This window comes from Dendrobium catenatum, unplaced genomic scaffold (genome assembly GCF_001605985.2).
Source record: "Dendrobium catenatum unplaced genomic scaffold, ASM160598v2 fragScaff_scaffold_281, whole genome shotgun sequence".
Classification (NCBI taxonomy): Eukaryota; Viridiplantae; Streptophyta; class Magnoliopsida; order Asparagales; family Orchidaceae; genus Dendrobium; species Dendrobium catenatum.
Window position 1 is genome coordinate 43081 of NW_021318743.1, and position 60428 is coordinate 103508.

Sequence of the window (60428 nt, forward strand, 5' to 3'; positions counted from 1 at the left end):
TAGACCGAACCACTATAAATCTGGTGTCATTTACTTTACTGTTTTTAGTTTTCCGCATTTTATTTTTTGTTTAAAAAACTCTGCGTTTGAAAAAACGTTTTCTATAAAAACTTAATAAAAATTTTCATTTCGGTTCAACACATTTTCAAAGAGGGTTTAAATTTTTAAAATACCAATTCACCCCCCTCTTGGTAGCCTTGGGACATTAACTTAGGTCTAACAACCTATTTACTAGACTCAACAGAAACTACTCGCACTCTCCTCCGTATTGCTTCCATCCCCTTCATTCATTGGCTAGATGCCATGTTAATTGTAGTTTATCTTATAAATAGGATGCCATCTCGTATTACAAATAATCTCCCTCCATTTCAATTTTTACGCAACACCCAACCTGACTACAGTCACTTGAAGACTTTTGGCTGCGAATGCTTCCCGCTCACTCCTTCACACACTCGTCACAAATCCCAACCCAAAGCTCTCTCATGCGTCTTCATTGGATACACTAACGCATACAAAGGGTACAATTGTTTGGATCTTGTTACTAATCGAACCATCATGTCTCGCCATATCATGTTCAATGAAAACTCTGTTCTTTTTTCTACTCATTTACCCAATCATACTTCTCAGACTACCAATATTACCCCCTATCTTCTTATCCCTTACTGTTCTACCACTACCAATCCTTCTAATCATGTTGTTACTCAAACAAAAAACTCAGAGTCTACCACACCATATTCTCCTCACCTTACTCCCACCACCACGAATGAGAGCTTGGCCTCCACCACAAATGTTCAGCATGACTCTATCCCTCAGTATCATCATCCCATGGTAATAAGAAGACAAACTGGCTCTCTCAAACTGATTGTCTGCCTAAATCTTGTTCATAAATAAATGTTAATTGAATTACTATCTGATCCTACGATGTATATAGAGGCTGTCAAACTGGTCGAATGGAGAAAATCTATGGGCGCTGAGTTCTTTGCGTTACAAAATAAGGCACATGGAGCCTCGTTACACCTCCTCCAGAAGCATCCATTCTGGGATGCAAATGGACCTTTCGCACCAAGATTCATTCGGACGGCTCAATTGCGTGCTACAAAGCTCGACTCGTCGCTCAAGGAAATCACCAAGAATATGGATTAGACTATACAAAAATGTTTAGTTCTGTTTCCAAGCTACATACAATTTATATCTTACTAACTATAGCTCTTCATAATGAATGGCAGGTCCAACAACTCGATGTCACAAATGCATTCCTTCACGGTTCTTTATCGGAGACGGTCTACATGCAATAACCCAAAGGGTTCGAAGATAAAACTCATCCGGATCATGTTTGTCTTCTTCACAGGCTATATATGTCCTCAAATAAGCCCCACGATAATGGTACAACACGTTTACATCCTAAGTGCTGACTCTCGGGTTTGAGCAAAGCAAATCTGATCCTTCCTTGTTTATCGTTTGACAACGACATATACACATATTTCTCCTAATTTATGTCGATGATATTCTTATAACCGTTAACGACAAGGAGGCCATTAACAATATATTACAAAAGCTCAACACTCAATTTTCCATGAAAAATTTAGGTGTTACTAGCTCATTCCTGGGCATTCAAATCGATCAGACCAATCAGAAGTACTTCCTATCTAAAAAATGGTATGCCTGGTCCATCTTGGATCAAGCACAACTAACCAGGTGTAATTCGCTCTCCAACCCCACATGCACCAAGCTTCCATCTGTCATACTGCAAGATCAGCAGCTAACCGATCCTTCAATGTACCGGAAGATAACTGGCTTCCCGCAATACTTAAATATAACCCGTCCTGATATTTCATACAGTGTTAATATGCTCTCTCAACACATGCACGATCCAGAGTAGCATCATGTCTACCTTGTTAAATGACTTCTGTGATACATAAAAGGTACACTTGATAATGGGTTGCCTATTACATAATCTAACTTAATCCTTACTTCCTTTTTAGATGCGGACTGGGCAGGCGATCCCATATCTCACAAATCTGCTTCGGGACACTGTTCATTTATAGGCAAAAACCTCATTTCTTGGACTGTCAAAAAGCAACACACGGTCGCCAGATCATCCACCAATTCAGAGTATCGTGTACTAGCATCTCTTACATCTGACATCATATGGCTCCGCAAATTGGTTGTTGACTTCAAATTTCCTCAAGACTATCCAATCGATCTATTTTGCGTTAACACTTCCGCAATAGCATTGGCAAACAATCCTGTCTTTCATGCTCGCACCAAACATATTGAAATTGACCAACGCTTCATCCGTGATCACATTTAGCACAATAACATTTGACTTCTCCCTATCAGCACCATCGATCAAGTTGCGGACATATTCACAAAATCCCTATCCAGTCCAAGATTTCATCAACTATGTCTCAAACTAACGGTCACTCAAGACCCTTCAGTTTGCAGGAGCGTATTAGCAACTTGATATATGATTATCTGCTATTATAAATAGCTGACGTGTCTAAATCTGATTAGTTGTGAAGTTGTAAAGCTGTCACATTTCCTTTTATATATACTGCACTCTGTCCTGTAAGAAACACATAGAATTATTTTCCTTTCTTCAACATCTCTATTTTCCTCTTCTTTCTCATCTCTTGTGCTCAGTTTTTCACAGATATGTTTGTGAATGAGCTTATTTGATAGTTTAAAAAATATTGCTTGATATGTTCACGAACAAGTTCTATGTAATTGTTTTTTAGAATGATGTGGTACCGTTTTACCATAGCATAAGGGAAGAATAGCAAAATGCCTACTTAACTGAATGTCAGCTTGGCCACTCATTCTGAACGACCTTCACGTTCTCCACTTCCTTCTTATTTTCATAATTAGTAGTATCTTAATTATTTCTTTTAGTCATTACCCATAGTACCCTCACTAGTTTCTTCTACATAAGTATATACCAATAGTGTTGGCTAAAAAACGCAGTTATCTGAAATCAATATTACTTTCTACTATTCCATTGCTTGTGTTGTTTTTGCTGTGAGGTCTTCAGTTGCAGGTATTCGAGGAGGATCGCCTCCAGGTTCTACATCATAGAAGGCTCGATAAGACTTTTTTGTTAAGTTAAAGAACATTTTGAAGTAGAGCTTGTTTATAGCTCGACAAGACTCATTTGTTTAAAGCTAGCTAAGCATGAAACGAATCGAACATGAATCAAATATGAACCGAACAAGAGCACCCATGAATTTAAATGAAGCAAGTTTTAACACAAACAAAAAACCTCGAATCAAACATGAACCGAACTTGAACAACCTGATCATAAACGAACTCAAATATCAACACGCATACTCGGCTCAGCTTAGCTCGTTTCCATTCGTACTTCTCTTGTTAAGTTTGAATATTCTTACCAAGATTTTGGTATTTTGTGGATCAACATGATTCTGGATTAAAAATTTTTTTAGGAACTCATTTTTATTTGGATCATATTTTAATTTTCCCCAACAGTCAACATCAAGCTATTTGTCGAATTTTCCCTTTGGGGTTTGGATGGAAAAGAGATGTTGTGGTGTTGGGTTGGGTGGGCAAGAGGGGGCTCAACGAATCCACGTCGATGATCTGGTGGCCGTGACCGGATAACTCCAAGAACTCCTTGGAAGATGGATCACCACCTGAAATCCTTCAGGATATAGAAACCCAAAAAGAGTAAAATTACTCAAATATTATTCATATCTCAAAATCTAATCTCTATTACAAGTAAATGCTCCTATTTATAGACAAATGTAACCCATAATATGCTACACTCAAACCAAGAGAGCACTAATTCTATGTAACCATATACGCTACCAAAAGAAATAAAACTAGACTGAAGTTTAATCGGATAAATCAGCTCAGCTCCGGCGTCATACTACCGGGGTAGGAGGAACTTCAGGCTCATAGAAAAATGTCCAGTTGGACACCATAAAGAGGTGGATTTGGTTGGCTAAACCAATCAGGATAGGTCCACCCGCTGTCAATTTGCCTACCAATCTTTAATTTCTCAATAATAGTATAAGCAGGTGGAATTGGCTTATCATAATCCTTGGGATTCATAAATTCATTTATACCAAACTTTCTTTCTCTCTCAAATCGGTTTGGATTGAAGTCAACACCAATAATGTGTGATTTTTCGGCAATTCTTACACCTGCTGCTGTGCCAAGACCAACTGCTCTGAGATAAAAAATGATTACCTTGGATATTTTTTTTGGCTCTGCAACATATAGCATTGCCCTGAACTCTGTGGAAATACCATAACTGACCATATAGGCTTTGTCTAGAGGAGCATATGGATCAAGCTTGGCAAGATAGTTATCATTAACTACTGTGTATTCACAAAAGGGAGAAGTTATGAGAAAGCGGTGCATCAGGGTTCCCTTTGTTGTTTTAGGCAGCTCCACCTCCACTTTATCAATCACTTTTGGAACATAGTGAGCGAATAGTTTCGATTGTACATTTTCATATATGCTCTTATCATAGTTATCATATGCGGGTTGCTGCCAATCAAGAACTCCATCGAACACGTCATCCTCATACACGGGTTCATCAAAGACAGGCAAAGATGGCGATTTCGACATCGAATCTTCAATTTCTTCGAAGATGAGCTCGACCGAGGGTGGGGTGGAAGATATCTGATCATCCGAAATGCCCTTATCGTCATCATCGGTTCGTAAGGTTCTTCATTCAATCCTTGACAATCTTAATTTGAGTCGGGCAATTTCTTGTAGAAGATCTTCGATTTCTTCTTCTTGACATGATCCCTGCAATGTCCATCGAGAAGGCATCTTGTTTTGTTCTTCAAGAACATAAACTAATCTAGAGCTAAGGAAATGCAAGAATGCCCACAGGCTGTTCAGATGTTCTTAGGCAAAGGCTCCACACTGGAGATGACTCTCGGTCGCTATAAGACCTCTTCCTCCATCGTCCACGCCCCACGTGCAGTATACACCTGCCACCGAAGCCTCCTCCAGCTTCCGTTTTGTGGATGAATCAGCCTGAAATTTGCTGCCTATAGCTTTCTCTGGTCCGCACACTCAACCAGCGATCCTCCTACTGTTCCCACGCGGGTTTGGCTCCCATGTTTCTTGCTTTGGCGCACGTTCTGAGATGACTCTCGGTCTGCGATGCCTAGCAGCACATGCACTTCCTGCAGATCAACCGCCTCCGGACCGCACCTGCTCCGCAGCTTCTTATTTATGGACTAGGAATTAGAGGCCTCTTAGAAGGAATTCTGAATGCTAAATGAAGATTCAGACAGATCTTTATTGCATAATTCATGAACCGAAAGAAGGGGACTGCGGCTGCAATTATAGCCACAACAGTTGTTTGGAGAACAAGAAAGTTGACAGCAGCCTTAAGGAAGGAAGGAAGACCTTGTTGTTCAGATCGTTTGAAGAAGGTATAGTAGCCGAAGAAGACAACAACCTTCTTGGTTGCTGGACTGCACTTCTTGCCTATAGGAGGAAGTTTTTTTTTTCCAGTCAAGAGAAATAATTGACACTAGAGCTTATGCACTTTGCTAAAACAAGAGCCGACAACTGGGAAGGAGATGGAGTTGGCCACCACTTGGAACTTTGTCCAAGATACAGGAAATAAAATAAGAAGAGCCTCCCGGTTTTGCCAATGAGTCTGACTCGCCACCGAAGCCGTTCCGCCACCGAAGACGGGTCGCCACCGAAGCCGTTCCGCCACTGAAGAAGGGTCACCGCCGTAGATCAACGAAGCCGAAAATTGGCCACCAAGAATCAAGACAGCACTCTGATGGCCACCGCAAAGCTAGCACGACCAAGTTCATGGAGGTAGCAGCTAACGCCTCCAAGGGGTCTAAGAAGACCTTCTAAATTGCTATGGCTCTCTTTTCACCACCGTCCAGAAGAAATTAAACAAACAAAACTATCTCCGGCATCTTCCCGGCTCTGATACCAAATGACACTGGACCGGAGGGGGCTCGACGAATCCACGTCGATGATCCGGTGGCCGTCGCCGGATAACTCCAAGAACTTCTCGGAGGAGATAGATCACCACCTGAAATCCTTCAGGATACAGAAACCAAAAGAGTAAAACTACTCAATTCTTATTCATCTCCACAATCTAATCTCTATTACAAGTAAATGCTCCTATTTATAGACAAATGTAACCCATAATAGGCAACACTCAAAACAAGAGAGCGCTAATTCTATGTAACCATATACGCTACCAAAAGAAATAAAAATAGACTGAAGTTTAATCGGATAAATCAGCTCAGCTCCGGCATCATGTAGTTGATGCATGGAGCTGATGCTGATACAGGTGGTAATTCTTCCAGTGCAAAGGGGATGTCTTGCTTACATAAAGGGAAGGAGGTTCAATATAGGGGTGGTTTTCATGTTGGAGCGGATGCTGCAGGACTGCTTTCGGCGGGAATTTCTAAAGAGGCCTGATACGTCATGTAAAAATTATCTTGATCGGGCATGAATCTCGAGGCAAAAGCCAGTTGGAAACTTCAAAAATTAATTTTGGGAGCGCCCGAACTCCGATTTCAGCAAACTTACAGTCAAGCTGAGCGTCTAGAAAATACGAACCCAATGACACCAAGATAAACGCAATCCGAGCCCAAATGAGTCTGAATCGAGGGCTCAAAGTGCTATCGAAAGGTTCAAACAGCAATTTGAGTTACCAAAATGTCTCCGATTTTGACGAGCTTATACTCGAATCGAACGGTTCGACGAGACAAATCCAACGAGCCCAAGATCGATGAATTCCGACATCATTAAGACCTCCAAATGTCCAACGAACGGTGCACGATCTAAGGGTTCACCATCGGCCGTCGATTCGAACCACTCCCTATTCGCCCTTGATCTCACACCTATTTACAGGCCATGCCACTCCAGAAAATCTATAAATAGAGCCCTCATTCTTCACAAGAGAGGAGCTAAGCAAGAGAGAGAACAAGAGAAGAGAAGGAAGGAGCTCCTCCTCGACAGCCGCCGGACCACCGCAGAACCTCGCCGGACCACCGCCGGAACCTCGTCGGACCACCGCAGGAACCTCGTCAGACCACCGCAGGAAACTCGCCGGATCACCGCAGAACCTCGCCGAATCACCACCTTAAGGCCCGACGTTCAGCCCCTACGTCCTACTGAAGACCCGACGTCCTGCCAAAGACCCGACGTCTTGTTCAAGGCCCGACACTCAGTCCCTACGTTCTGCCGAAGACCCGACGTCCTACTCAGGGCCCGACGTTCAGTCCCGACGTCCTGCCAAAGACCCGACGTCTTGTTCAAGGCCCGACACTCAGTCCCTACGTTCTGCCGAAGACCCGACGTCCTACTCAGGGCCCGACGTTCAGTCCCTACGTTTTGCCGAAGATCCGACGTCTTACTTAAGTAATTGATTGTAATCTGATCACCCTTGGAGGCGATTCAGTCCTTTATAATCAACTCAAAATCTAGTGGAATCATTTTCAACTGGGCTAGGCCTCGTGGTTTTTCCCTTTTAAGGGTTTTCCACGTAAAAAATCTTGTGTTCTCTGTGTGTGAGCTAGTTATACGTACAACGCTAAGACACAGAATTAAATCTCTATCGCCGCGTATTTTCTAGCCCGCAACAAGGCCTATGTTGTGTTTCCTATAGAATTCCAGGCTTGTTCTAATCGGGATCAAAGCTCAGCGAGGGAAGGGGGTAGAAACTGTTGACGCCGAAAAGATGATTTGTAATCAAATAAAGGCTGAATTGGACAATATTGGTGTTTACACCGAGTCTAAAGTTAGAGCCAGCACTACTTTGAGAAATGCAAATTTGGCCAGCAAGATGAAGTGGACATTAGATTCTAAGACACATTATTCTACGTTGATTCATTACTGTATCGAAGAAGGTAGCCTCATATGATAATGCCTCTCATGTTTAAGGTTTTGGGATGAGATCATCAAATGGATTACGTTGTAGGAGATCATGAGGTTGGAGTTAGAGAAGTTGTTGTGCAGCTGTTTTCTGGGTTATCTCTGGATGACATTGTGTGTCTTTCTAGAGATTTAGTTGCTGCTTTGAAGAAGGATAAAGCTTCAGCAAAATTTTCAGCTAAGAGAAGTGTTGGATTGCTATTGTGTGCCTTGGTGCTTCATATTGGTCCATGTCACTTATTTTGCTTTTCAATCTAAAAGGGCACAAATCTAGAAGTTCGTTGTCTCTTGTCGATCTATTGTTTTCTTTACTTATAATATGCCGATTCAAGTATTTATTTTAAGGAGGCTAATTTTTATTTTCCGTGTGTCTTTTTGGGATCACTGGATGTTAACCAATCTATTTGGTTGTTTTATAATATTTGGAGTCCTCATCATCCCGATTTGATCAAGAAGATAATGGTTGAATCCCAAATTCAATATGTTAATTGCATATTGGTGGTAATAAAACGTAAGATGTTAGAAAGAGATGAAGGGTTTTTCTTAGTTATGTTGGTGGCCATTATTGGTCCACGCTCTTTCGTATTTGCATTTTATTTTTTTAAAAAGTTATTTTTTCTCTCTCATCTTTTGTAAAGAGAGGATTAATTTATTGCTTTGCTTATCTTTTTACTCTTCTTGTTTCGGTTCCTTTATTCAGTTTATAAAATGCTTCAAGCGAATCTTTAAAAAAATCTAAACAACTACAATGCATTTTTCACTCATCCAAACAACTAAAAAGCATTTCAAATGCAATACATTAATTTTACAGCGGATTTCTTTTGCACCACATTCCTATTTTTAGCCAATCCATCGGACGCTTAGTAAAATCATAAAGATCACCCGTTCATATATTTATTATTTTCAAAAGAAGATCAAATATAATTGAAGAAACAAAAGAAGATCAAATTATAGTAGCATAAATGATTTACTTACAAATACTTAAAGCTTGAAAAGCATTTTTCTTATTATCCCATTCAGTCAAGATATGACCTTCAACACATATTCTCATATAATTTTTAATTGAAGCTGGCGTGTTGGAAAAGGAGCTGCATGCACCCATAGAATTCCTGCAAAAAGATGCGAAAATGAAAGAAATTTATAGAATCTGCCCCACCTCACGGCTTTATAAAGAGATAAGGGTTTGAACCAAACACTTTCAAAGCTAGACGTAGAAAATCAAATACTACAACGACTACTACAGTAACAACAAAAACAAATATCAAGCTCTTATCCTACAATGTGAAGTCAGCTACATAAATTTTTCTTTTTCATTGAGTCATGTTAAGAGTCAAAATCTCATTTAAATCTAATAAAAAGGGTCATTTCTGATCTTTTCTAACCAAGTCTTCTTAGGGCTATCTCTTCTTTTCTTAACATAAGCCAAATCTAATATGTCTATTCTTCTAACTGGGTTTATAGGAAGACCGTTGTTTTATGTGTCCAACCATCTAAGATGACTCTCCCTATTCTTATCATTATTTGTAGAAAATCAAATACTGAAAGGAAAAAAAAAAAAAAAACAGGAAAAAAATATATTATAAATTAGGCTTGCAAGATACTCAACGGATTTTATTCAGATATAAAATTTGCATGTAGAGCATGGATCCGTAACTGGATTTTACATTTATGTAAGCTTTTGAATATTTTTTTTTGTATGAATTTGAATCATACTTATCTGTCATGTAGACTGTATTAATATTATTATTATCCGAATCTTCGTTATTATAAGTCATTTATATCAATAGTAATGCAACAATACTTCATTATAATTAAAAACAATAATCTAATATGTTGTAATGACGAGTGAACATTAAAAATATTAGATATGGTTGCAAGCTAAAAAATTTGTGATAATTGAGAAAGAGTTTTATTTTTAGTTTTTCATGAAGATCTCATATGAGAATAGATAAAAGAAATGCAACAAAAATTAGAGCTTTTACGTGGAAAGTCTGAAAATTAAAAAAATAATAATAAGGCGGTTAAAATAATTAACTAACTGTGTTAACAAAATTATAAAAGTCTGAATTGAAAAAGATGGAATTACAAAGTATAGCATATAAACTTGACTTCATATGAATGTGATGAATCATGGAGATGTAATGAAGAATGGAGTTATTTTTTTTTTTTTTTTAAATTGCAAAATGCATTAAACAAAGAAAAAAAACCCCTAATACAATCTACTAAGTGATAGGAATTCTATCACTATCCTCCTTTAATAATAACAAGAAATTAGGAGGAATCTTATTTGAACAAAGATCATCCCAAATAAAATCACCCAACAAAGCCAAGTTAGCACAACAATCGACTAACTTATTACAATCACTATCTACCCAATTAAATAAAAAATAATCAAACTCTTTGAGGAACAAGAAGTCTTCATACCTAGCATCATGGATCGGAAATGGTTCCTTAACTGCAGACTTTAGATAGTTAATAACATTGTAACTATCACTTTCAAGAATAATACCTTTTGAATCCATCATCCACTCCTTGATAATCTTATTTAAAGTTTGGAATGCCAATAGCTCCAGAACTCCATTTTCCCAATGTGTTCATTTGATTCCAAAAGCAAGGAGAAATCTATCTTTATGATCTCTAAAAATCCACCAATTCCGGCTTCATTAGATCTAAACAAAGTTGCATCGATGTTGACTTTAATCCATTTGGGGGGAGAAGGATGCCAAGTATTTGATAATGGTTTTAACAACCGATTAGCACCCTAGTGATTCCAAATTGAATTCAAATTTAGAGAAATAGAAGTAGTACTAATGGCATTTGAAACTACATAAGATAGCCCAATCTCTTTCCCCTCATGGATCAACTTGTTTCTACTTTTCCAAGAGAAAAAAGCTAATGAAGAATATAAATTTGCAGAGAACATGTTTACCTTCGACATATATTTCACTTCCAGCATGCATTCCGTCCATGAATTAAATGTAGGAATTGAGAAACCCCATATATTCACCAAATTAATTGCTTGTTTCAGCTTTCCACATTTAACTGCCAAATGCTCTTAATTCTCCACTAAATCACATCCTCTAGGACAAAGATTATCATTTTCTAATCTTCTGTACATAAGAAAATCTTTTGATGGAATTGCATTCCTCCACAGGCGCCACCAGAACCATTCTACCCGTGGAATCAATTTAAGTTTCTTAAACCAGCTCCAGGTGTCAAAATTATCTTCTGCATAAGACATGGCTAATGAAGCTATAGTCTTACCAGAAAAAGACTTAACAAGTTCCATTTCATCATCAGGTTGCTTCGGGTATTATTTAATTTGTAAAATTACATCAACCAATTCTTTCCCAAAGAATTTCAGAAGTTCAACTTGATTCCAATTACCATTATAGATAAAATTCTCCAAGCTTGGAAACTCACCTTCAACTCCGATAATGAAAGTAGGCCATAGCTCCAGTCTTTTATCCCATATCCACCAGTCTTTTAAAATGTTGTTAGATTTTCCTGCAGCAATTTTGATCTTATTACCGGTTGTAAAGCTTTAGCTCCGCATATTAAAATCTTCCATGAAGGAGAATTGAACCGCTTAACATCAACATGCATTACATTCCTTCAATATTTTGTTGATAAAGATTTATTAAGTAAGGAGTCCTGATTCTTGAAGAAATTCAAAGTGAACTTAGCTCTTAAAGGTCCTAAAAACTGCACTGCTGAATGGACCCCTCTGCCTCCATCACATATCAGTTTACAGAGATCTTCCCAGGCCACATAATGAAAACCCGGATTACCATCATCCTTCCTCCATAGAAAATCTCTACACAATCTATCTAATTCCTTCAAAATAATTAAAGGAATCAAAGTGTGTACAGAGAAGAAACTTGGTATTGAAAGAATTGCAGACTTGATTAGAACTAGTTTGCCTAGAGAGGAAATATGTTTTCTCCCCCAAACATCCAATCTAGATGATATTTTATCCAGTATATGTAGGAAATCAGAGTGTTTCATTCTTCTCAATGACATTTTCACACCCAGATACTGCAGCTCCTTCACCTCCTTGAATCGCAATAGATTTGTGATACTTCTTCTCTGTTTTCTACTCAATGATTTCCCAAAAATAACTACATATTTTTCCCTGTTAACCTGTTGTCCCGTCCAGCAACAGTAACCTTTTAAAATTTGCTGAATCAACTTCACTTCCCCATTATTTGCTTCAGAGAGAATTAGGATGTCGTTGGTAAACATAAGATGGATAATTTTTGGAGCCAACAGAGCTACTCTAATTCCCAAATTATTTCCCTTCAATTCAAATGCATTAGTAAGCAGTTGATAGCATAAGATGAAAAGGTAAGGAGATAGTGGACAGCCCTGCCTAAAGCCACTCTTCCCTTTTATCCATCTAGAACCAATTCCATTAATCATAATTGAAAGATAAGGATCTTTACACATTCCATCAAAAGTTAAGAAAATTTCATAGGAAAGCCAAAACAATGAAGAACTTGGTTAAGTGTTTCCCAAGCTATACTATCATACACTTCCTCCATATCTACCTTGATAGCAACCAAACCTTTTTTACATTTTGAGAATCTAAACTTGTGGAAGATTTCTTGTGCAAGGAGGATGTGATCTGATAAAGATCTTCCTTTGATGAAAGCCGATTGAACATCCATCACCAATGAATTAATTACTTTCATCAATCTATTCAACAAGATTTTTTCATCAATCTTATAAATTGACATACAAAGACTAATTGGCCTAAAGTTGGAAGGAAGAAGAGGGTTGCTTACTTTAGGAATAAGCACCACCAATGTTTCTTTCCATTTAGAGCACATCCTCCCCGATGATAAGAAGAGATAAATTGCTTGGAAAACATCCTTACCTATCACTTTCCAATAGGCTTTAATAAATGAGAAAGAAATGCCATCCTTCTCGGGAGAAATATTATTTCCAAGGCTTTTAATATCCGTTTCCACCTCCTCAAATGTGAAGTAATGATCAAGAAACTTACATTCATCACTGTTTAAAACTTTGGATGTAGTCGGCCAGCCATTCAAACAACACTCCCTTTATCTCCATTTGTTCCCAAAATATTTGAAGAAAACCTCTCTAATGGCTGATATATCATCCAGTAGATGTCCTTCCTCATTTTTAATTTGGTTGATGACATTTCCATTTCTTCTACCATTAGCAAATGCTTGGAAACAATTTGAATTAATATCTCCCTCCTTAAGCCATTTAACCTTGGCCCTTTGTCTCCACCAAGTGTTCAATCGTGCTAGAGTTACATTCAAATCATTTATTTTGGATCTCAACAAAATAAGATCTTCTTCCTTGAAACTGCTACCATTTGCTTCCAGCATTTGCAAATCATCAATTTCCTTCTTCGAACTCTCCTTGAGTTCCAAAAGATGTTTGTGTTTGGCTTTGCTCAAAAAAAAAAAAAAACAAAGCTCTTAGGGACCTATAGAATTTTTTGTTGAGGCCTTCCATAGCATCACCACTGACAGCCTTACTCCAAGAATTTTGAACAACTGATGAAGACACCGGATAAGATAACCACACATCCTCAAATCTCAAAGTTTTGCTACGAACATTCCAGGCCGGGGTAAGTACAAATTTGCATTACATTAGCTATGTTTGGGTCACTAATTTTTAGTACCTACGTTAGACTTAGGTTCTGATGCAAGCTTAGGCTATAAGACCTCAACCACCAGGAAATAAATCCCAACTTTCTAATGTAATTGAAGATTTAAATTTAAAATCTCTTTCAATTGAATTCAAGCTGAACCCTTAGGATAGGTTGAGATGTTTCTGAAGTAATTCAAAATCTCAAAACACTACCTACCCTTCTTCTTTTGACTACAGAAATAAGTGCTCATTTTTTATCCACTCCCTGTTGAATTTCTAACCTTACCTCCTTTGACATCAAACTTTAAGAATTGTTAAATAAAAATTTTATCACTATTTTAATCGAGAGTATTCGTAGGAAACTCTAGTTTCCTATAATGTAATTAACTATGAGGGCGTATGCTCGTAGGAGATTTAGAAACCCAGACTAGATTTTTAAAATCAAAATTTTCAAAAGATTTATTTAATTATCTTCGCGAAAATTCAAAATTCAATGATCGTTATCTCCATTTTCAAAAGATCAACAGTGATTGATAACTTCTTTCCTCAGGGAGATATATCAATTACCATTGTGATTTTGATTATGAAATTAATGATCTCTTATCCAAATTATTATAGTCAAATAATTTATTGAATATCATTTTGAACTTTTGAGATCATATGTTATCTCTCTTGAATTTGCCTATGATAATCAGGATAAAATTAAAAGTTTTGAGATTTGAACTAATTAGGGAATGGTATATTCGCCTCATGAGATGATATACTATTTATAATGACGTGTTTGATTTCAAAACTAAAATTCTAGAAATTTAACTTTCCCAAAGAAAATTAAGATTTTCAAAATGATATTTTTCAATCAAACAAACAATGGCGACTCCACTAGGGAATGGTATAAATTTTATTGCATCGATAGCTTTGACTACCTTTCCTTATATTGGTCCCTCTCCCATTTCTTTCTTGGGTGAGTGTGGCCAACTCAATTAAGACATGTTAAAAGAGAGGCGAGTGTAAAAAACCTCCCTCTAAGTCGGGCTTTGACATTTTGCCTCCAAGTTCATTGGTGGAGCGAAAGAGTCAAGTCAAGCTTTTCAAAACTTGCCTGTATATGTTGCAAACTTGCATGCGAATAAATGTCTAGCATGCTGAGTTTCACAATTTACAGGAGACCCTTCAATTTCAAAATCATAGTTTCAAGTCTTTAACAAAATCCAATCTTTTCAAATCCCAATCGATCCCTATATTCTATCACTACATATAGAATTATAGATCTTAAAATCCTAAACATGTGATAGAATATAAACACTTTCAAATTTTACTCAAAGGATCGATCAAATTGACAAAAGTCAAGCTTTGACATTTCGCTCCCAAACAGTTCGCTGGGGTGAAAAGAGTCATGTCGGTTTCTTTGAATTTTCCCCCAAAATTTGTAAACCTTTACGTTGAATGTGAATTCAACATATTGAGTTTCAAGATAAGGGGAGATTCTATCAATTTTTAGAAAATTTAAGATCTCTTTAAAAATCTTTCAAATAATTCAAATCAACTTCAACTATCGTTGCCATGTGTCTCCTATGTCATTCTGTTGTAGTTTAACATATGCAATGCAAATCCAAAACTCTCCAATCAATTCTGGACTTTGACATTTAACCCACAAATCACTTTGTGGAATGAAAGAGTCAAGCCTAGTTTCTCAAGATCTTTTGATTAATTGTATAAACCTGCATATTTGAACAAAACTAAATATGACAAGTTTCAATGTCTGAAGAAAATCTGTTCAGTTCCATCCTCAAATGCAAATTCAATCTAAAGTTTAACTTCAATCTCAACATTAAACTCAAGTTTGACTTCAACCTTAATTTCAATTCCAATTTTGATTTCAAAGCCAAATCTGGGCTTTGATATTTTGCCCCAAGTCAATTGGTGAAATGAAAGAGTCAAGCCTGATTTTTGGATTTTTTATATCAATTTCGTGAACCTACATGATTGAGTGAAACTCAACATGTCGAGTTACAAAATTTGAAGAAGATCCATTCGACTTTAATTTCAAATTCAAATTTAAATCCAACTTTAAGTCTAACCACAATTTCAACCTTAAGTTCAAACTTAATTTTCATTTCAAATTCAACTTCAATCTTGATTTTAAATTCAAATCCGGGCTTTGACATTTCTCCCCTAAAGTCATTTAGTGGGATCAAAGAGTCAAGCCCGATTCCTTTGATCTTCTTTTTAATTTTTGTAAGACTACATATTTATGTGAGGCTCAATATGTTAAGTTTCAAAATCTAAAAGAGATCCATTCAATCCTAACTTTAAGTTCAAATTCAATTCCAAATTGAAATTCAATTTCAACCTCAATTAAAATTGAATTTCAATTTTGAATTCAAATCTAATTTTAAGGTTAAGATACAAATTCAAATTCAACCTTAAGTCCAAATTCAATCTAAACCTTAAACCCAAGTTTGATTTCAATAATAAATTAACCTTAAAGTTGATTTCAAATTCAAATTGGGACTTTGACATTTTCCCCCAAGTTAGCCAATGGAGAGAAAGAGTCAAGTCTAGTTTTTAAGTCAATTTTATGAACCACCATGTTGGGTGTAAACTTAACATGATTGAGTTATAAAATTTTGAATAAAATCAATGAAGTTTAAAATTCAAATTCAATTTCAAATCACTAATTCAAGACACTCTTAATTCCAGGAAATCAAGCACTCAAATGGCTGAGAAACTCATCTTCTCACTGAATAGAGATGTGCTTGTAGAAGAAATTATTAATGGTAATTTAATTCAGTATGAGATAGAATTTTAGAATCTCAAGATTTAAATTAACGGGGAAACACTGATTGATCTATCTACCATGATACAAGGAGATTCTTCCTTAATTGAAATTACTTTAGGGTCAGGAGTTGACTCCCCCATCTCTAAGATGGTGGTCATTGTCGCCCATTTACCCAATGTATCCCCTGCTCAGAAGGATAAGAACTAGTAGTCAATAACGATATTGAGCTACCATCTCAGTCCGAGATCGGGTCAAGTTCTAGCACCCCTATCATCGGCAGGGACAAGATGAAGAATTACCTTCGATGAGGTAGAAAAAGGAATATTAAGGCTAGAAAGACCGTTGAGTCGGAAGCCTTATAGAGGTCCGACATTGAGGCCAATTGAGAGTTCATTGCTCCTTCTATATAGTTCCTCCCTGGTGGAAATCATTTCCACCCTTCTCCTGTTACTCAAAGGAGGGAGGTTGTAGAGAAGAGAGTGCGATATTTGATACACCTACTTGACTACTACATAAAAAGACTCAAGCAAGTCAGAATTGAGCGATCACCAAGAATAGGCCATAGGCCCCCAACTGAGGGTTATGACCCCATCCACTCTATTAAAGGATGTTAAGGTGCATTACTACACGTGTCCCACTACATCATCTATAGAGGAAGAGGACTAGAAATCACTCGGGGTGCCACTCTCTCGACTACTAGCCTAGTAGTAATTTGAGAGGAGAAATAATCTAAGATTGTGTCAGATTGTGATACTGTCAAAATTTAAAATTTGAACGAGGTCGTATCTCGATAAATCTTTTTATTATAATGATGCCGCATTATCTAGGGATAGTGCATACCCTATAACAGTCTCTCCCTCTAAAGAGATTATAGGAATTCAATTCCATGTTGATATGGGTCTTGCCATCTAGACTTGCAACCATTAAGGAAAACTTACCAATTTCTCAATTGTACCGGGACCGAATTTTCAAGATAGTTGATTCACCTTTTTAATCGAAATTGACCTCTACCTTAAGTCTTAAGCAGGAGATAGTTGTAGTTGACTCCATTAAATGTTTGAATGTTCCTCCCTCCCACCGCTTTCGTGGGTTGATTTAACTTTTGAATTAAAACCTACCTCAATCTTAAGTTGACTTCAGAAATGAAAATTGTATCAATTTTTTAGCAATCTTCTATCTTAATAAGCGATTCTCGCATGTCTAAAATCTGTTCAATGATTTTCAAAAGTTAATCCGATACTCTTTTCAAAAAGATTGGATGTGCTTTGAGGATTATTCTTCCTTGTATAAGAGAATGACTTTTCTTTCCTAATACTTGATATATAATCCCAGCATTTAAAAAGAGAGCAATCGTTTTAAGATTTTAAAGAAAGTGAAGCCTTTTCTCAAATTCAATTGAAATCAAAAGATGCACGAATGCGTCAAAAGTCAAAAGATGGGCGAATGTTCAATAATAATCAAAATTAAAGTTGCGCAAAGTGCGCCATCAGAAAAAAAGAAGAAGAGTAAGAGGCCTTCCTTCCTTTAAATCTTTAAATCTTAGAAAAAACTCGATCAACTCTGAATACTTGACTTTGAAAATCTTGATCCCGATTTTTCACCATGCATGAATTATCTATCAGATAGAAGAATGCTGTGCAAGAGAATTGAGAAGATCAAATTTCTACTTTTGACTTAAATCCTTTAGAACTATTTTTAATTCAAAATATATATAAGGGAGACCATAGTTTAGTTTCTACAATACTTGGTCTAGGTCAACAAAACCAAAATCCTTCAATATTAGTTGGAGTCGACTCTACTTCTCACTCTAATTGATAAATTTGTTCCAGTTTATCATTCTGACAGAGTCCAAATGATTAGAGAAAATTTCCAATAAATGGAAAGAATCCTCTACTCCTGATAAAATTCAAATCCCGTCGTTGAGGAGTATATGATAAATCTAGACTCAATCCTCTGTGTGGAGCAAGTTTCCTCCACATATGATCATCCAGACCCGATCTTCCATGAGAAGCAATGTTTCCTTCTCATAAGATCTTTAAGTTTCTCTTCCTTAAGGATAGATGTGAGTCATAGTGCTTTCTATCCTTAGGATTAGACCCACTAGTGGTTTAGCACACCCTCTAGGGAACCATCCTAGTTTCAAATTCTAAATTTAATCTTTTGTGTAGAGCAAGCTTCCTCTCCACAAGTTAATCCTTTAGTGATGGAGCACGCCCTCTATGGCACCATCCTAAATTCAAAATCTAGACCCGATCTTTCATGGGAAGCAATGCTTCCTTCCCACATTATATTTTAGCCTTCTTTTCCTTAAGGATGGGTGTGAGTCTCAGGGCTTCCTTTCCTTAGGATTAGAATTACTAGTGATGGAGCATGCCCTCTGTGGCACCATCCTAGTTTCAAAATTCAAATTCGATTTTCTGTGGTTAGGTGTGAGTCCTAGTGCTTCCTACCCACAAGATCTTCTAGTTTTCTTTTCCTTAAGGTTAAGTGTGAGTCCTAGAGCTTTCTTTCCTTAGGATCATAATCACTAGTGGTGGAGCATGCCAGTTGTGGCACCATCTTAGTTTCAAATATAAATTTGATCTTTTAGGAGCAGGTGTGAGTCCCTGTGCTTCCTATCTCCTAGGATCTCGACTAACTAGTGGTGGATTTAAGCCTGTTGGGCCCCACTATATTTCAGTCACTTTCTTTTGCTTAAGGTTAGCTGTGAGTCCCAGAGCTTCCTTTCCTTAAGATCTGATCCACTATTGATGGAGCACGCCCTCTATGACACCATCCTAGTTTCAAATTTCAAATTGATCCTCTATGGGAAGCAATGCTTCCTTCCAACATGATCATCCTCTTCTCCTTAAGGTTAGGTGTGAGTCCCAGAGTATCCTTTCCTTAGGATTAGATCCACTAGTGATGGAGCACGCCCTCTGTAGCATCATCCTAATTTTAAAATCCAGATTATACCTTATTTAGGAAGTAATGCTTCTTTCCCATAGGGTCCTCTAGCCTTCTCTTCCTTAGGGTTTAGGTACTCTCTTCCTTAGGATTAGAACTACTAGTGGTAGAGTACGCCCCTCATGGAACTACCCTAGTATCAAACCCAAATTCAGTCCTCTATAGTTAGGAATTCTTTCTTCCTATACGATCACTCAATCTTGTTCTCCTTAAGGTTAGGGTTCCAACTTCCCTTAGGATTAAATCTACTAGTGGTAGAGTACGCTCCTCGTGGCACTACCCTAGTATCAAATAAAAATTCAATCTTCTAGGTTAAGGTCTTGCCTTCCCTTAGAACCAAATCAAAATTCAATCCTCTAAGGTTAGGTATTCCCTTCCCTTAAAACAAATTTCAAATTTAATCTTCTAAGGTTAGACTTCCCTTCGTTAGAATCAAAATCCATATTTGATCATTATAGTTAGTAATTCTTCCTACCTATAGGATCACCCAGGCTTTCTTCTTCTTAGGGCTAGATGTTCTCTTTCCCTTAGGATTAGACTCCCCAGTGATGGAGTATGCCCCTTGTAGCCCCATCCTGACTTTAATTTTAAATCAAAAATTTATAAAATCAAACTCTCCTTTTTTTAGGGAGTAAGTTTTCTCTTCACATAGGAATAGATATATTAGTTATAGACTACACTTTCGCCAACACTACCCTAGTATCAATTCAAACCCCGATTCCCTAGGGATAGACCTTTTCATTCCCTTAGGATTCAAAACATCAGACTTGACCTTTCAATTTGGTTAACGCCAATATGTGCAGTAGAACTTCATTCTATTACACATATTGTGGGTCCATTTGTTGACCTCATTTTTGTATGAGACCACTTGGACCAATCCTGACCCTAGATTAATTTAACCTCCACATAACTCTAGACTCTAGGATATATTTTAGACCCTATGATTCTTCTAGACCAATCCAAATCTTAAGATCTTTCTAAACTCAAGACCCTAGGACCTTCCTAGACCCTAGGATTCTTTCAGACTCCATACCCAATAATCTTCTTAAGCCTTAGGATCTACCTAGAACTTAAATCAGTCTAGACCTTAGGATCTACCAAGATCTTAGATCAATCAAGACATTAGGATCTACCAAGATCTTAGATTAATCAAGAACTTCAATCAATTCAAATCTTAAACCAATCTATACTTCAGTACAGACTTTAATCTAGACAATCAATTTAAATCTTAATCTATTCAAATTTCAAATCTATCGAGAGTTCAAATCAATTCATACTTCAAATCTATCTAGATTTAAAACATGTCTAGACTCATAAGCAATTCAATATCTAGCTCAAATCCCACTTGATTCAACCTTTTATCAAACCTCAATCCTATCCTATCACTTATATTCTTCCCAAATGATCATAAATGATTTGGATAATTAAAATCCAGTCATTCAAACTCAAAACCCAATTGAAACCCAAAAATCGAGACTCAAATCAAAGGCTAAAGGTTTAAGTCATGAAAGCCTTCTCTAGTGAATTTTTAAACACTTCAAACCCCACTCAAATGACCTCTAATTCAGACTATGAATTTCACATTGATAGGACATGTCTCTAGAGGTAACCATCCAAATTTGAGCCAATTCTAAGGCCTAAAAAATTGAATTGAAATCCAAAGGCTGTAAAACCTTCAAATATTTACAACCAATGCCACTAGACATGCCACCCAGTGGATCCTAACCTTAGAACTTTTTACAAAGCATCCAATCACTTTTAGACCCTTCATTATGACCTATTAAATATTAAACTACATTTTGTTGGACTCACTTTGACCCCCAGTTGACTAGGGGTCAAAATGATCAAAATGCCCCTTAAGGGAAATTTTGAAGTTTTTTCAAACTTTAACTTATCCTTCTCAAATCAAATCTTGAAACCTTCTCCAATGCATCCTAATCACCACTAGGAGTGAAATGAACTCATACCCTCAAGCTTGGTTGATCAGGTCAAAACCTTTTGACCAAAATACCCCTTAGGGGTCAAAATGGTCATTTAAACCAAATTGACCTTTCCAGACCTTGGAATCACTTCTAATTGACTAAAAATATCAAAACAAATTGGTTGAGCCTAATTCCAGCCTTTGAGTCAACTTGGTTGACCCAACACACTCCCTTAAGTCTTTTAATCGGTCATTTTAACCCATTCAACCTATCAAGCCATACAATCTCTCAAATAATTCCAATATATTATTCAAACTCATTCAAGTCAAATCAATATGGATTTTGAAATAATCAAACCTTTAACCATAGTCAAGCTTACACATACCCATGCTTACTCATTCAAACTCTCAAATGGATTATCTTAAAATCCCACTTAATCATTTCAAGAGCACCAAGCCATCATTTGGTTGCCACCTCAGCATATATTGACCCATTGACTGGTCAAACAGTCACTGGGTGGTCAAAGGAGCTTCCAAATGGTTAAAACCCTTAATAAAACTTATTAAACTCAAATCCCACTTAACCCCAGTTGTTAATACAGGCTCTAGAACCTTCTTAGGACTTATCCTAGCCCTTTGATTGATATCTAATGGCCTTGATCTTTCCCATGTGCTCAAGAAGACAAAAATTCCCTTACACATGGGAAGTCTTCTTATACCTTTGATGCTCTGCCATCTCAACTACTCCAGCATACGTGGCAGCATCAATCAACCTCCAAAGATGATCAAGGCCGTCCAAATGCACTCATGGACATTTAAATAGGGCAAATCATTCAAAACTCCATTAATTCGACACCCTAGCCTCTCTCTCTACTCAAGCTCTCTCAAGTCCTGATCCCTATTTATTTGAGCTCCCAAGATACTCCTCACTTCCCAAATGAAATCCAACTAGTAAAAGATTGCCGGAGGTAAGATTTTGGTGGGCCAAACCTTAACTCCATCCAAGTTTGATAGTGATTGATCCAGAGCTTTTTAGAATGCACTTCCAACAAGGAAAAGTAGCGTGGACAGACTACAAGTTCAGAGAGAGCAAGAACATGAAAATCAAATGGTTGGATTAGGTAAAAACTGAAACCCAAGATCTAGGTACACTAGATTAAATAACATTCTTTACAGTTCATTTTAAGTCTTAAAAGTCACATCCCCATTGATGCTCTTCATTTATTAAATCTAGGTTTAGAATTTCAAGTCATTTGATTTTCTGGTTTAAGAGAAAAGTTCAAAAAAATAGTTTTAAGGCTAGTTCACTACTGCTTGGACTGCATCAATACTGGACCGTTGATTGTGTGATTAAAAGTCCAGAATGCATCTTATCGCGGCTCTTCATAACTAGGTGATCCGCATGGTTGTCCAGATCTAGATTCATCGTGATCATAGCCATTCAATCCCAACAACGGAGGATCGAACGACTGATACCTATTGCTGACTGGGTTAAGTCATTTGCGCATGGGTCCGCTGTTCCGCCTATAATGCACTAGAGATTACGTGGCGACCCAATCATTTACAATTATTAGCCACCGGCGCATGTTTAGGATCTGCCAACCAGTGTCTTCCACGTGTCCAACTCTTCGTCAGATATTAATAATTTAACTTGATTTAATAATTATTTTGATTACTAATTAAATTTTAAATTAATTTAATGCCTTAATTAACTTAAAACTTTAAATTCAAAAAAAAAAAATAAATTCATTTTAAATCATAAAAATTCAAGTAATATATCAAACTTTTTAAAAAAATTAAGAATTTAATTTAAAACTATTTTAAAATTTTAAAAGTTAATTTATTTTTATTAACTTGAATTATTTGAATATCCTTAATATTTAATTAATATTCAATTAAATACTATATTGACTATTTTCAAAATTAAAATTTATTTTTAAATCACTTTGAAAATTTAGTGGATCTCTCAAATTATTTTAAATTATTGTTGATAATATTTTTAATTATTTAATTTTAAAACTTATGTATACAAATATAGATATACATGTATTTATATATTTTTAAAATATTTTAAACTTATATGTATTTAAATTCTTATCTTTGATTAGATCCTTTGAAATTTTTAGCCTTGGTTTGAGTATGGATGAATGGAATTAATGGGGGTGATTAGTGAATAATCGTATTTTGATTGTTCAATTATTTAGTCTTTAGTTATATATTTTATGTTAATCCATGCATGCTTAGGGTGCACACACTCGGCACTTAGTCTAAGGCTCTTTCTAGATTTGGGTATTTAAATGTGCTTATGCGTGATGATGTATACATATAAGTTCAAGGGTTAGAAACGTTAATTAAACATATTTAACTTAGTGACATCATTAAGGACAATAATTAAGGACCTTTGTCTAAAAAACTTAGATTAATTCTAGAAATTAAGATACACATCCTTTTGACTCAAAACTTTGAACACTTGAACTTAGTGACACTCTTAGCCCATAGAAAAGTCTTCACCTATTTTAGAAATCATTAAGCCCCTTAATCATGTTTCTTAAGCATAAACCCTTAATTAACCCTTTAAATTTCCAAAAATTCTAATAAATTAAATCTAAATTTAAAAAATATAAATAATACCTCTAAATAATCAAAATTTAAGCCTTAGTCTAAGAAAATAAAATCCCTTTAAGTTGACACCAAATTAAATCTTAATTTAATTTTAAGTGAAATTAAATATTTAATTAATTAAAAATAATTAAATATTCTAGAAAATTTCCAAACACTTGGAAATCTCTCCTTAAATCATTTCTGACATTTGACATTGATTTCAAGGAGTTTGGAGTCCATTTGGATTCAAATCAATAAAGGGCCCTTAATTAAAACAAATTAAATAATTTAATAAATACTTAAAGTTTGATAAATCATAAGTAATTCCAAAAAATTCAAAATTAAATAAACTCAAAGGCATTCAACTCATAATTAAATCTAATATTTATTAAAAATGTTAAACTTTCAGAAATCATCTATATTAGAAAAAGTCAACTTTTGGTCAAACTTAATTTAAAATCAAGTCAAATCTTTAAACCTTCATAACTAATTGTAGAAACATTCAAATCCAGTAAATTTAATTTCTAACAACTCATCTTAAGGTATAACATTTTAATAAAATACTAACTTTTCAAAATTTAGCTTCAATTAAAAAGTCAATTTTTAACCCTTTAATTAAATGATTAAAATAATAAAAAAAATTCCTAAAACTTGAAAATCACTTTAAAACTTCAAAAATCTTTAATTAACCTTAAAACTAGCAATCAACCAAGTTTAATTAAAAATTAATCAACCCTTAAGCCTTAATCAAATTAAATCACTTAATTATACCGGGTACCGCTAGGTAACCTAGGCCTATGAGGCTATTAAATTTGCCCCAAGGAAGGTGAAATAAACTTCACGGCCTCGTTGAGCAAAAAATGTGGTTTCCTATAACCCTTTAAAACATATTTTAAAATCAACTTTAAGTCATTAACACTTAACTCAAACTTAAATTCTTTCCTTAAGCCTTCAAACAAATCAAACTTTCAACAACTTCAATCAAATATCCTACATAGGATATACCCAAATCACACGACATTTTACACACACTTTAGATGGTTTGCTAGGGCAACCAACTCTAGTTTTAGGCTAGGCCTTTGTTTACTTTTATGCAGTTGTGTGCCATATTTTTCGTGATTTTCACTGCATGCTATTTGCTAGTTTAGAATTTATTGTTTATTTATTTACTGCACGTTGTGTTGTGAGTAATTGAGTATTTTAAATTTTAAATATTAACTACTTGAGATTGATTATAACTGCTTGGGATTATATATATAATAGCTAATTATTAGGATAACCTTGTATTATCAATTCTATACTTTTATTTTTCAAATGTAATTTGATTATATCATGGTTATAAATATTTAAAGTGATTTGAGATGGGATATTTATATTCAACTTGAATTCTAAAGAGGAGAAGACATCCCTAAAGGGAAGAGTCTTCTTCCATTTAGAATATCAAGTTAGGATACAATTTAAATATCCAAAGAGGAAAGATAACACCCCATTCAAGGAGGAGTTTCTTTTCATTTAGATATCTGGAACTGATGAATCAAGATGCTCATGAGAAGACAAAGGAGTGGAGAATGAGAATAATCCCAAATCTCAAAATCACTTGAGTCTTAGGAATAGAATCTGGATTGTTGTTAGTGGTGCCCGGTCACTTTACTTTACTATAATTCTGGGATGTAATATTAACTGACAATTGCCACATGGACTTTAAATTTAATATTAATTTACTTTTATTGATTTATTTATTATTTAATGTTGATTGCGATATAGGATTGCCTACTTTTAGTAATTTTTTGGTGATTCTTACATGCCGATTTTGATTTAGCCTGGAACCCGATCGTAGCCTCTTAAGGACATGTTAAATTTTTTCTACTTAAATCAAATTAAAACATTTATGCTCATATAGTAACTATAACAAATTTAAGAAGTCAGACCGAGACCATCAGGAGTTCACATGCATATTTGTTGAAGGTTTCTTTCCATTTGATAGGCACCTCCCCGCATGCGGGTTATGGTAGACCACCTGGCCTATGAGGGTGCAGATCTGGCAAGGGGATGTTGCGCAATCTCTAGAAAAAAATCTATTTTTAAGCTAAATTTTTAACTACTTCATTTTGATTCATGCATTCAGTCCAGTCAACTAGCATACATCACATTAGTAACAAACTTAAAAGAGTATAAAATTTAATTGCATTCGCTTAGATATCAAATACCCAACATAAGTCAATGGGTCAAATTAAGGACTGCTCTAGATGTCGACCCTATTCTTAAAAACCTATCTTAAATAACATCCCTACCACTCAACATTAAGAGATCAGATTCATATTTTGAAGCACTTAGGTGGTTTAGCTGGCTCCCCAATCCAGGCCAGGGTAAGTCCAGATTTGCATTGCATTAGCTAGGTTATAGGACACTTTAAATTTAAAATCTCTTTTCAGTACCCACTTTAGACTTAGGTTCTTAGGCAAGCTCAGGCTATAGGACATCAACCTCCGGGAATTAAATCCCAACTTTCTAATACAATTGACAATTTAAATTTAAAATCTCTTTCAATAGAATTCAAGCCCAACCCTTAGGATAGGCTGAGGTGTTTCTAAAGTAATTCAGAATCTCAAAACACGTTATACCTTTCTTCCTTAACTGCAGAAATAAGTGTTCAATTTTGATCCACTCCCTGTTCAATTTCTAAACTTACCTCCTTTGACATCAAACTTTGAGAATTCTTAAATAAAATTTTTACCGCTATTTTAATAGAGAGTATTCGTAGGAAACTCTAATTTCCTATGATATAATTAACTATGAGGGCTTGCGCTTGTAGGAGATTTAAAAACCTATACCAGAATTTTAAAATTAAAATTTTCAAAACCTTTAATTAATTATCTTTAGGAAAATTCAAAATTCAACGATCGTTATCTCTATTTTCAAATGATCAATAGTGAGTGATAACTTCTTTCCTTAGTGAGATATATCAATTACTATTGTGATTTTGATTATGAAATTAATGATCTCTAATCTGAATTATTATAGTCAAATAACTGATTGAATATCATTTTGATCTTTTAAGATCATATGTTATCTCTCTTGGGTTTGCTTACGATAATCAGGATAAAATTTAAAGTTTTGAGATTTGATCTAATTAGGGAATGGTATATTCGCCTCCCAAGATGATATGCTATTGATAATGACATGTTCGATTTCAAAACTAAAATTCTAAAAATTTAACTTTCCCAATGAAAATTAAGATTTTCAAAACTATATTTTTCAATCAAACAAACACAAATATAACCTCTTATTTCTATTACTCCAAGCCTTTCTCTCGAGACTATATATAGATGAAGATGCAACCATGGAAGCAACTGACTAAATAATTGGAGGAATAGGGGCTACTGGACTGGTGAATATCAGGGTCTACCCAATGGTCTAATGGAATGAAAGTTGGGAAAAATAAAAATCCAATGAGTGGAGGACGGGGAAGGCAGCTCGGCCTGGGTGCTCCTATTTCTCTAGGAGGAAGGAGGGTGGACCTGAGCATAAATAGCCTCCATTGAAGTAGTGGTAAAAGTATGACAGACTACCGGTATTGAGGGTAGTAGCTAATGGTAACATAGGCGTAGGTTGGATAACTGATGAAAGCTGGGCGAGTAGTGGCATAGGTACTAGTTTCCTAGCTACTGTGCATACTAGCTAGATACATACTGGAATAGGATGAGCAAGTGATCAGGTTAGCTACCTGACAACTAAATGACCAAAATGTTGTATGGTTGTGAGGACTCTCCTCTGCGTGGGAGAAAAGGAAGAAGTCTCTAAGGGTATTGGCCTACTAAGTGTGATGTATGCTGAATGAATTAAGAATCTAAAGGTAATTCCCACCATAGGGAGGATTGATAGTATCGACTTTGGGAAAGTCATCCTAGAATCAAGTCTAAAGGAGAAAGAAATGGAGGGATTAGTATGCCATGATAATATCTGCAAAGATTTAAAATCATTAGCACAAGATAACACCATGAGAGAATATGGAGATAAGGGTGAAATAACCACCAAGGCTAGGAGATAAAGGACCTAAGGAACACCAAACCAAGAGTAGTAAAAAAAGATAATAATATAGTATCCAAAGATGGAGAGAGAAAATAACCCACCATGGATACCAAAAATCTGTGGTTCTCTGAAAAGATGATTCTAGTGATGGTTACAATGCAAAGGGTGCAATCACACTATCCCATAATTCAAAAAAGTCATATACCTTTACTCTCTATACGAGCAGACTAATGGAAGAGCAGATTGAATCATATATATGATTATCTATGGAGTATAACTATAAAACTTCTTAATGTTTTTAATGAATTTTTTATCTACTATTATAAAAAATTATTTCATAAGTCATTATAAGTCCAAACCAAAAATCAAATTTGCTGGAGTATTGGAGTGTGAAGTAATGGATAGCTGGCTTTATTTGAGAGATAGAGCAGGGGAAGAGCTTTGATTTCTCCTGGGATTCATAAACTGGACCGGACGGTGGGGGTTTCCTCTTGGTTTTGCGAATAAAGGAAGACTGACGGAGTTCCACCTGGGTCTGCGAATGCGGAAGACGGAGGGAGAAGGGCCGCCTGGAGTCAGTTTTTTTTTTTGCTCTGGTGTCCGCGAATAGAGAGGGATCCAGCCAGAGAGGGAACAGGAGTTTGGTCCTCTTCCCTCAGGAGAGATGAACTGAGTGAAAGCCAATGTTAGCAGGGATTCGATGAAAGAGAGATAAGAATTCAATGCTTACTAAATCTGAATACCGAGAATCCGAGAATCAAATCCTACAAATTTTGAAATTTCTTCCATACATGCTCGCTATCTTGAGCTAAAATTAGGCTCGATCGAATTTAATTAATGAAATTAAATCAGGATCAATGCAAACTCTATTTGAATCAGGCTCGACAAGGCTTAAATAGACTAATCTAGCTTATCAAAAAATAATTAGGTCTAACTCTGCTCAATTCAAGCTGATTCGAGCTCAAATTGAACTTGACGGGGCTTTATTAAATCATTCAAAGACCCTTGAGGGCACTCGAATGAAAATCGAGGTTAACAAATGGACCCCCAATAGGTGTGGTGAACAAACTAACAAACCATGTGTGTTGGCGTTGACCCAATGTGATAAAGAAAGTGTAGATCCAAAAACATAAGTAAAAGTCACTAATGAGGTGGAAGAAAGTGAGGAGGCTTTCTTCCCGGCCTTACACTGTAGAAAGGGCAGAGCCTAAGAGAGAGTGTAGAGCAGTAGTACATAAGTAAGGTGTCACCAAATGGTGAACAAGTAATGGGATTTTCCCATGGCCTTACCCTACAACAAGGGCAGAGCCAAGGAAAGAACCAAGAGTGGAGTAGTAAAAGTTAACCGACTACCTACCTAAACATATCAAAATAGCAGAATAGAAGGTGAATGGGATCCTGTCTCCTCCTGATTCTTTCGGAATAGTGGATTGGGATGAATCAGTATTTGCCTGATCATATCGAAATATACAATAAAGGAGTCATGAAATCTGGTGCCTACCTGATTACAACATGACACTCAGGGTAAAAGGTGGTGAGGCACACCTTCCAGGTGCTTCATCAGGCTCTCTCAACTAGGAAACTCAATGTCCACCCCGCGTATATGCTTGCAATAGAATAAAAGAAAAAAGTCACCTCTGCCCGTTGTATGTGCCTACAACAGAGTTCCTACCCGGCGCATATGCCTATAGTAGGATAAATAAGAAACACTCAACATAATCACCCAACACTTAAGCCTGTAATGTTTTATAGAGGAAAGAGTGGTGAGGAATGCATCCTAGTGACTCTATTGGGCTCTCTCAAATAGGAAACCCAATGTCCACCCAGCGCATATGCCTATAGTAGGATAAAAGGAAAAAGTCACCTCTTTCTAGTGTGTGTGCCTACAGCAGAGTCCCTACCTGACGCATATTCCTGTAGTAGGATAAAGAAGAAACACCCAACACAATCACCCGGTGCATATTCTTACAATGATTAACACTTTCATTGCTCAGAATATAAAAATTACAATTCTATAAGTACAAAAGATATTCATAAATATTACAAAAACTATAATTTTACAATTCTAAATTATAAAAACTATAATTCTAAATTATAAAAACTACTCAAAATTAGAAATATTTTTAAAGCTCTCCAGGTTATCTTCATTTTTATCCTCGTTCTCACTTGTTGAGGTAGTTGAACTATTCACATCTTCTAACTGCATTTCAATACTAGGGGTTGTAGTTGGCATCTCCTCAATTTTAACAGGCCTATAACTTGACATCTCATTCTCTTGATGTACAGTTGCTATAATATATTATTGATCAATTATCCCCCATTCTTTTGTTTTTATGATAGCTAGCCAATTTTGTTTATCCCTATGACCACTGAGATATTTACTGAAATAAACTTGAATAGCTTGACTTGCTAACACAAATGGATCAAACTTCTCATATTTTCTACTATATTTTACATCTACTAAACCATACACAGGATGAACTATTGGGCCTCTATTTTTCACTGGATCATACCAATGATAGTTAAATAAGCATACAAAGTTAAAATCTTCGCTTGGGTACTCCATGTTAAGAATCTCATTCAAAATACCTTAATAATCACACTCATCTTTTTCATAAGTATTCCCTCTAACACATACTCCATAAATTTTGATTCTTCTTCCTTCACTCCACGACTTGGTATGAAATCTGAACCCATTCACTATATTTTTATATATATATTGGATAGGTCTTTACTTTTTGTATTGAACCCCATGTTAGTGCTTGCAAACCTCTATCGAAATAATTATTATCAGGGTCATGTACCTATTTTTTTAAATATTAGTATTTTTGGTATTAAATAAGATATAATTCAAATAAAACTTTTTAAATTTGTTTGCTCACATAAGATCTAAACCAAACAAGGAATTTATTTGCAACAACTTGCTCAATATCCCTAGAATCTGTTAGAGACAAATTGCTTACGAAATACCTAGTGATAAATCATCCAAATAATACTTTAGTATTTTAAATAAACATTACTCAATATAAATATTATGGAAGAATTTACTCTAAGATTGGTTCAACTTCTTCACAGTTTAATAGCACATATAAATTCACTATTTTGATTTCTAAATCATTGAGAAATTTCTCAACATATTTGCCACTAAGCATTCTATGACTTATAAATACTGATAGTGCAGCCTTTGATTGTTCTTCTACATAAAAGTCCATATTACGATCAATCTTTGTTCTTGTACTCCTTACATGGGGCTCAAAGTAGTAGGAGAAAAAGTGAGTGATTTCTTAAGATAAATATGCTTCACATATCGATCCTTCTAGTCGTGCTTAATTCTTAATATATTTCTTCAACTTATTCAAATATCTATAAAATAATTATAATTATCAAGTTAATAAACATATGTTATCAACTTTTTCAAAAATATTGAAGACTTAATAAAAATATATTTTACCTTTTAAAAGTATACATCTAATGATATTGCACAGGTCCACCAACTTTAGCTTCGTAAGGTAGATGGACTGGAAGATGTTCCATAGAATCAAAAAATCTAAGGGAAAAATTTTATCTAACTTACAAAGGATGATTGGTATGTTCTCCTTGCTCCTCCGTAAAGCATCTTCACTTAGTTTAGATGAACATAGGTCTTTGAAGAAAATGTTAAGCTCAGTCAGAAAATTTGATATATAATCTAGTAATATACATACTATAATATGAAGAAGAACCTCCATAATTATTTCATAATAATGACTTTTTAGTCCAAATAACCTCACAGATTTCAAGTCAACACATCGGCTTATATTTGATCCATAGCCATTAGACATTTTTAAACCTTTAAAAAACTGACATATTGATCTTTTTTACTCTAACGTGAAAGAGTAAGTTGCTTTGAGCTTCATTATCTTATTGTCGGTGGTTGTTACTAACATCAAATTTTTTTGCTGGCAGTACTCTTTAATGTCCATCCTTACTTTGACATTATTTTTACTTTTACCTTTAACATCCATAATTATATTAAAAATATTATCCATGAAGTTCTTCTCAATATGCATAACATCTAGATTATGCCTTATCAAACTAGTTCTTCAATATGATAATGTCTAGAAAATACTTTTTTTAATCCAATTATGTTGAACACCATATCACGAATATTTAGAACCTGATACTATTAAAAAATTAATAATTGTTAAAAAGTCAGAAAGTCTTTATAGTATATCATCACCACTTAATCTGGATGGAGGAGGTGACATCTCAACTTTATTTTTAATGAATACTTCCTTATTCCTCTAAAATTGATGATCAGCAGGCAGGAACATATGATGACAATCAAACCAAGTATTTTTCCATCCATATTTTAGTGTGAAAACTTTAGTATTCTCCATGAAGTAAGGATAAACTAATTTATCTACTGTGCTCCAACCAGACAACATACCGTAAGCTCAAAAATTTTTAATGGTCCACGATAATGTTGCTCGAAGGAAAACATTTTATTTTATTGAGATGTCATATGTCAAAACACCTTCTTCCCATAATAACTTGAGATCATCAATTGATGGTTGTAAAAAAATGTCAACTTTTTCTTTTAGATTATGTGGTCCAGGTATTATAAGTGTTAAGAATATGTACGGAGTAGTTATATACATCTATGGTGGAAGATTATATGCTATTAGTATAACTGGATAATAATAGTATGGTGTAGCTTCTTGACTATATGGGATAAAACCATCGGCATATAATCCCAATATTATGTTGCGGGGTTCAACAGCAAATGAAGCATGTACTCGATCAAAATATTTCTATGCTTCAGTATCTATTGGATGAGAAAGATCACAACTTTTTTGCTAATTTCTTCTTATGACATCTCATATGGCCTGCTGAACTCATTGATGTATAAAGTAGCTGAAGTCTTGGAATGATCGATAAATAAAATAAACGGGAATATGAAACATCTTTCTTTTGACGACGTTATTTTCCCTAGTTTGGCTTAAACTGATGAGCATTGCAGGTGCGACAATGAACTTTAGTTATATCATCCTTGTAGTATAACATACATCTATTGATACAATAATCAATTTTTGTAGCAGTGAGACCCAACTTGGATACTAATTTCTTCATTCGGTACAAATCTAAGAGAATTAAATTGTCTGTTGGATTAATTTCATTAAGAAGACTAATAAAGTCATTGAAACAATCATAAGGAATATTATACTCAGTTTTAATACTTAGCAACCTCACTGCAATCAATAATTCTGACTAAGTATTGCAACTATCCTAAATTAGTTTTTGAGCTGCATGTAGTAACTCAAAGAATTTTTTAATTTTTACATTTGATGGTTATTCCACACTAGCCCTTAAATTAGGACCTGTTACATCAGAAATAAGTTCTTTATACGGTCTACTCATTTGATATTCGTCAAATATTTTATAAGCTGTGGATGGACCTACATGAGTATCTCTATAGACCGCCATGTGATGTCTAAATCCGGTAGTCTAGAAGAAATACCCTATGATATAAATCAAGATGCGCATCATCAAGCTTGTAGAATGCTTGAATTTTATGTTTCAAATATAGACATCTAAATATTTTATCAAACTTAAAGGAAGGAAGTTGAGTTGCAACTTGAATGAAAGTATCAACTCCATATATAAATTCATCTATCAATCCTCTTCGACCTGGTAATAATCTATTAAATATCCAATATCTCTCTTCTTGGATAGTTAATTGAATGTTGAAGCAAACGTGCCCCTACATAGTTATGAAATCAATTATTAGATGATATATGCCCTGAATAAGTGTACATGTTATACTTTCAAACAAGTGTACTTTATTTGAATTGTAGTGCATTGTAGGTCTCATAACCATCTCATATGATATTTATTTATTTAGAGAAAGCATAAGATAAAGTTTCAAGAGAAGTGCTATGGATAGTTCTTGAAAATAAAGGAGTTAATAATGCTTATATTCAAATCATTAAATATATGTATGCATGAGCTATTACTTGTATTCAAACACAAGGTGGTTTGACTAAGTATTTTTCTATTTCGGTTATATTACATCAAGGATGAGCCTTTTGTCATGGATGCTCTCACTAGACATTTGCAAGAGGATGTACCTTGGTGTATTCTCTTTGCTGATGATATTCTTTTTGTTGATAAGACTAGAGAGGGAGTTGAAGGTAAACTTGAATTATGGAGGTCAACTTTAAAGTCTAAAGGTTTTTGCTTGAGTAGATGTAAAACTGAATATATGGAGTGTAATTTTAGTAGCAATAGACCTAGTTATGGGATTTTGACTTTGGGCGATAAAGTCATTAATAAGAGTACACATTTTAGATATTACGGATCTATTCTTCAGAGTGATGGTGAAATTGATGGGGATATTATCAGCAAAATTCAAGTTGGATGGTTGAAGTGGAGGAATGCATCGGGCTTATAGTGCGATAAAAAGTCCCCCTCAAACTTAACGAAAAATTCTATAAGATGGTGGTGAGACCAACAAGTATGCGTGTGATGACGTTGCAAACACTGTGAAAATCATTTCAATCCATCTTAACATGCCTTCATATTTAATTTACAAGTTAGATTGTTGAGAGTCTATAATGAAGTATTAACTTCAAAAAAATAGTAGGATCTTTTAACCAAGTTTAGAATACATTCACACCTATACTAGCAAGAAAAATAGTCTCAACCATGATCAGAATCTTCCTTGTTCAGCAAAAAACTTTATTTATTTTTTGAAAAATTTATGCATGAGTAAAAATCATGTCTCCATTACAGATGCATGCATGTTGCATATATGGATATACATGAGTACATGCTTAAACACAAGGAATAAAACATGCAACTAAAAATTGAGTAAATAAAAAACACTTCAAAATTTAAAAAAAAAAACTAAAAATACAAACCTGTGGCACTCAGAGGCAAGTTTCATACACGAAGGGAGCATCTCATTCGTGAGAGGGCGAAGGAGACGAGGGAGAGTGTTGCGCAGGAGAGAGAGGAGCAAGAGATCAAATGAAATAGAAGGCTCGTAATGGCTTATTCTAGGGCATTTTTTGGAAGCTTTCTAACTGTCAGACCATCGGAAATAATTTACTTAACACCGGCGGTTAAAGCCACCAGTAATGCGCTGGTAAGAATTAATACCGGCAGGTTAACCGATGGTTGTTAGACCTCTACTTTTTTCGGCAGCTTTCATTAAATAACTGCCAGTTTGACTGCTGGTAAACACTGGCGGTAAAACCACCAGTTAAGTTGCCATTATTACCGGCGGTTGCAGAACTGCCAATCTAGACCACTAGTAATTAATAAATTTCCTGTAGTGTTTTTGACTAAGCTAAAATTCCTTAAGAAATTGCCACTTGTTGATACAACTGGGTATTTTGGGACAATTAAGATCTATTTTGCAAATTGATTTCACCGAAGTATTTTGGACATGTTTAATTAATTTATGAATACTTTTTGTATAATTTCTAAATTAATGGATTTAAAGATATAAACTAATTTAGAAGAATTTTATGTTGAGAGAGTTCCTACTTAGCTTTACATGTTTGACATTCTTGTAACTTGTATATTTTTTATGATTTCAAATATTATTATTTTAATTATTATTCTCTCCTAACATATTTTATATGAAATATTTTTCTCTTGTGTATACTAACATTTCAGGGAAATCATACTCCGGATTATTGAAGACTTCAAATAAAAATCAATTTAGAGTTATTATAATTTTGAGGTCTATATTTTTCATTTTATTGAGTCTGAGAGAGTGTGATTATAATTGAGTAACTAAGCACACACTCCGGGGGAGAGTTCTAATATTCACATTTTTAAACTGATCATACAGTACAAAATTAATTTTTACGGGATGATTTGGTCAGTTATTTTCCCCAACGAGCAGTGGAGCAAATGAAAAAATGACAAAACATTTTTTTAAGTATAAATCATATAGATGATATTTTTCATTCATACAAGGACGATCTCCTCTGGTTCGACCTCGAAAACTATTTATACGGACGATATTTATCATTTGTATCAGGATAATCTCCTCTGGTTCGACCTCGAACACTATTCATACTGATGATATTTTTTCATTCATGCCAGGATGATCTCCTCTAGTTTGACCTCAAATACTATTCATACGAATGATAATTGTTGATCATACCAGGATGATGGGCTCTGGAGCATGCATGAACGCAGTTTGTATGGACGCTAACTTTTTATCATACCGGGACGGTGGGCTCTAGAGCGTGCATGAACAAAGTTCGTACGGATGATATTTTTCATTCGTATCAGGACAAAGGGCTCTGGTGTGCTTTTGTTCATTTCGTCCTGTTGATTTGTATATACGCATTTTGACATTTCTTCTGTTCGTACCGAAAGAACACTGTTCATACCAGAAGATAATCAGGTATGAAATGATTTCGTCCCAATTCACAGCGAGTTCTTACTCAACATTTTTTGAACTATTCGTCTGTACGAAATACAATCATATAGAATGATTGTGGCTGGTCAAAATTAAAAAATTGAGTTTTCTAGATGATTTTTCATGTATTTTCTTTAAAAGGTCCAGTAAAAAATGACCTTTAATCTTTTTGTCACTAGTCTTCATGAATGGTAAAGGGAAATTGAAGGAGAGAGTGAGAGAGAGTGTTTAAAGTAGATTTCTTTCTATTGGAGCATAAAGAGTTCACTTGGTTACTCAAGGGTAAGGATCTCTGGGTGTTATTTTGTGTTTTCTTCACTCTTTTCTCTTGTACTTTTAGATTTATCGTGTGAAGATCTTTCAAGAAGATCTAATTCTATGCCGACACTCGAGTGTAAACAGCTGAGGGTTATCTGCCTACACTTAGAGAGTGTGAAGGATGAAGGTTCTCTGCCTATATTTGGAGAGTGTGAATAACCGAAGGTTCTCTACCTACACTTAGAGGATGTGAAAGGATGAAGATAAGGACATTCTTTGCCCTTATGGCCGAAAGGATCATCACGGATAATGCTCAGAATTTGAACAGTGCAAGTTCTTACAGAAAAGTTAGAGTCTGGAGCGAATCTACAGTGAAGTGGAGGGTCGATGGTTTTGAGCTCGACTGAAAGGTACGAGTTACATACTTCTTTCGAGAGGTTGAGAGGAAGGAGGAAGACTAGATGCTCTTTCTCTAGTCCACTCATTACATGCCTTCCACGAGGGGGGAGAGGATGGGAGGAGAGAAAGAGGATGGCAAGCCGGAAGGACGACGGGAGATGTTCGTTCGGACAGGAGATGTGGATGAGTTTGAGCCTAGCTCCAAGAAGAAGGTACCGGGACCTCATTGAGCATAAGATTTGAGCGGTTAATGGAGAGAACCAAACTCATGCGTTGGCTTTGGGGCGAGGATCAAGGAGGCCGGATTTACCTTTATGAACCTCAGCGTGAAGTGGTCGGGTTCACTCCTCCTATTGCCTTTACCCAGCGGCAAGACGCTGAGTTTTGTAGGAAACTCTTGCCTCTACTGTGCGGGTGCTCAGACTAGGTGCGTAGCAATGAAAAGTCCAAGAAGACCGAGGAGGCCTTGGGGAGAAGGTAGCACACTAATTCCTATCCTCCCTTCCGGAAGCGCGTACTACTGCTACTACTTTTGCACCTGCTCCTCCTATTCTAGTTTCATTAACTCCTACGCCTAGAACTCCTCTTTACCGCATTTCTTCCTTCTGCAAGAGCTACGAGTCATGTTCACTACTCCTGCACCTCCAACTCTGACTTTCTAGAATGAAAAGGATTTCTTCCTACTGCTGAACATTGCCTACACTTGGAGAGTGTAAAAGGATGAAGATCCTCTGCTTACACTTGGAAAGTGCTAAAGGATGAAGGTTCTCTGCCTACACTTAGAGAGTGTAAAAGGATGACGGTTCTCTGCAGCACTGGGGATTAGTGGAAGAGAGTTTTTATAAAGGCTTCTCCACCTTGCTGTGGGTGCAAAAGGAGAGTCACTTTGGTATAGTGCAATAACTGAAGTTGGAGACTTCAGGGAGTGGATGTAGGTCATGTTTGACTGAACCACTATAAATATTTGTATCTTTTTATTTCCTTTGCTTATTTACTTTACTGCAAGTTAATTTTTTCTATGGTTAAAAGAAAAAATTTGAAAAACTTTAAAGTTAACATGCTCAAGTTCATTAATCAGTTTCTATCTTTTTTAAAATCTAAGAAAGGGTTAAATTTTTAAATTACCAATTTACCCCCCTCTTGGTTAGCCTTGGGACATTAGTTTAGGTCTAACAACCTATTCTAGAATCAATAAGATTCAACAAGTGGTCTCAAAGCTTTGTTTCAAAACTATAAGTTTAAACTATTTTTTGATTAACGATCATGGATATTTTTGGAAACTGAAACACACCTGAAGGGTATTTGATCACTAGACCTCCTTTGTTTGATAATATCCCTTTTAATTTTTGGAAAACATGCATGTCTACATTTTTACAGTCACTTGATTATTGTATGTGGATCTTAGTACATGAAGGGTATACAAAACTAACTAGACTAGTTGATGGCATTAGAGTAAAAACATCCTTTACAGATTGGACTGTAGAAGAATGTGACTTAGTAAAACTTAATGCTAAATGTTTAAATAGTTTATTTTGTGCATTTAAGTCAGAGGACTACATACGTGTTTTCACTTACAAGAGTGGAAATGACATATGTGATATACTCTATATAACTTATGAAGGGACTAATGAAGTTAAGCAGTCTAGATTAAACATTTTGTTACATTACTATGAATTATTTCGCATGAAACCCAATGAATCTATTTCTAACATGTACACAAGATTCACTCAGATAGTCACTTCTTTGTATACATTAGGTAGGAAATTAACTTACACTGAAATGGTTAATAAGATACTCTGTTGTTTGCCTACTTCTTATGATGCAAAAATAATTGCTATATCAGAGTCTAAAGATTTAAATGTTTACTCTATTGATAATCTTCTTGGATCACTAATTGCTTACGAGCAAGCAGCGAGTCAAAGAAAGATTATGTAGGAGAATCACTAAGGGAGAAGAATATAACACTGAAAGTGGAGAAGTCAGGAGTGATCTATCGCAACCTGAGGATGAGGATGACATTACTTTGATGACTAGATAATTTAAAAGCTTTCTAAAGAGGAAGAAAAAGAGATGCCAACAATGGTTCCGAGGTAAGTTTAATAGGAATTTCAAGGTTTGTAATGATGTGATTTGCTACGAGTGTAGGAAACTTGGACACATTAAGTCAGATTGGCCAAAACTTAAAGCCACTCCTAGACAGGAGAAGATAGAGGAGAAACTAAATATTAAGAAGGCAAGAAAAAATTTCAAAGAGCTTTCTAGGCGGACTCAGCTTCAGACTCGTCAGAAACTGAAAGGAGGAGGAAGTCACCAACTTGTGCTTGATGGCAAAAAATCTTGATCAGTTAGATCAAGAAGAGGTATGTGACTTAACCTATGCTGAAGTTTTAGAAGTTTCTAAAAGAATATGTGATGCATATAGGAAGTTGAAGAACTTCATAAAGAGCATAAAATCCTTAGAAAATATCGCGCATTAATTGATAGCAATCACATGAGTATACTTGATGAGTTTGGTGATTTGAATAAGAATAATGAGAATTTAAAATCATCCTATATAGAATTGAAAAAAGAATTTAAAGATTTTAAGGATGAATTAGAGAGTGAAAAAAATAAATTGAAATATAGTAATAATGTGTTGGAAGATATGAACACATTTTTAAAATTGAAAGTGGAAGCTCTCAAGAAAAATAGGAAACCCCCAAGACTTGAAGATTTTACAATCTTATTTTGAAGCCAAAATTTTACAATCCAGGAATAGAAAGAATAGTTATAGAAGATTGAGAAATCCATTTCCTGGAATCAAATGTTTTAGTTGTGGCATAATTGAACATATCTCACACACTTGTACTTTAGATAGAAAAACTGATTTAGTGTGAATACCAAAGATGCATAAACCTAGACATATCATATATACATCTATTTTAAAATTTACAAATGGTGAACCCAAACTTTTTTGGGTTCCTAGGTCTAACATTTGATGATTTTTTAGGCACGCTCTCACACAAGGCCTCGTGAGAGCTTATGGTACCTAGACAGTGATTGCTCAAAACATATGACTGGAGATACTAAGCAATTCATATTGCTGGAAGCTAGGATTGGGGGCAAGGTTACACTTGGAGATAACACCATAAGGAAGGTGATTGGATCAGGTATGATAGGAAATTTAAAAAACTTTTTAATTGAGAATGTACTACTAGTTAAAGGCTTAAAGCATAATCTTTTGAGTATTAGTCAATTATGTGATAAAGGTTACTATATTAAATTTATTCCTACTAGCTACATATTAAGCCTAAATGGTAATGATGTTTTGCATGGTATACGGGTAAATAATATTTATATGCTAGATTTAATCTGTATAAAAACTCCTACTGCTTTTTGTTTGAAAACTACTTTTGATGAGTCGTGGCTTTGGCATAAGAGACTTTTGTCACTCTAGTATAAAAAATCTTAGGAGGATTACCCAAAAGAACTTAGTGAGAGATATACCAAAACTAGACTTTACTAAGGATCACATTTACGATTCATATTAATTAGAAAAATAGGTGAAGTCCTCTTTTAAGTTCAATAAGGATCTTAGAACTAGTAAACTATTAGAGATTTTGCATATGGATCTTTTTGGACCAGTTAGAACTGTAAGTCTATGAGGGAAGGTATACAAATTTTTTATAGTTGATTATTTTTGTAGATTTACATGGGTTAAATTATTATATCATAAGAGTTAATCATTTAAAGAATTTAGAAATTTTTTGACTTGAATTCAGAGGAAACTAATAATCCAAAGTGATCATGGTGGAGAATTTGAAAATGATAAATTTGAATAATTTTGTAAAGAAAAAAGAATTTATCATAATTTTTCTACACCTAGAATCCCTCAGCATAATGGGATAATCGAAAAAAAAAACATTAATAGAAGCTGCTCGAGCCATGTTGCCAGAATATTCACTTCATAGATATTTTTGGGCTGAAGTGATTAGCACTACATATTTTATTCTAAATAGGGTTAACATTAGATCGAATTTGAATAAAACACCCTATGAGCTTCTTGAAGGAAGAATACCTAATTTATCATATTTACATGTTTTTGGATGTAAGATTTTCATAAATAATAATGGAAAATCTTTCTTAGGAAAATTTGATCCAAAATCAGATAAAGAAATTGTTTTAGGATACTCTAATGTTGAAAAATCTTATAGAATATTCAATAAAAGAACTTTGGTATTGGGGAGACCACTAAGTCAGATTGGCCAAAACTTAAAGCCACTCTTAGCAAGGAGAAGATAGAGGAGAAACTAAATATTAAGAAGGCAAGAAAAAATTTCAAAGAGCTTTCTAGGCGGACTCAGCTTCAGACTCGTTATAAACTGAAAGGAGGAGGAAGTCACCAACTTGTGCTTGATGGCAAAAAATCTTGATCAGTTTGATCAAGAAGAGGTATGTGACTTAACCTATGCTGAAGTTTTAGAAATTTCTAAAAGAATATGTGATGCATATAGGAAGTTGAAGAACTTCATAAAGAGCGATAGCAATCACATGAGCTTACTTGATGAGTTTGGTGATTTGAATAAGAATAACGAGAATTTAAAATCATCCTATACAGAATTGAAAAAAGAATTTAAAGATTTTAAGGATGAATTAGAGAGTGAAAAAAATAAATTGAAATATAGTAATAATGTGTTGGATGATATGAACACATTTTTAAAATTGAAAGTGGAAGCTCTCAAGAAAAATAGGAAACCCCCAAGACTTGAAGATTTTACAATCTTATTTTGAAGCCAAAATTTTACAATCCAGGAATAGAAAGAATAGTTAAAGAAGATTGAGAAATCCATTTCCTGGAATCAAATGTTTTAGTTGTGGCATAATTGAACATATCTCACACACTTGTGCTTTAGATAGAAAAACTGATTTAGTGTGAATACCAAAGATGCATAAACCTAGACATATCATATATACATCTATTTTAAAATTGACAAAAGGTGAACCCAAACTTTTTTGGGTTCCCAAGTCTAACATTTGATGATTTTTTAGGCACGCTCTCACACAAGGCCTCGTGAGAGCTTATGGAACCTAGACAGTGATTGCTCAAAACATATGACTGGAGATACTAAGCAATTCATATCGCTGGAAGCTAGGATTGGGGGCAAGGTTACACTTGGAGATAACACCATAAGGAAGGTGATTGGATCAGGTATGATAGGAAATTTAAAAAAACTTTTTAATTGAGAATGTACTACTAGTTAAAGGCTTAAAGCATAATCTTTTTAGTATTAGTGAATTATGTGATAAAGGTTACAATATTAAATTTATTCCGACTAGCTACATATTAAGCCTAAATGGTAATGATGTTTTGCATGGTATACGGGTAAATAATATTTTTATGCTAGATTTAATCTGTATATAAACTCCTACTGCTTTTTGTTTGAAAACTATTTTTGATGAGTCGTGGCTTTGGCATAAGAGACTTTGTCACTCTAGTATAAAAAATCTTAGGAGGATTACCCAAAAGAACTTAGTAAGAGATATACCAAAACTAGACTTTACTAAGGATCACCTTTACGATTCATATTAATTAGAAAAATAGGTGAAGTCCTTTTTTAAGTCCAATAAGGATCTTAGAACTAGTAAACTATTAGAGATTTTGCATATGGATCTTTTTGGACCAGTTAGAACTGTAAGTCTATGAGGGAAGGTATACAAATTTTTTATAGTTGATTATTTTTCTAGATTTACATGGGTTAAATTATTATATCATAAGAGTGAATCATTTAAAGAATTTAGAAATTTTTTGACTTGAATTCAGAGGAAACTAATAATCCAAAGTGATCATGGTGGAGAATTTGAAAATGATAAATTTGAAGAATTTTGTAAAGAAAAAGGAATTTATCATAATTTTTCTACACCTAGAATCCCTCAACATAATGGGATAATCGAAAAAAAAAACTTTAATAGAAGCTGCTCGAGCCATGTTGCCAGAATATTCACTTCATAGATATGTTTGGGCTGAAGTGATTAGCACTATATATTTTATTCTAAATAGGGTTAACATCAGATCGAATTTGAATAAAATACCCTATGAGCTTCTTGAAGGAAGACTACCTAATTTATCATATTTGCATGTTTTTGGATGTAAGGTTTTCATAAATAATAATGGAAAATCTTTCTTAGGAAAATTTGATCCAAAATCAGATAAAGAAATTTTTTTAGGATACTCTAATGTTGAAAAATCTTATAGAATATTCAATAAAAGAACTTTGGTATTGGGGAGACCACACATGTTGTATTTAATGAATCTGGTTTTTTGGAAGAGCCAAATGTTGAAGAGGAAGAGATAGAAATAAACTCCCAAAAGTTTGAGAAAATAAATTTGGAGATAGAAAACCCTTTGCCTAGAGAATTGAAATTTTCTAAAAAGCACCCTAAGTAATTGATTTTAGGTGAGCCCAGTGAGTGTGTTAGACTAGGCATGGACTAAACAAATAAATTAATCATTCTTCCTTTATTTCTATGATTGAACCCAAAAATATTCAACAAACACTTTCGAATGAATTTTGGATTTTGGGAATATAAGAAAAATTGAATCAATTTATAAGAAATAAAGTTTGGAAATTAATTGCTAGGCCAAAGAATCAAAGTGTGGTTGGAATTAAGTGGGTATTTAAGAATAAAATGAATGACATAGGAGTTGTTGATAGAAATAAGGCAAGATTGGTTGCTAAGGGATATAATCAGATTGAAGGCATTGATTTTGAGGAGACTTTTACCCCTGTAGCAAGGCTTGAAGCAATTAGGATTTTGTTAGCCTATTTCTGTTTTAGAGGATTTAAGTTATATCAAATGGATGTTAAAAGTGCCTTTTTAAATGGGGTAATTCAAGAAGATATTTATGTTGAACAACCTCCAGTGTTTGAAAATTCAAAACACCCAAATCATATTTTTAAATTAAAAAAGGCATTATATGGTTTGAAATAGGAACCTAGGGTTTGATATGAGAGGTTGAGCACTTTCCTACTTAAGAGATCTTTTAAAAAAGGAAGTGTAGACACAACTCTCTTTTTAAAGAAATTGGGAGATGACATACTCATTATACAAACCTATGTTGTTGATATCATCTTTGGATCAACTGATAAAAATCTTTTTGATGATTTTTCTAAAATAATGAGTAGTGAATTTGAAATGAGCTTAATTATAGATTTAAGTTACTTTCTAATTTTTAGTATTAAGGAAATATAGAAAGGAACTTTCTTAGTCAATTTATGTATGTTAAGGATATCCTCAAAAAGTATAAAATGGAGAATACTAAACTTATTAGTACACCAATGAGTTTCTCATTTTAGTTAGATAAGGACCCAAAGGGAAAATCTGTTGATCAAAAGAAATTTAGAGGGATTATTAGATCTTTACTTTACTTGACTATTAGCAGACCTGATATTATATTCAGTGTTTGTTTATGTGCTAGATTTCAATTAGATCCAAAAGAATCACATTTTGACAGCAGTGAAAAAGATTTTAAGATATCTATTGGGAACTCAGAACTTAGGGATTTTGTATCCTAAGTTCAGCTCTTCATTTGAAATAATTAGATATTCAAATTCAAAATTTTCAGGTTATAGGGTTGATAGAAAAAGTACATCTGGAACATGCCAATTTATTGAAAATTCATTTGTTTCTTGGTCCAGTAGAAAATAAAATTCTGTAGCCCTATCTACTACTGAAGTTGAATACATTGCCTTATGAAGTTGTGTGGCACAAGTTCTTTGGTTGAAATAACAGTTGATTGATTTAGGATTAATAATAGGCACGATTCTAATTTATTGTGATTACACTAGTGTCATTTGCATTTCAAAGAATCCTATTCAATATTTTAAAACCAAACATATTGACATAAAACATCATTTCATAAGGGGTCATGTATCCAAAGGAGAAATTGAACTAAACCATATTTCAACTGAAAATCAACTTGTAAATGTTTTTACAAAACCACTAGCCTTTGATACCTTAAGCACATTAAGAAAAAGGCTTGGTGTGACTTGAATGCTTAATGAAAATTTTTCTACAAACTTGATATGTGTTTTGTGTATTTTCTATTTTTGAGTTTCATGTGCAATTTTGTGTTTGTTTTAGTGTTTTGGTGTTTTTGTGTGACTTCAAATTATTTTCACATTGAATTTCATGTTTTTGATCAATTATGCAAAATTTCCAAAGTGTTATATTCATACTGTATGAAATTTATTTTGTACTGGACAAATTCTATAGCGTATCGATTGTTGGGTAGAACAGATTGCGTATCATTTTTTTTTCAATATAATTCATCTGTACGATCCCCAGATTGTATGGACGATGTGTATTCATTCGTATATATGCATATAGACGATTATACGGGTAAAAGTAGTTTTTATTTTTGATCGTATGTACGAACCTGGAGTTGGTACATGGCATATCGATGTGGGGGATGATTCAAACCATCATTAAAATGATCTTAAATATCCGATCATCCTGGATGAACACCTGTTCATCTGTACGATCATATGGTCAAAAAGTCTATACGAAAGGATGCCTCGTAACTTGTGTGATTTTAAAAACAATGTTTCATTTTAAATGCATTTATTAGTACATGCAAAATTTTACTTCATACGTACAAACTCAAGCTTCGTACGGTATGAATCAATTTTCGTACGTACAAAAGTTCATTTTTCTTTAAAAAAAGGGCCTTAGAACTCAAATCTCATTCATCCAAGTAACCTTTCAAATCCTTCTCATCTTTCCAAATTCTTCAATGGCAAGCTCTAGCTAAAGGGGTAGATTAGCTAAGGGTCCATCCTCTAGGAATGATGAAGTCAACTTTTTGTCCAAAATCAATGAGGACTCATTTCCTAGATTTGTTTCTACAAAAATCACACCTAGAGTTCTTTTGCAAGTGAATGTTATCTTTCAAGTAATGCCACTTTCGTCTCTACCCAATTCGCTTTTATCCTCACTCTGATTCATTCCTACAATAAGGAAACTTTTCAACATTTTCTTGCCAATATGACCTTTAGCACTGATCAATTTATTTTTTAGAACTTTTGTTTTTAAGAAGAAGGTAGAAATTACTAAGGAAGATTTGGGGGTATTTTTGAATTTGAGGACCGAAGGAATAAGAGCCCAGACTTTGACCAATGCTTCTAGTTATGACTTGACTAAAATAAACCAAGTGATTAGAGTGATTAGAGAAGTGGTCATTTGCCTAAGGTATCCACTTTATACCAAGATGCCAGGATCATCTAGCATGTTCTTAGAACCTCCATAATTCCTAAAGCTGGTGATCGTATCAACATTACTCCTCTTCTTTCTATTGTAACTTACCTAATCATGACTGACCAAGCTATAGATGAAGCCCAACTCATTATTGACTATATTTTTAGGCTTTATGAAATTTGTTCTGCCTCCCCTAAGAGAAAGCAGAACATAGCCTTAGGACACCTTGTGATATACATTCATGAGAAGAAGTACGATCTAATTCATCCTGATCCTCACCTAGAAACTCCTATCTACTATACTAATGCTTCATTCCAAGCAATTTTTGGGAGAGGTGATAGAAGTAAGGATTCTACGGGAGAAGGGGGAGCTCCTGCACCTGCGCCTGCTCATTGACCAGCCTTTCAGGATATGAACTAGCACTTTGACTGTCTTGAGAGTCATTTTGATCAAGGCTTTGATCAAATTGAGACTCACCTATAGTAGCAGGATGCTCAATACCAGCAGAACATGGGTTGGGTTCGAGGCCAGTTTGACTAGATGAACGCAAAAGTGTTTATGATGAGTAGCTATTTTCCTTTCTTCAACCAGCCACCTCCTCCAGACTAGGGCCCCTCCGAGTCATAGATGTACTTCTCTGTTTTTGTCTTTGCTAGTACTTCTGATATGATGTGATGACCTCTATAGTTTTTGTGACTGTCTTTTGTTTTTTATTTTTATTTTTGTAGTTAATGATTCGCGTAGTTGAATTAATATCATGTGAGCTTCCTTATCTTTTCTTATTTTGATATCAATAAAATATGTCCTATTTTTATTTAGTTGATTTTATTCTTTGTTCTGGCAATGCTTGTTAGCCTATATAATTATCTTAACTTAATCAATCTAAAATAGTGATATAATATGATTAGTAATACAAAAATTGAATTCATTAGAAAATCTAATTTTTCAAAAATCTTAAGTTAGCTTATAACTAGATCAAGTTTAAGGCTATTAATCTCATGTTCTTTTTAGACACATAAAAACTTAATATTATTATTACAATTTTGATGTCTTATTATTCTCTTATTTCTCTTTTCAATACAATTGTCTTTGTACTTAGAAAAATTTGAGCTTTTAGATTATTGATTTTGGAAATATCAATTAAAAAATGGAGATGTACAAGTATACAAAAATCAAAAGAATGCGCAATGGTTCACAAATTAAAAAGAGGCACAAAATTAGCCCAAAAATAAAAAGATGCACATAGTGTGCACAAATATTAAAAAGATACGCAAAGCGCCACAAGTATATGTTGTTTCCTCTATCTTTTAATCTTCAATTTTAAATCAATCTAATGTTTAATTATATTTTGTATTGAAATTTGACTAAAATTAATTTTTATTTCGTCACCTTTGCAATAACTCTCCTTATCTGATTGTCTAGAATGATTCATGACCTCGATATATTTTTACTTGTCCGTGTTATATCTTAATTTAAATGATATGAATCATTATTTTTCTTTAATGAATATTAATCTTGTTATTGTAAGTATAACTCAATCTCTTTCAGGATTAATTATCAAAGAATTCTCATATGATTTCTAACATTTTTGTAGTTTGTTTCTTCTCTTTTTACTATTGTCAAAAAGGGGGAGAAATATTATTTGACATTTGAATGCTTTGTTCGTGTTTTGAGTGTTTTGTTCATGTTTTATTTCTGTTGTTTTATTTTTTTATATTTTAAAATTTGTTTCTCGTTTTAGTGTCATTTTAGTTTCATTTTGTTTGTCTGTGTAAAACTTAAAAATTAAAAATTGATTTTTTTTCATAATAAAAACTTCTTATATTCACATGCTTATTCAGACAGGGGGAGTTTAGGAGAAATTTAGGATTTCCAATATTGCTCAAACAATAATTATTTTGCCATCATAAAAAAGAGGGAGATTGTTGAGAGAGTTGCTACTTAGCTTTGTATGTTTGACATTCTTGCAAATTGTATGTTTTTTATGATTCCAAATATTATTGTTTTGATTATTATTTTCTCCTAACATATTTTGGAAGAATTATTTTTCTCTTGTGTATACTAATATTTTAGGAAAATTATACTCCGAATTGTTGAAGACTTCAAATCAAAATCAGTTTAGATTTATTATAATTTTGAAGTCTATAATTTTTATTTTATTGAGTCTTAGAGAGTGTGATTGTAATTGAGTAACTGAGCACACACACACACACCGAGGGAGAGTTCTAAAATTCACATTTTTAAACTGATCGTACAGTATGAAATTAATTATTGCAGGATAATCTTGTAAGTTATTTTCCACAACGAGCAATGGAGCGAATGAAAAAAATGTCAATTTTTTTTTCTAAGTATAGATCATACGGACTATATTTTTGTTCGTACCAGGATGATATCCTCTAGTTTGACCTCGAGCACTATTCTTATGGATGATATTTATCATTCGTACCGGGATGATCTCCTTTGGTTCGACCTTGAACACTATTCATACAGATGATATTTTTTATTCGTACAGGGACAATCTCCTCTGGTTTGACCTCGAACACTATTCATATGAACAATAATTTTTTATCATACTGGGACAATGGGCTCGAGAGCATGCACGAACACAGTTCGTACGAATGATAATTTTTTATCGTACCGAGACGATGGGCTTTGGAGCGTGCAGGAATGAAGTTTGTATGGACGATAGTTTTTGATTGTGCTGGGATGAAGGGCTATGTTGTGCTTTCATTCATTTTGTCCTGCTGATTCGTACATAAGCATTTTGACATTTCTTCTATTCGTACCAGACAAACACAGTTTGTACCGGACAATGATTGGGTATGAAATGATTTCATCTAGTTTCATAGTGAGTTCGTACACTACATTTTTTTAACTATTCGTATGTATGAAATACGATCATACGAGATGATAGTGGATGGTCAAAATTGAAAAATTCTTTTTCTGACTGTTATGGATTTGATTGACTGACATGCATATTGATAGTAGTACCGTGCTTTGATTTTAGTTATAGGCTTTGGTGACCTGCTGGGCTTTTTGAAGCTCATTATATGTGGTTAATATTTTTCAGGTCCGAGCAAGGCAACTGGAATGGAGTTCGATCAGAATATCAGACGAATCCTTTCACTATGGATGCCTGGGGCGTCACAACTTAAGGGTAAGGATCTCTGTGTGTTGTTTTGTGTTTTCTTCACTCTTTTATCTTTTCCTTCTAGATTTCACATGTGAAGATCTTTCAAGAAGATATTGTTCTTTGCCGACACTCGAGGAGTATAAACAGCCAAGGGTTCTCTGCCTACACTTGGAGTGTGTGAAAGGATGAAGGTTCACTGCCTACACTTGGAGAGTGTGAACAGTCGAAGGTTCTCTACCTACACTTGGAAAGTGTGAAAGGATGAAGGTTCTCTGCCTACACTTAGAGAGTGTGAACAGTCAAAGGTTCTCTACCTATACTTGGAGAGTGTGAAAGGATGAAGGTTCTCTACCTACACTTGGAGAGTATAAAAGGATGAAGGTTCTTTGCCTATACTTGGAAAGTGTGAAAGGACGAAGGTTCTCTGCCTACACTTGAAGATTGTAAAACGATGAAGGTTCTTTGCCGCATCGGGGATTGGTGGAAGAGTGTTTTTGTAAAGGCTTCTTCGCCTTGCTGTGGGGAAAAAAGGAGAGTCACTTTGGTATAGTACAATACCTGAAGTTGGAGAGTTCAGGAAGCGGATGTAGGTCATGTTTGAACGAACCACTATAAACCTTTGTATTTTTTATTTCATCTGCTTATTTATCTTACTGAAAGTTAATTTTTTCTGTGGTTGAAAAATCATTTTTGAAAAACTTTAAAATCAACTTGCTCAAGTTCATTAATTGGTTTCTATCTTTTTAAAAATCCAAAAAAGGGTTAAATTTTTAAATTTCCAATTCACCCTTCCTTTTGGTTAGCCTTAGGACATTAGTTTAGGTCTAACAACCTATTCTAGAATTAACAAGATTCAACATTTTATGTTAAAAACATAAGTAATTAAAATAATAATATTTTATTAAAAAAATCATTTTCCACTTTTTTAAAGCCATTTTCACTTTTTCCATTCACCCCATTTTGTTAATAAAGAGCTGGGAAAACTAAAATAGAGAAAAGATAGTGGAAAGGAGTATAGAGAGAAAGAAAAACTAGGGTTTTGAGGCTGTAGAGCCATTTTTGTCCATAAGCCTTGTTTGAAAACTTTTTTTATCCCTATGTAGGTAATACTATGCCTATCTCAATTTTCAAAAAAAAAAAAAAAGAGTAATTTTTGCCAAATTTTTGGACTAAATTTATAACACTTTTAGCAAAAAATGCGAATAACTTTACAATAGTAAAACTTTCACTGCTTAATATTTTATATTTTATAGAGATTAATATTATAAATATTTTGAAGTTTTCTAAAAATTTTACAATAGTGATTTTAAAATTTATGGGATTTTTATAGAGTATAAAATTATTTGGTCTCTAAAAATAGAGTTATAGTACGATAAAAATCTTAAAATTTTATTTTACATAATCTGTAATAATTAGGTTATTTATTAAAAATGTGCTTTTTGTTTAGTAGGGTTTTTTTCCCTATCATTAAAGAAAATTCTATAATTCTTGCATGAGCTCAACTATGCTTTAATTGCTTCCTTGTGATGAAAAATATACATATGTGATCAAATTATATACGTATCAAAGAATATTCTAGTGCCTATAAGACATAACCTGGTGCTATAAGCATAAAAAGGAGTCATAAAGGTCAGGATCTTTTGAAATTCTATCTATGTATGGAAAATATAATATGAACTACTCTATGATATGAATTGCAATTTATTTATCTTATAGTAATTTAAATAAATGAATAAATTCTACAATCTTATTTATATTTCTCAGTAGAATAATTTATTTGATAGCATTTTGAAAGTTTGAGATGCGCCAAGAGAGGGGTGAATTGGTTCTTTTAAACAATAATCCAAAATAGAGTACTAATTTTTATAGATTTTTCAAACTTTTGAAATAGGCAATTTAATTTTACAATGTGGAAGCTAACAATTTTAATAATAACTTTAGTGATGATGATGAAATTCTAAATTGCATAGCATAACATTGATTTCAGAAATTCACAAAGCAGTTATAATAAAAATGAAGTGCAAAAAGTAAAATGCTAAAAATAAGATTAGAAGGAACACACCAAATTTTATAGTGGTTCGGTTAAACCATGACATACGTCCACTCCCTGGAGTCCTCTACTCCTAGTGTTGTACTAATACAAAATGAATCTCCTTTTGATCCCTCGGCAAGGCAGAGAAGCCTTTATAACCTTTCTTCTACCAACCTAGTGTGGTAGCCCTTTCACAGGCAGAGAACCATGTATCCTTTTCTCCCATCTAGAGAAGGTAGAGAATCTCAATTCATTTTTCTTCCTCCTGGAGAAGGAAGTGAACCTAGAGAACTAAGCTACCCCCTCACACCACTTCTTATAAGACTCATACCTAGTGAAGGTAGAGAAGCCTCTCTCTCTAAAGAGCTCCCCATAAGACTCACCAAGGCTATAGGAGGAGCAAGCATGTAGCTAGCCTAATGCAACTAAGTTACCCTCCTCACACCACTTCTCCCTCACGCTCAAGCTAACCTTCTCTTTCCTCTCACAAGCCCCAATTTTCTTCAAAAGCACCCTCTTAGAGTTCCTCCTTCAATCATGTTCTTCTCTTCACTTATATGTAGAAAAAGTTAAAAAAAAGTCTTAATTAATAGGCTTCAAAAAACCCTAAAAATTCAAGATGGCTATCACTATTCATATAGTATGATCCAAGTTCGTATAGTACGATCAGTTCAAAACTACTCCGGTCCAGTAAGATGTAAGTAATCATTCAAATAAACTATTCCGTTTTTATGAACACATCGTACAGTATGAACCAAAGATCATCTAGTACGAACTGTTTAATTTTCTCTATTCTTACAGGACGATTCCTCGGATGATTGAAAGTCATCCCTATCACTCGTCCCATACTATTCTCATCTTAAAATATGATTAGTTATATTTAGGTAAATCATCCAATATGATATGACTATCGTACAATATGAAAAGTTCAAAAATCACTGCTTTGTCAGCTGTGATTCTTTAAATGACCAAATTTATCTCTTTCAATCATTTGGTATAATCATCATCATCATATAGTACCATTAAGTCAAAAATAATGGTTTCATTTAGTACGATATCTGGGATGACAAGATTTTATCTCGATCAATAATTATTAATTAAATTATAATTTGTTTTACTAACGATGGGGGGGGGAGATAATTTTAGCAAGAATTCAAATTTTTGTGTTATATGATTAGTTCAAATTATCAATTTCAAAATTTTACTTAAATTAATTTGGCAGCTAGGATTTTGAAAATAAATTGAATCATATAGTATGATAAAAATCATACAATATGATTAGTTCACAGAGTTTAAGTTTTAATTATGCATTAAGATTAGTTCAAAAAATTTTAATTTTTAAAAATTTTTCCCTCTCCTCCTATGTGTGTGCACGATCACTTAATTTCAAACACTCTAATGTGTCCCGACTCAAGAAAAAAGAAAACTAAAGAAAATAAAAATATAGAATCTTTGACTTGACATCCAAACCTAACCAATCTTTAGTCTTTGGTCTTCTTAAGTATTATACATGTAATCATAGGTGCATAAAAACACAAACAATATCCAACATAATTCTTGAGAATGTAAAATTCAATCAATAGGGTTTGTCATCATCAAAATAACAGGCTAGGGATCCTAGATTTGTAACAATCTTCCCCTTTTTTATGATGGCAAACAAATTTGGTTGAAGTATAGCATAAAACATTTATTCATCATATGCTCCCCCTTACTAAGTAAAAGATATTAGAAAAATAGGTGATGCGTGCCTTTTTTTTAATTTTTTTAAATGAAAAAGTGCAGTACAAAATAAATAAATAAAATAAGAATTTCTGTTAAACAAAAATAGGTACATATACAACAAAACAAATATAACTAATCATGTTCTCTCCCTTTTGACATCAACAAAAAGAAGAGGTACACAAAAATAAAGAAAGAAATAAAATAGGCACATTAGACACAAACTACTGGAAAGGTGGATCCCGATCAAGTGGTGGTGGTGGTGGCTAACAAAACTGATGGATGGAAAAAAAATTGAGTATCTATCAAGGCAAATCTTTCTCCAAACCATTGCATGTCTTCCTCATGCTATTGGTGTTATTATTGGATATGGTAGTCTAGTCGAGCTTCTATTTGGTCAAGCTGGAATAAATGCTTTAAAATGAAAATTATATATATTTTTATTTCTCTTATATTAAGCCTGAATGTCTATAACACTTAGTTTTATCCTCATGGTGCTAAAGGTGACATAGACTAGGGATTTTGTGGCTATGTCTACCAGTTGATCTCTTGTAGTTATGTGGTGCAATTCTATATCTCCCTTGGCTACATGATCTCTTTTGAAATGATGTTTAATGTCTATATTTTTTATGCAGGAGTGCTAAATTAGATTTTTGGATATGCAAATTATACTAGTGTTATCACACATAGTTAGAATGGTTCCTACAGATAGTCCAATATTTAAGAGTTATTACTTTTGCCATAGGACTTGGACAACATAACTCCCTATTGCTATATATTTTGCCTCAACTATGGAGAGGGCTACTGAATTTTGCTTTCTATTGGATAAAAAAACTAAGCATTTTCCTATGATTTAACGAGTTCCATAAGTGCTTTTTCTATCTACTCTATATCATGCAAAATTAGAATTTGAATATCCTACAATTTCAAAAGAGGTATTGTGTCTAGGATACCTTATTTTAAATTTGGAGTGCCTAACAAATATATAAGGATTCTCTTAACAGCACTCATATGTGATTCTTTTAGATCTTCTTAAAATCTAGTACAAAGGCAAACACCAAACATTATATCTAGCATGCTAGCAATTAAGTATAGAAGTGATCAAATAATTCCCCTATATTTTTTCTAATCCACTAATTTTTTATTTGTGTCCTTATCAAATTAAGCAGCAGGGCTTATGGGAGTGTTAATAGCCTTAGCATTGCCCATTTCATATTTTTTTATGAATTTCCTAGATGTATTTATTTTGGGTAAATAAGGTTCCATCATCCAACTATTTTACACTAAATCCAAGAAAATTATTAAGTTCTTTCATCATGTCATTTCAAACTCTTTGCTCATTATTTTCAAAAATTCATCATAAGGGTTTTTATTTAATGATCCAAATAAAATGTCATCAATATAGATTTGACATATGAGCAACTCAACTCCTTAAAACATATATCTAGAAGAAATAAACTCAACCTTTCATATCATGCTCTAGGTGCTTGCTTTAACACATACGTTGCCTTTTTCAATTTAAACACATGGTTTTGAAATTATGAATTCACAAATATAGGGAGTTACTCAACATAAACATCCTATTTGATTATCCTATTTAGGAAGGCGCTCTTAACATCCATTTGATATAACTTAAAACCCTTGAAACATGTAAAAGGCTAAGATCATCCTTGTAGCTTCTAGTTTAGTTATTGTGGTAAAAGTTTCCTTAAAGTCTATTACCTAAATTTAGTTATACCCCTTAACTACTAGTCTAGCCTTATTCCTCACTAGTATTCTAGAGTCATTCATCATATTTTTGAAGACCCACTTTATCCCAACCACACTTTTCCCCTTAGGTCTCTTGACTAGTTCCCACACATCATTTCTAACAAATTGGTTTAGCTCTTCTTGCATTGCTAGGATCCAAAATTAATCTCCTAAGGCTTGATCTATATTGGTGGGTTATATCATAGAGATAAATATAGAATGACTAACCTCATTCCTTAGTTCATGCCTAATTCTTATACATTCTAACTGGTCTCTTAAGATCAATTCTTTAGGATGACTAAAAGAATATCTCTAATCTCTAAACAGATACTCATGAGGTTCTACTCTATCTCATATGGCAATGGTTTTTACCCCCTGAATGGCCTCCAATACTTCTTCTTCTTCAGTTTTAGATTCAGAGGTCTTATCTGATTTATCAAATACCACATGAGTAGATTCTTCTACTACTAGGGTCTTCCTATTGAAGATTCTATAGGCTTTACCTATAGAAGAATAACCTAAGAAGACTCCATCAGATTTATGACCAATTTTTCTTAAGGGTGACTTTCCATTAATTAAGATAAATCATTTACATCAAAAAACATGCAAGTGAGAAAGATTAGGTTGTTAAGAGAGTTGCTATTTGCATGTTTTATAATCTTGCAACTTGAATAGTTTTGATGATTCTAAATATTATTATTTTATGTGAAGTTATCTCCTAATACTTTTTGAAAAATTTGTTTTTGCTCTTGTGTGTACTAACATTTCAGGAAAATCGAACTCCAAACTACTGAAGACTTCAAATCAAATTCAACATGAGATAATTTTTTGTATGAATTAAAGTTGAGAGGGAGTGATTGTAATTGAGTGAATAAACACACACACACTTGAGGAGATCTTAAAAATTTTGTAGTGATCGTACGAGACGAATACAATTTGTAAGGGACGATCAGGTCAGTTATCTCCTTTTAAGAGCAATGGTGTGAACAGGAGTTGGAGGAAATTTTTCTAAGTCGTGATCGTCCATGACAAAATTATTTCATCCCAGGACGAGTTAGGCTCTGTAAAAATTTCATTCAGATAAAATCTATAATCGTGCCAGGACGACTTGGGCTCTATAAAAATTTCGTCCAGATGAAATCTAAAAATTCCCCGGACGAAGTTTTCTCTATAAAAATTTCGTTCAGATGAAATTCATAATCGTGCCAGGACGAGTTGCCCTTTGTAAAAATTTCATCCAGAAGAAGTCCTGTTCATCCCAGGACGATGGGAACCAACTTAAGTAAGTTTGTTACATCCTATGGTATTTTGGGAACCGACCTATGAAACAACTGTTCGTTCGGACGAACCAAGTTAGTACGGGACAATGATTGTGTACGAACATAGTTCGTACCAATATTCATTAGGATCATTTTCGACACTTTAAGCAAAATCATCCAGGACGATCCACAATCGAATGGGACGATCCATTTCATGTTGACTTGAATATTTATAGTTTTTGGATGGTTTTTTTTGTCTCTCCTATATAAAGTCCAATTTTTACTGCCACCGAATCTTTTTGCTCATTGATCTTCGTGCCTATTAAAATAAGAGTCAAGGAGAGAGTGTGAGAGTGCATTCAAAGGAGGATTTCTACCACTGGAGCGTGAAGGCTTCACTTGGTGTTCAAAGGTAGGAATCTCTACTTGTGATTTTGGATTACTTCACTCTTTTATTTCTTCCTTCTAGAATTCTTGTGAGAAGATCTGTCAAAGAGATTTGGTTCTCTACCAACACTTGGAGAGTGTGAACAGCCGCGGGTTCTCTGCCCACACTAGGAGAGTGTGAAAGGATGAAGGGTTCTCTGCCCACACTAGGAGAGTGTGAAAGGATGAAGGTTCTCTGCCCACACTAAAGAGAGTGTGAAAGGATGGATGGTTCTCCTTAGCACTGAGGATAGTGTAAAGAAACGACGGTTCTCTACCGCACCGGGTAGTGGTGAAAGATTTTGTAAAGGCTTCTCCGCCTTGCTGTGGGTGCAAAAGGAGAGTCACTATGGTATTAGGCAATACTCGAGGGTTCCTACGGGGAGTGGATATAGGTATAGTTTTGACCGAACCACTATAAATCTGGTGTCTTTATTTTTCCACTACTTTTTATTTTTGTGATTTACATTTTAAAACTGTGGTTGAAAAAATTATTCACAAAAAATCACTAAAATTTTAATTTCTTTTAAAATACTCAAAAGAGGGATTAATTTTAAAAATATCAATTCACCCCCCCTCTTGGTTAGCGTGGACATTAATATTAGGCTTACAAATCTAATTCATAGTGAACGAGTTTCAACAAGTGGTATCAGAGCTTTGTTTCAAATCATAAGTTTAGACTACTTTTTGATTAACATAGATGGTTACATTTAGAAAATGAAACACAACTGAGGGTTACTCTATAACTAGACCTCCACTGTTTGACAATATACCTTTTAATTTTTGGAAAAAACTTGCATGTCTACTTTTTACAGTCACTTGGTTATCATATGTGGATCTTAGTCCAAGAGGATATACAAAACCAACTTGATTAGTTGACAGAGTTAGAGTTGAAAACACCTTTTTGCAGACTGGATAGTAGAAGAATGTGACTTAGCAAAACTAAATGCCAAATGCTTGAATTGATTCTTTTGTACTTTAAAATCAGAAGACTCTATGCGGGTTTCCACTTGCAAAAATGGAAAGAAATATGGATAGAGTTTATATATAATATATGAGGGGACTAATGAGGTTAAGCATGTAGACTTAATATCTTATTGTATGATTATGAACTCTTTCGCATGAAAACCAAAATGAATCTATTCTGATATGTACACAAGGTTCACACAAATAGTCACCTCTTTGCATGCATTTGATAGGGAGTTAACAAATGCTGAAATGGTTAATAAGATTCTTCGTTGCTTACCTACTACATATGATGCTAAAATATGGCGATATAGAGTCTAAGGATTTAAACATTTTACTCTATTGACAATCTTCTGAGTTCGCTTATTGCTTACGAGCAAGGATTAGCCAAAGAAAGGTTGAAGTAGGTGAACCACGAAGGAAGAAACATAGCACTGAATGTGAAGAGTCTGAGAGTGAATACTCACAACTGAGGATGAAGACACATCGCATTGATGATAGACAGTTTAGAAGCTTTCTTAAAGGAAGCAAAAGACACCGGTAATGGAAAAGAGTAAATTCAATAGAAATGACAAGTTTCTAATGAAATTATTTGCTATGAGTGCAGGAAACCTGGATATGTAAAGACTGAATGTCCAAAACTCAAAGCCAATCCTAGCAAGGAGAAGATAGAGGAGAAACCAGTTGTGAAGAACGGAAAGAAGAAGTTCCAGCGAGCTTTTTGGGCAGACTCAACTTCGGACTCGTTAGAAATAGAAAAGGAAGAGGAAATCACTAATCTATGCTTAATGGCCGATAATCTTGATCAATCAGATCAAGAAGAGGTATGTGACTTAACTTATGATGAACTTTTTGAAGTTGTTGAACACATGCATGAATCATATAGGAAAATAAAGAAAATGTATGCTAGCCTTAGTTTAGAATTAGAAGAACTTAAAAAGGAACATGAAATCCTTAGGAAAGATCATGCTTTGATTGATAACAACCACATGAAATTACTTCATGAGTTTATTGACTTGAATAAAAATCATGAGAATTTAAAAACATCCTATGTAAAACTTGAAAGTGAATTTAAAGATTCAAGGATGAATTTGAGAGCAAACTTTATAGAACCAATTATACAAATAAAATTTTGAAAGATATGAACTCATTTTTTAGATTAAAAATAAAAGCTCTCGAGGATAATAGGATACCTCCCATACTTGAATATTTTACTAATCCTATTATGTATCCTAAATTCATACAATCCCTGAATAGACAAGTAAATGGTAAAAGACTTAGGAATCCATTTCTTAAAGTAAAATGTAATAATTATGGATTGTTTTTGTTGTGGATCTATGGTTTATGATTTTGATGATAACAAACATTCTTATTTCTCTACGATTGCCTTTTGTACTGACATTTCAGGTCCACACGATAAAACTACAATTTGGAACCAGCTCAAGATTGGGTAGACTAGGTCTGAGTCAGTTTGTACACTTTTTCAATTCTTGAGTCTGTTGTATTTGATTTGGCACCTAATGATTTGTAACTTTGAAGATTTTCTATTATTCTCTAAAGATTTCTATTTTTGGTAACATCGTTCGGGACTATATTTATATCGTCCTGGATGATCTAACAAAAAATGGAAACCCTAATTAGGGCATCCTCATTAAGGCAGCCATCATATGTTAATCGGCCTGGATGATACCAGTATCGGCCAGGACGATAGGCTCAATTCAAAAATAATCAACCGCCATAATCAGATTAGATATTCTTTATTTTAGGAAATCTGCCAGGATGATATACACATCGTCCAGGACGATCTAACTCAATTATTCCTAATTTGATCTGGTATCTTTGGAAAGCATGGCATGGCTGATTGATACGATCACATCGTCCGGGACGATCGTAGGATCGGCCAGGAGGATGTCCTAGACGATTTAAATCATCCAGTATTGATTCCGGGCGATGATCAGGATGATTGAAAGTGGTTTTAAACTAATCGGCCATGATGATCGTGATATCAGCCAAGTCGATGTAACCAATTTTCTTCTGATTGTCCCAAATCATCTCGGGCTGATGAGCTGAATTTGTACTGATCGTACAGGTTGATATGCTTATCATCATAGACGATAATGTCAGCAACTTGCATTAATGAGCTCTTTTTGAGATCTTCTATTTAAGCTATGACATGACACTTGGTAAGTGTCTTTGACAGCCATTGTAGCTTCATTCTTTTGGGGGAAAGTTCAAGAGAGAGCTTGAAAGGGAGTGAGGAAAGGGTGGAGTTTGAGAGAGGGAGAAGATTTTGTGAGGGGGGACTCAAGGGAGTTTGGAGGGGGTTCCACACGATTGCTCCGGCAAGCTCGCACCATAATACTGTCGGATTCAAGGCTTGTCTTGAGGGAAGTTCACCAAAGAAGAATATCTTTTTGGTGTCAAAGGACCCGATGACTCCGCCACATCGGGGAAGGTGGAAGTGATTTTGTAAGGGCTTCTCTGCCTAGCTGTGGGGGCTAAAGGAGAGACACTTAGTTTAGTGCAATACTTGGAGGGTGCCTCCAAGGAGTGGATGTAGGTCAAGGTTTGACCGAATCACTATAAATCTGGTGTGTTGTTTCTTATTATTACTTCTGCATTATTTTCTTTCGCACTTGATTTCTGCGGTGATTTTGGTTTGTGTTTTATCTTTGATTTTAATGTTATCCAATTCACCTCTCTCTTTATTAGCTTTGGGCTAGTTCATAAGGGCTTAACATCCCTAATAAACTTTCAAGTGATATCAGAGCACTTTCTAGTGTCATCTAAGCAATTTCAAGTGGTATCAGAGTCTGTATTCATAAAATATGTTGTTAAAAGCATTTGAATTTTTGATCAATTACTAACTTTTCTAATCGTAATATTACGGAAGGATATTCAATCACCAGACCACCTTTATTTGAAAATATTACTTTTGAATTTTGAAAAATTCACATGATAACTTTCTTGCAATCGATTGATTTTCACATGTGGCATATGATTTAACTGGTTATTCATCACCATCACGTATTATTAA

At 34.4% G+C, this 60428-nt stretch overlaps 1 protein-coding gene across 1 annotated transcript; it reads right to left on the bottom strand.

The window, feature by feature from the left end:
• Positions 1-3803: 3803 nt before the first annotated feature.
• Positions 3804-4590, bottom strand: LOC114579302 (alcohol dehydrogenase class-P-like). Its single transcript, XM_028693433.1, has one exon. The coding sequence runs from the start codon at positions 4588-4590 to the stop codon at positions 3910-3912; it is 681 nt and encodes a 226-aa protein (XP_028549266.1). The 3' UTR covers positions 3804-3909.
• Between the last annotated feature and the right edge of the window lie 55838 nt (positions 4591-60428).

Bases quoted from the DNA above. Each gene is read 5' to 3' on its own strand.
- LOC114579302 (XM_028693433.1), bottom strand. From the start codon at position 4,590: ATGTCGAAATCGCCATCTTTGCCTGTCTTTGATGAACCCGTGTATGAG.